General features: G+C 42.1%; 5 protein-coding genes across 6 annotated transcripts in view; all 5 read right to left on the bottom strand.

Moving 5' to 3' along the window:
* Positions 1–4,605: 4,605 nt before the first annotated feature.
* mfsd13a (major facilitator superfamily domain containing 13A) lies at positions 4,606–35,845 on the bottom strand. Its single transcript, XM_084079148.1, has 10 exons — positions 35,735–35,845; positions 26,662–26,941; positions 24,895–24,977; positions 23,590–23,853; positions 21,552–21,743; positions 18,370–18,490; positions 16,680–16,776; positions 13,250–13,421; positions 9,696–9,889; positions 4,606–4,983 (listed from the first exon to the last, which is right to left on the bottom strand). The coding sequence occupies exons 2-10, from the start codon at positions 26,845–26,847 to the stop codon at positions 4,709–4,711; spliced, it is 1,584 nt and encodes a 527-aa protein (XP_083935274.1). The 5' UTR covers positions 26,848–26,941; positions 35,735–35,845; the 3' UTR covers positions 4,606–4,708.
* Positions 35,846–49,318: 13,473 nt separating this feature from the next.
* Positions 49,319–72,089, bottom strand: part of LOC311060278 (H-2 class II histocompatibility antigen, E-S beta chain-like) — a gene marked incomplete at its 3' end in the record, with an annotated part of 43,257 nt that continues 20,486 nt past the window's right edge. Inside the window, exons 3-6 of the mRNA XM_084078414.1 lie at positions 53,652–53,868; positions 52,995–53,062; positions 52,017–52,130; positions 49,319–49,398 (exon numbers count right to left, since the gene is read on the bottom strand). Coding sequence (XP_083934540.1) covers positions 49,319–49,398; positions 52,017–52,130; positions 52,995–53,062; positions 53,652–53,868 — 479 coding nt within the window. The remainder of the gene's footprint in view (positions 49,399–52,016; positions 52,131–52,994; positions 53,063–53,651; positions 53,869–72,089) is intronic.
* The window catches only part of LOC311060823 (mamu class II histocompatibility antigen, DR alpha chain-like), a 45,583-nt gene continuing 29,106 nt past the window's right edge, over positions 55,613–72,089 (bottom strand). The window contains exon 5 of the mRNA XM_084079167.1: positions 55,613–55,904. The gene's annotated coding sequence lies outside the window, so the exon portion shown is untranslated. The remainder of the gene's footprint in view (positions 55,905–72,089) is intronic.
* LOC311060821 (mamu class II histocompatibility antigen, DR alpha chain-like) overlaps positions 55,971–72,089 on the bottom strand; it is a 72,435-nt gene continuing 56,316 nt past the window's right edge. For both annotated transcript variants that reach the window (XM_084079165.1, XM_084079164.1), the window contains exon 5: positions 55,971–56,245. The gene's annotated coding sequence lies outside the window, so the exon portion shown is untranslated. The remainder of the gene's footprint in view (positions 56,246–72,089) is intronic.
* Positions 56,203–61,086, bottom strand: LOC311060822 (mamu class II histocompatibility antigen, DR alpha chain-like). Its single transcript, XM_084079166.1, has 5 exons — positions 60,953–61,086; positions 59,614–59,862; positions 58,606–58,887; positions 58,039–58,185; positions 56,203–56,525 (listed from the first exon to the last, which is right to left on the bottom strand). Exons 1-4 carry the CDS (start codon positions 61,014–61,016, stop codon positions 58,064–58,066), a joined length of 717 nt encoding a protein of 238 aa, XP_083935292.1. The 5' UTR covers positions 61,017–61,086; the 3' UTR covers positions 56,203–56,525; positions 58,039–58,063.

Consider the following 72,089-nt stretch of genomic DNA (forward strand, 5'->3'; position numbering starts at 1 on the left):
GAATAAAAATAGTTAAATTGCAAACATAAATATCATTAAATATCAAACACATCAGACGGTCTACATTTCAGAAAAAGGAAATGCATGTATTTAATTGTGTTTGACCAGTAGCAGTGATAAAGTATATCCCCACCAAAATTCATGACCAGAAACGGGGATATCAAAAGGCAGAGACATGGATTAACCCCCCCCTAAAGCTCATTCCTCCAACTTGCGTTTGGCCTGTGCAGTCACATTAATAACTCTGCTAAAAAAAGACAAATAGGGCTCTATGCACAGCAGCCATATTGGACAGAAATGGGGGGTCTCTCTTCCTTTCTTCCTTCACAGGTGTTACCAATGATGCTAATTAAGGTTCAGTACCATTCAAGGTCAAACAGAGTCAGGGTGCTGACGGTGTTGCATGTTGGCTCACTGGAAACACTCTGCTGCACCAGTGGGTCTCAAGGTGTGGTCCAGGGACCCTCGTGGTTCTTTGAAGGGGTTCCAAATGGCCCCTTACAGGTGTGTAACTCAGAGTGTACAAATGGAACCAAATGGACCCTTACGGGTCCATTTGGTTCCATTTTGTACAGTCTCAGAGTTATGGGGGTCCGTGAAATTAAAAAAGTTTGCGAACCAAAGTGCTACACTAAACGGAACAGAGCCTTCATTAGCATTCAGTATAATTGGTAAGACCTGTGAAGGAAGTAAGGAAGGGGCCCAATGTTTTTACCCCCCAATATGGCTGCTGTGCATAGAAGCCCATTAGACGAAACCTTGCTAGCTAAGCGCTTAGCAGGAATGGAAATTCAAAAATATACTTTAAAAGAAGTTTTAAAATACATAACGGGTGCAACAGCTGGTCAAATTAATCGATTTGATCAACTTTTTTGTGTTTGTTCTGATCATCGATAATTTACAAAAACAACCGATTAATAATCCACTCCTATTTTTTGGTCACGTCATTGTAAACGAAAAAAGGCTTCTAAGCAAATGCAAAAAATAGTGAAAGTAGCCGAGGCATGTAGATCGGCTATTGTGCCTCTTTCTTTCCTCAAAATAGTTGTGCAAAGAATTATAAATCACACGTCAAGTGGTTATTCGAGTCGCAGATATATAAAAGATTTAACCAATTTCTTTCCTCGATTAATCAAAATAGCAAATCGATAGAATCATCGATAAGAAAGTAATCGATGGTTTTCAGCCCTAAAATACATGTTCGGTGAACACTGTGTTGTGATCGATGTCATACGACGAAGTATAATTCAGGCTAAAAGTCTGGGGCTTGAGATATTACGGACACTCTGGTACCTTAACCACTTAACCCATTAAGACCTGAGGCCGCGTCTAAAAAAAATCTAAATCCTAACAATTTTTCGGAAAAAAATATAAAAAAAAAAAATCTCGATTTTTCAAAAATAGCAGATCTACAAGCTCGTAGCGCGGCACTCGGTGCCGCGCTATGAGCTTGTAGATCTGCTATTTTTGAATAGCCAAAGAAATCTAAAGTGACACAGATGCGTTCCAGGTCCTAATGGGTTAAACCCCAGCATTGTGGGGAAAGATTTAACATAAAATAGCAGACTGACACGATTGTCGATCGGCTATTTTTCAGCGAAAGCTTTCCCCACAATAACAGAAAACTGAAAATACACGAGCATAGAGCCCTGGGGCACTCCGGTCAACCGTATATGGCAGGGGTCTTCAACGTTTTTCAGGCCAAGGACCCCCTAGCTGAGAGGGAGATGAAGCAGTGACCCCCTACTCTATATTGTATAAAATTGTGTTTCAGATTAAACAGTTTTTTTGTTTACTTGGTCAGCTCTTTTTCCCCTCTACACCAAACCTCTTTGCCAAAAATAGCCGATCTACAAGCTGCGAGGCGTTGTGAGCTTGTAGATCAGCTATTTTTGGCTAAAGTTTTCCTCAGAAAAGGGATGCTATAGGGTTTAAGGTAAAAAAAAAAAAAACGTAACACAAAGATTTGGCGGATCCCCTTGTAGTAACTCTGAGGACCCCCTAGGGGTCCCGGACCCCCTGTTGAAGACCCCTGGTATAGGGGTTTAAGTGGTTAACCGTTAGGGGCCGTGTGCACTGGGAACGCCTTTTGATATCATGTCCATATAGCGCCTGCATGCAACGTTCAAACCCATCAACCACCACTGCTGTGCTCATATGTCCAGAAATAGCAGATCTACAAGCTCATAGCGCGGCACCGAGTACCGCGCTACGAGCTTGTAGATCTGCTATTTTTGAAAAATCGTGAAAATATGTGCAAATCTTTGAATATATATATTGTTTTAAAGCGAACATTTGTAACTCAAATCTTTACCTCTGGGGGGTCCCTGGAACAAAATATTTTGAGATGGTGGTCGGTGGCCAAATACATATCATATTGGGGGGTCCTTGACATGAAAAAGTTTGAGAACCACTGATATAGAAACATATGTTTTTTCAGAAAACTGTTAGGATTCAGAAGACATTTTGTAGAATCGGCCTCAGGTCTTAATGGGTTAAAGCAAAAGGAGGAAACACCAGCGTGTTTACCATAGAAATGCATGGCAGCTCAAAAGGCGTTCTCTCTGCGGACGCGGCCCCCTTAGAACATGAAATTCAGACATTTGTGCATTTTGTCCAGGATTACCCTTTTATAAAAAAAAAAAACGTATTATACAAACATGCCGGATCACCTTTGGCCCTTCAGCCCCTTAAAAACGTTGAGACCTTGGTCCTCGTTTACATCCAAGAGTGTGATTGGTTCTGCGTTATTTGGTCATCAGTTCATATATAAATATACTTTTTTTTTCTCCGTATCAAAATAAGGCAGAATTGTTTTAGTTTTTTTTCCGTTTTCCAAAAGTGACATTTAATTTGTTCCCAGAGGGATATTCCAGTCTTTTTGTTTGTTTGTTGCCGTATTGCCACCCAGGCAACGCAACTGTGTCGTGCAACTCCCTCTTATGCAGGTAGAGGGCGCAAGTTGTTGCACATGCTGAAGATGCCCTTGAGTGTAGACTTAGGGGGGGGCAGTGTTCAAGTCCATGGTACCAGTGGTGGAAAGTAACTAAGTACATTTACTCCGGTTACTGTACTTATAAGCACAATTTTGACTCTTTTGCTTTTAGTTAAAGGGATATTTCACTTTCAAAAAAACTTTGGGTCATTGTATCGTGTACTCAGGCTTTTGTGAGCCCCCCAGACCATTTTTAAGTTGCTTGATTCAGTATTTAGATATTTGATATTAATTTTATCAGACACGCCCCCTTCCTATACAAACCCATTATAACTTCAAACTCCATTTTTAACATGTTAGATTCATCAAAAACACCCGTCCTTGGTTCTGGTGACTCATCCTGCACTCCTAATATGCGAGGGGGGCGTGTTTTTTTGATTACTTTTTTCATTTACATTTTATAATTGTTTTGGTAAATGTAAAAAATTAAATACAATAAAAAAATGAATAAAATAAATGAAAAAAGTAATAAAAAAACACGGCCCCCTCACGTATTAGGAGGGCAGGGTGAGTCACCAGAACCAAGGACGGGTGTTTTTGATGAATCTAACATGTTAAAAATGGAGTTTGAAGTTATAATGGGAGAACGTTTTTTTGAGAGTGAAATATCCCTTTAACTTGGGTTTGTCCATTCTCCGATACATTCTACTACTTATTTTGTAGATTTACAACATCACAAAAATACTTGAACCGACTAAGCCCCGTCTTATAGACCCCTCAACAGACGACGTCACGCTGGTTGCAAGCGTCATACTGCGCAAGCGTCAAACCCATTCTGTCAGGTCTCGCTAGGGCACGCAGCACTAGCCAACACACAAGAAGGGGTTGGGGTGTGCTGAAACTAGCGTACCCCGAAACAACAGGCTGAGAATTGATTGCATGAAACAATCACCTGTGCATCCAGTCTCAATGTTGGTAAACAAATAATTGGTCTATATTTTGTCTATTCAAAAAGTATCCGATCTACAAGCTCGCAACCCGTCTAGTAGATCTGCAATTTTTTTCAAGATTTTTTAAAACTTTTGTTAAAAAAAAGGAAACTTGTGAAATGTGACATCCAGCATATCAAGTACTTTTCCTTTAGATACTTCAAGTTGATGTGGGACAGAAACCTTGTATATCCATATTTCACAACCTTTTTCATAAATTAATGCCCTATTTCATCACACAAGAGTGTCACACAAAGGTAGTGAAAATAGCCGACCTACGAGCTTGTAGATCTGCCATTTTCACTATTTTAAAATGTTTTTAATATAATCATTTTTTAAAAAGGTACGGTTTTAGACATACAAGGTTTCACCCAACAGCGACGAAATCTCAACGCCATTACTTAAAGGAATAGTTCACCCCAAAAATGACTTTTTTTCCTATGGATTAATCACCCCATGAAGACTTGAATTCATGTTTTTTTTTGTTGTTTTTGTCTCATTCCTAAACCAATAATTTGATGACCGTCAGCGGTTCCGGTAGGAGACACAAAAAGTCTCCTTTGTGTCTCCTACCGGAACCGCTGACTACCGGTCCGCTGGTCATCAAATTATTGCCTTAGGAATGCGACAAAAACAAAAAGTATTTTTTGGGGTGAACTATCCCTTTACGGGTTAGCACCTCTTCCACCACTGATACGTTAAGTAAAACATCGATCGGTCGTAGTAAACTTTGCCCCCCCCCCCCCCCCCCCCCCCCTGTCTGGAGGGGGGGGGGGGGGGTCTCTCATATGGCCTTGACGTCGTCCAGGAGGTGACTGCTGATGTGAGCGCCCTGCCTCTGGGTCTTGACGTCCTGCAGCCTGCGTCCGTGCAGCGTGAAGCGCGACCAGGCGGCCAGCTGCAGCAGAGCGCACGTGATGGGCACGAACACCAGCATGTAGAAGCAGCCCAGGCGCAGGGGGGCCGTCACCGGACCCAAGGCCGCCACCGCTGGGGGGGGCACTGCTGCTGCCGCCAGAGCCTCCTTCACGGGTTCGTTCCTCTCAAAGATGTCATATCCTGGTGGGGGAGGGGGGGGACAGAGACATGGATTAAAGGCAGGGGTCTTCAACAGGGGGTCCGGGACCCCTAGGGGGTCCTCAGAGTTACTACAGGGGATCCGCCAAATCTTTGTGTGATAGGATTTCGTTTTTTTACATTAACCACTTGAACCCTAGAATTCCTTTTCTGAGGGGAACATTAGCCGAAAATAGCAGCGCGAGGCGTTGAGAGCTTGTAGATCTGCTATTTTCGGCAAAGAGGCTATAGGTGTAGAGGGAAAAAAGAGCAGACTAAGTAAAAAAAAAAAAACTTTAATCTGAAACACAATTTTATACAATATATAGAGTATCTCTCAGCAAGGGGGTCCCTGCTTCATCTCTCTCTCAGCTAGGGGGTCCCTGCTTCATCTCTCTCTCAGCTAGGGGGTCCCCGCTTCATCTCTCTCTCAGCTAGGGGGTCCCTGCTTCATCTCTCTCTCAGCTAGGGGGTCCCTGCTTCATCTCTCTCTCAGCTAGCGGGTCCTTGGCCTGAAAACGTTGAAGACGCCTGGATTAAAGCGAAAAGAAAAAATCTCACGACTGAAACATTTCGTTAGGCCAGGTCCCAATTAGGCCTGTCATAATTATTACATAATCGTCTAATCGCGTTATTTGAGATAGTCGCAATTATTTTAAAATAGCAGATCTACAAGCTCATAGCGCGGCACTCGGTGCCGCGCTATGAGCTTGTAGATCTGCTATTTTTTGAAGAGCCAAAGAAACCTAAAAACACACAGATGTGTTCGTCATAATCGTTTCACTCATGCAGTCGAGAACTTGCAGAGGCTTGGTGTCCCATCTACCAAAAGTCACTGGACTCATGTACTGTTCCGTCCACCTGGAAAGACTCTATTATAATCCCTGTTCCCAAAAAAAACATGCTGCAAGGAAAATAATGACTATCGCCCAGTCGCTCTGACCTCAGTGATTATGAAGTGTTTTGAGAAAATCATTGTCGGTCTACTGAAGGCAGCGGTTCATCGTTCATTGGACACCTTTCAGTTTGCTTACAGGAGTAACAGAGGCATAGAGGACGCAGTTCTGGCCTTGGATTATTTTCTTTTGAAACACTTAGAAAATAACTTAGGAAAGAACACTGCTTATGCACGCCTTCTCCTGGTAGATTTCAGTTCAGCTTTTAATACAATACAGCCACATCTCTTAATTAAGAGGCTGAGGGACCTTAATGTCCATCCCCTTATTATCAGGTGGTATTATTCTTTTTTAGCTGAACGTACGTACACAAAGGGTCAGTGTGAACGATACCATGTCAGAGCCCAGAACCCTGAGTACTGGAGCACCACAGGGCTGCGTCAGCTCACCTGTCCTTTTCACCTTATACACAAATGAGTGCAGAAGCAGTAACCCGAATAATTACATCATTAAATTCTCGGATGACACTGCCATCTTATCCCTACTGGGTAAGGATAGAGATTTAGATAACTATTTTTTAGAGGTTCAGAGGTTTGTAGCATGGTGCGATGACAACCACCTTGTTCTCAACGTGAGGAAGACACAGGAGATGGAGTTCGACCCTAGGAGTATTGATGACCACAGGCCTGTGGTCATTCATGACTCGACCATCTCACAGGTCTCCTCATATAAATACTTGGGCATTAGTATTGACAACTCGCTAACATGGAATACACATGTGGACAGTCTCTGTAGTAAAGTACAGCAAAGACTGCATTTCCTCCGCCGTCTTAGGGTTCATGGTGTTGACCAAAAGTTTATGTTAGTGTTCTACCGAGCGGTCTTGGAAAGTCTGGTCAGATTTGGCATCACAGTTTGGTTTGGCAACCTCTCAGTGCAACTGAGGTCCAAATTGCTCCGATTGGTGCAGACTGCAGGGAAAATCATAGGAGTAAGACAACTCCCCTCTCTGCAGTCTATGTACGAGCAGGCCACGCTAAGACAGGCTCAGAAAATAGTCAGTGATGCCTCCCATGTTCTACATGGACAGTATGTAATGATGCCCTCTGGGAGAAGGTACAGTGAACCTAAATGGAACTACTGTATGTCAGATTTAAAAAACCTTTTTTAACGGTGTCAACTAAAATGCTAAACGAGGCTCTGAAACAGCATTGACCGTGAATAGCAGATTGACCACTATCTGTGCACTTTTGTAATGTTGTGTGTCCCACCCCCTGTTATGTATTTAGAATTTTGTCTTTGTCATTGTTTTATGTGTGGCTGCAGCTGGGGTGAAAGCCCAAGACAAATTTCCTTCGGGACAATAAAGTTTACCTTACCTTACCTTACCTGGGAGGCATGCCATAGTCGGAGACCTTTTCTCCGACTATGTGGCATCCGCGTGCGGTTAGGGTTAGGGTTCGGGTTTAGTATTGAAACGTCGGAGCGCTGCGCTGTCGGAGGAATGCGCTGTCGGACTAACGTACTGCACCCACCTTACCTTCCATGTTGAAAAATGTTCAAATATAAAAAAAGAAGAAATAGCAGATCTACAAGCTATTTCTGCTAGATTTAGACCGGGAAAGAATCCGCGTCATTTTTAGATTTCTTTGGCTATTCAAAAATAGCAGATATACAAGCTCATAGCCGCTTGCTATTTTTGAAGGAGAAAAACAAATTGAAAATGTGTGCAAATCTAGAGCGGAGTGGAGCTGGTAAGAGCTCTATTTGAGAGAGAATGAGGCCTAAATGCAAGACGGCCCCTGATAAAAATGTGTCATGTCCCGTGTCCTTCTATTTCCTAAGTTCAGATTTTAGTTCAAGTCTTTATCAGTTTAAGTCTATATACTAAAAACCTTTTTGGTTTTCAGATAGCTGTGTAATAAATAATAGTACAAAGCCTTATCAAAAAAACGTGCCGTTACAAGTGTGCCATTCAATACATTCCCACACGTACACATTGATTATAAACAGATATGGCAGGAATTCTAGCAATGTGTACGCTCAACCTGTAACCTGTATCCTGTCTTAAGAAAGCCTCAGAACCACAGTGACTCCATGGTTCATCAAGTTCAAGTGCACCACCACAAACACACTGCATGTCTTTCTATATAATTATTGTACAGGGTCCCCACACATTTTTAACAATGACTTTTCAAAATCCATAACTTTTCCCAAAGTATTATATCCCATTTCCCAGCAATAATACTGTACAATAATGAGGCTCCTAACACCGGTGTGCTATCAATGCCCCGAGACTGACTCGAGCGCACACGTCACGTAAAACAAAAACAGATCTACAAGCTAACATCGTATCAGGGAGCAACGTGTTGTTAGCTTGAAGATCTATTATTTTTTGTCACGTGATTCTTGCACATGTTAGGCCACACGTATTTCACGTAATGCATGTAATAGACATGTTTTATGAACAAAATCAATATCCAAAAACATTTGATTATACCAAACCTTCTCCAGGCCTGGAAAACTGTTTTTCTAATTTCAAAATATTTCCAGGAATGTCATGACTGTGGGAAGTAGTGATGTGCGGGTCGGGTTTTTTCATGACCCGCCCCGCCACGGAACGCAACCCGCCTCAACCCGCCCTGTGAACCAATATATAAATCTATGGCTCAACCCGCCCCGCGACCCACGGTGGGAAAAAAAAGATAACCATCATCATAGCTCAGATTTATATAGCGCTCTTTTAAGTACCCAAAGTCGCTTTAAATGTCTACAGTAGCACAACATTGTCATGGGCTAAATAAACAAGCATGTTGTTCAAAATAGGGTTTGTTTCTTTTTTTTTTGCGTGTGAGAGCTGACCCGCTCACCCGCAGCCCGCATAATTGCCTCTGAAATCCTGACTCGACCACCCCGCGCCGCGGGTTACAGGTCGGCCCGCTCATCACTAGTGGGAAGCCTGATTGTAACAAACAGTGCGCAGCGCACCGAGCTGGGATTGAACAACCCTCTGCGCCACAGAGAGCTAAAGCACGCTCAATGGAGCGAATCAAGGCCATGTTTACGGGGGAAGCTACACTCTCCCCGTGGTTCGAATCCAAGAGCTCCCCATCGCTACACTCTACCAAGTCGCAACAGATAAAATGTTGGGGAATTTATGTGCATCATGAAATGGTCACGATTTCGAACCCTGATCACGTGCATGCTGATAAGCACTTCCTATTTGGCCTCAAATCCAGCAGAGCTAACCTTTCCGCCTGCTTTGACCCCAATCTACCCTGTAAAACAAATGAAACCAGGCTCCATTTGTACACTCTCAGAGTTACAGACATGTGAGGGTCCACTATCCATTATTTAGCTGGAGGAGGGACCCCCTGGAGCCACCCCCCCTCCCCCCCTCTCAAGGACCCCCTGGGGGTCCCCGGACCCTCACGGTGAGAAGCGGTGGTTAATATTCTGGTTATATGCCTAAACCTAACATCACAGAAAATAATGCCTTAACCCCAAACTAGTGAAAATAGCAGATCTACAAGCTCACAAACACGTCACGGTGCTACGCGTTTCGAGCTCGTAGATCTGCTATTTTCACTAGTTCTAAAGTTTTATTTATGTATTTAATGGAATTTAGATTTTTTTTAAATGTATAATTGTAAGAAAAAAAAAAAAAAAAGAAATTGAAAATCTTTTGAAAATAAGAAGTAAAAAAAAAAGGATATTTACTTGCGAGTCGTGTTTGGGAACCACTACCTTAACCTAACGTCAAAACCACGCCCACCTGGGCGAAACACCCGGGAAAGAGGGAGTGCATATATGCAGTACCTGTGTAGACACACAGGAGCCAGGTGCCGATGAGCGGGGCGAAGGTCTGTCCCGGTTTGGTGGCCAGAGCCACCATGCCGAAGAGCAGCGCCGACGCAGCCTGGTGGCGCCGGTTCAGCACGAAGTCCTCGTCCACCAGGTCAGAGATCACCAGGTTCAACAGCTTACAGGTTCCTTCTGTAAACACCCTGTTACTGTAGAGGAGAGAGAGAGCTCTTTAAACACCCTGTTACTGTAGAGAGAGAGAGAGACACCCTGTTACTGTGGAGGAGAGAGAGAGCTCTGTAAACACCCTGTTACTGTAGAGGAGAGAGAGAGCTCTGTAAACACCCTGTTACTGTAGAGAGAGAGAGAGCTCTTTAAACACCCTGTTACTGTAGAGAGAGAGAGAGACACCCTGTTACTGTGGAGGAGAGAGAGAGCTCTGTAAACACCCTGTTACTGTGGAGAGAGAGAGAGAGGAGAGAGAGGTTACAGTAAGGTTACTTGATGGCGTCGTAATGGCTGATTTGACTTGGTTTGCATGCTGAAAATAGCCGATCTACAAGCTCACAACGCGTCGCAGAGCGACGCGTTGAGAGCTTGTAGATCGGCTATTTTCAGAGCGCAACACCCGAGCGCAACCAAACATAAAATGACTTGTCTTTTAGTTCTACTGGATCTCTTCTCCACTCGTCCCTCACTAACATTTTAGTCTAGTTTTTATTTGTTGACGAAATTGACAATATATTTAGTCTTAGTTTTAGTCACCGTTGATTCACTTATATTTAGTTTTTATTTATTTTTCGTCAGTGAAAAAAGGTACTCGACCAACATTTTTCGTCATAGTTTTAGTCGACGAAATCAACACTTGGACCAGGCCCTTTCACAATAATTAAAATACCGGCAGAATCACGATTATTTGAGATCGTCTCAATCATTTTTTGTATCATCATTTATTTCCATGTTGAAAAATGTTCAGACATTTTCCAGAAATGTTGGAAATTGCCGCTCTACAAGCAAGGCTATTTCCACTATATATACTGTATATATTTTTTTAAATGTTTATTCAGTCATTTATTTATTTGTTTAAGCTTTTGTTGTTTGTTTTTACAATATGTGTGGTGACAGTGCAAATTATGTTTAAAAAGCCAAAAAGCCAAACAGAAACGTGATCGTTAAGACAATAACCTCACCTATCTCTCAGACTCCCTCCCAAGTCAGAGTTAGGAGTTTGAATGAAAGTAGAATTGTGTGCAGGATGTCATTTATATAGAGCAGGGGTCTTCAACAGGGGGTCCGGGACCCCTAGGGGGTCCTCAGAGTTACTACAGGGGGTCCGCCAAATCTTTGTGTGATATGATTTTTTATTTTACCTTAATCACTTGAACCCTAGCATCCCTTTTCTGAGGAGAACTTTAGCCAAAAATAGCAGATCTACAAGCTCACAACGCCTCGCGCTGCGAGGCGTTGTGAGCTTGTAGATCGGCTATCTTTGGCAAAGAGGTAAAAAAGAGCAGACCACGTAAACAACACATTTTGAATTTGAAATACAATTTTATACGATATATCCTTGGCCTGAAAACGTTGAAGACCCCTGTTATAGAGATGTGAGGGGACTTCATTTAACTGACTAAACCTTTTTGTTTTAATATTTAATGTTAAAAGAAAAAACCTCTCTCTCACACTTATGCCAGTGTGCCAGCAGTGATCACCCTCCGCTGTGCCAATGTTGGCATTGCCGTGCCTAAGGTTGCCCTCCCCTGCTGTAGGGTTTCATTGTTGAGCAGCGATATCACTACCAAGTAAATGTGGTGTGTGTGTGTGTGTGTGTGTGTGTGTGTGTGTGTGTGTGTGTAAGAGAGAGAGAAAGAGGTATCAGTGATACAGACACAATGAAAAGGTGAAAGATTAGTTATGTAACACCAAGGTGTTGAGCCAACAGCCAGCCAGAGCCAGAGGTGGAAGAACTACTCACTCAGATGTTGGACTTAAGAAAGATTGTTTTAATACTTTACTCTACCCATACGGATTGGTGGAAATAACCTTTTATTCATGAAAAATAAAGTCATGGATAGATTGAAGCTTTGAGCGGTTCATTTCTCTTGTCCAAAAAAAAACACTGTTTGTCCAAGAAGTTCAAGTTCCAGTAACAAAAGAGCACAATCTCTCCAGCCATAACTCTGCTCAAAAAGGAGCTTGTATAACATCTTGGTGTGGAAAGAAACCTTGTATGTCCAAAACTGTTTCAAATTCAGAAACAGCAAAAGTAGCAGATAGAAGCGCGTCACCAGATTGTGGATCCGCTACTTTTGATACATTTGTGTGACACTGTAGTATGATCAAGTAGGGCGGAGGTATTGCAGGTGGTCCCTGGCCATGCATTTTTGTTTTACTTTTAATAACTTACAGGAGTTCTTACTGTCGTATGTGTGATATGCAATGTGAGCTTACCATAATCACAGTAATCCTTAATCATATTCCATCATATTCAAACAAAATCACTGTATTTTATTAGATATTATATTGATATTATAGCTATTCACCACTATTGTGTGGGGTGGGTCTATGATGGACCCACCACGCACAATAGTGGTGGTCCCCAGGTTGCTCTTAGTCAGGATGGTGGTCCCTGTGTCAAAATCAGTTGAAAACCCCTATAGTAGGGCATTCATTTACGGGGGAAAAAACACAAAAAGTTAGAATATGGAGATAAGAGGTTTCCGCCCGACAGCAACGATATTGTATCTAAGTGTGTGTTCTGGTTCAGTGAGACGTTGGGCTCATTTGGCTGAGCGGGGCGGGTAGGAGGTTAGGTGGTACGTCAGCCCACCAGGGCCTCTGTAAGGAGGCCTTTGTCAAGGTGTTCAACACCTCACTGTGCTTTATGTAAGGCCTCCTTACAGAGGAACCACAGTGAAGAGGTGTTCAACACCTTGACAAAGGCCTCCTTTACTAAAGGAGGTCTTTGTTCAAGGTGAGCACCTCCTCACTGTGGCTCCTGGAAGCGAGCAGGAGATTTAACACCGTTTTACCAAGAAGTCCTTATTTACCCTGACTTATGGCTTTTTTTTCCCCCCAGGGTTGCGGAAAAAACTAACGAGTCTCGGGTTGGGTTTTTTTGTGCTCGTTTTAAAAACGCAGTGGCTATTTTGGCAAGAAATGTTTAATAAAAAAAAAAAAATATATATATATATATATATTCTTTTTGCTTTTTGCCTTTATTGATAGATTACAGTAGGAGAGGAAATGGGGAGAGAGATGCGGGGGTGACATGCAGCAAAGGTCATCAGGATCGGGAGTGGAACCTGCGACACGCTGTCAGGCTGGCATTGCAGCCTAGTGTGCCTGGACCCAGGCCTTCTTTGGCAAATCTAACAAGCCAACATTTCTTTGATGTATATACTATAATTCCCTATAATTCATTTTTTTAAATGTATTGTGTGTGTGTGTGTGTGTGTGTGTGTGTGTGTGTGTGTGTGTGTGTGTGTGTGTGTGTGTGTGTGTGTGTGTGTGTGTGTGTGTGTGTGTGAGTGTGAGGTGTGAGGTGTGAGTGTGTGTGTCTCTCTCCCTACCTGGCGATGAAGACACAGAGCAGGTAGATGTGGTCGGCCCCCGCCAGCATCATGGCCACACTAAGGCAGAGTTTGAGCATGAAGAGCCAGCGGATCACCTGGTAAACCCCGTACCGCTGGCACAGGGTCAGGAAGTACATGTTGTTGAGGTGGGGGGCGATGTACGACACCCCTGTAATGGAGACACAGTGTTTTACAGTGGTGGAAAAAAGTACTCAAATGTTTTACTTAAGTAAAAGTATCAACACTGCGATGCGGAAGTACTCTGTTACAAGTAAAAAAGTCTGGAATTCAAAATGTATTGAGTAAAAGTACCAAAGTATAGGTATCAAAATGTACTTAAAGTACCAAAAGTAAAAGTACTAAAATGTTTGAAAATAGCAGATCTACAAGCCCACAACGCGTCGCGATGCGACGCGTTGTGAGCTTGTAGATCGGCTATTTTCAAATGGCCTAGGTGTAAAATAGGGCTGAAGTGGTTAATGTATGTTTTATAATATCATAATTTATATCTGCAAAGTAACTAGTAACTAAAGTTTTCAAATAATTGTAGTGGAGTAAAAGTACAACATTTGCCTTTGAGGTGTAGTGGAGTAGAAGTAAAAAGTATAGTCAATTGGAAATACTCCAGTAAAGTAAGAGTACCTCAGACACAGTGTTACAGGAAGTACATGGTACGTAGGGCTGTGCTCAATTAATCGATACTAAAATGATCGTATGGCATTCGTATTCCTTGCCGATAATCATATCGACACAGAGGCAAAATAAATCAGCTATGGTGCGTTTGTGCCTGTCTGAGACTGAGAAGAGAATGTTTCATTTGCATTTATTAATGATTAAATCTTTTGCATTTATCCATCAAAACATTATTCATTTGTATTTGTATTTATTTCCTTGCTTTTTCTTTAAATGTTTTCAACTAAGTTTTTCAAACTGATTTGGAAACTTAACATTTTCTGACAATATATTGGTCAAAACATCATCAATCGGTGGTCTAGGACTCTGCAAAAGTAAATTTAGTAGGATACGGTCATTATTCAGAATCAACGCGTATCGGGATACATACTGTATAGCATCGTGGCCTCTGTATCGTGATACGTATCTATCGCGAGGTTGTAGGCAATACCCAGCCCTAGTGTGTACGATGCACTGGTCTCTGACACAACCTGTTAGTGTGTACGATGCACTAGTCTCTGACACAACCTGTTAGTGTGTACGATGCACTGGTCTCTGACACAACCTGTTAGTGTGTACGATGCACTGGTCTCTGACACAACCTGTTAGTGTGTACGATGCACTAGTCTCTGACACAACCTGTTAGTGTGTACGATGCACTGGTCTCTGACACAACCTGTTAGTGTGTACGATGCACTAGTCTCTGACACAACCTGTTAGTGTGTACGATGCACTGGTCTCTGACACAACCTGTTAGTGTGTACGATGCACTAGTCTCTGACACAACCTGTTAGTGTGTACGATGCACTAGTCTCTGACACAACCTGTTAGTGTGTACGATGCACTAGTCTCTGACACAACCTGTTAGTGTGTACGATGCACTGGTCTCTGACACAACCTGTTAGTGTGTACGATGCACTAGTCTCTGACACAACCTGTTAGTGTGTACGATGCACTAGTCTCTGACACAACCTGTTAGTGTGTACGATGCACTGGTCTCTGACACAACCTGTTAGTGTGTACGATGCACTAGTCTCTGACACAACCTGTTAGTGTGTACGATGCACTGGTCTCTGACACAACCTGTTAGTGTGTACGATGCACTAGTCTCTGACACAACCTGTTAGTGTGTACGATGCACTAGTCTCTGACACAACCTGTTAGTGTGTACGATGCACTAGTCTCTGACACAACCTGTTAGTGTGTACGATGCACTAGTCTCTGACACAACCTGTTAGTGTGTACGATGCACTGGTCTCTGACACAACCTGTTAGTGTGTACGATGCACTAGTCTCTGACACAACCTGTTAGTGTGTACGATGCACTAGTCTCTGACACAACCTGTTAGTGTGTACGATGCACTGGTCTCTGACACAACCTGTTAGTGTGTACAATGCACTAGTCTCTGACACAACCTGTTAGTGTGTACGATGCACTAGTCTCTGACACAACCTGTTAGTGTGTACGATGCACTAGTCTCTGACACAACCTGTTAGTGTGTACGATGCACTAGTCTCTGACACAACCTGTTAGTGTGTACGATGCACTAGTCTCTGACACAACCTGTTAGTGTGTACGATGCACTGGTCTCTGACACAACCTGTTAGTGTGTACGATGCACTAGTCTCTGACACAACCTGTTAGTGTGTACGATGCACTAGTCTCTGACACAACCTGTTAGTGTGTACGATGCACTGGTCTCTGACACAACCTGTTAGTGTGTACGATGCACTAGTCTCTGACACAACCTGTTAGTGTGTACGATGCACTAGTCTCTGACACAACCTGTTAGTGTGTACGATGCACTAGTCTCTGACACAACCTGTTAGTGTGTACGATGCACTGGTCTCTGACACAACCTGTTAGTGTGTACGATGCACTAGTCTCTGACACAACCTGTTAGTGTGTACGATGCACTAGTCTCTGACACAACCTGTTAGTGTGTACGATGCACTAGTCTCTGACACAACCTGTTAGTGTGTACGATGCACTAGTCTCTGACACAACCTGTTAGTGTGTACGATGCACTAGTCTCTGACACAACCTGTTAGTGTGTACGATGCACTAGTCTCTGACACAACCTGTTAGTGTGTACGATGCACTAGTCTCTGACACAACCTGTTAGTGTGTACGATGCACTAGTCTCTGACACAACCTGTTAGTGTGTACGATGCACTAGAGTTCTCAAATTCTGCCCCAACCCGGCCCGACGTTTTAAAAAATCTGCGAAAGTGTCTGTTTTCAAGATGTTTTGGCCATTATCTCTGGAACGGAAGGTCCAATCTTCTCAGTTAAAAACGTTCAGGACCATTGAGAACTCTATGATGCACTAGTCTTTGACACAACCTGTTAGTGTGCACGATGACCTCAGCTCGTAAAACGATGTGTGTGGTTCAGAAAAAGCTGTCATGCTGGCCAATAAAACTGGTTTTGCCAGTCATTTCTGTCAGCGTTGGTCATGTGTCTTTGTTACGGGGTGAGGTTACGTATTTACCTCCTGTCCTGCAATTCAACCACACTGGCTGGCTGAATGAATGAATAAATGAATGATAAGACATGTAAGTAAGACATGTCTGAGGTGGATCAGTTTTCAGTGTGCCCTGGTTTCTCTTCTGTCTTTTAAAAACAAAAACACATTCCTAGAAGTAGAATGGAGCCGTTATAGAGGCTGATATATATGGAAGTGTTCCAATTCATACCTAGCAGAATGGAGCCGGTAGAGGCTGATATATATGGAAGTGTTCCAGTTCCTACCTAGTAGAATGGAGCCAGTAGAAGCTGATATGCTGTCAGACAGAAGGTGTTCCAGAAACAGAGGGAAGAAGTTGCTGTTGAAGTGGCAGTGAAACACCTGCAGGGGGCGGACAAGGACAACGTTTAAGAGGAGAAACACACACACACACACACACACACACACACACACACACACACACACACACACACACACACACACACACACACACACACACACACACACACACACACACACACACACACACGAGGAACTGTCCCCAGATGTGTGACCTGAGGAGGAAGTGTCATCATCTCTGTTTCCTTGAACAGTGTTTCACAATCATTTTCATGGGTCGTGAGTAAATATCCCCTTTTTTCGTTTCCTAGAACCGTTTTCATTGTTTCAAAAGAACTTCATACAAAAAAAGGAAAAGTAAGAAGTAGTGAAAAATAGCTATTTTCACTAGTTTGGGTCCCAGAGAGATTTCTTTATCTACATTCTGTACATGACACACAACATAAATATCTTTGTAACTGAACAAACTGGTGTTGCTCCATTACTATCTTTTCTACACACTGCAGCAGTTCTCCAATTATTTTCATGTCAAGGACCCCAAATGAATATGTATTTGCCCGTGGATGGCGATTGTTAAAATGTTTTTTTCAGACCACAGAAAATCCACTGAATGTTCAAAGTAAACATTTTTTGGGTGTAATTGCGGTCATAAAACAAAACAAAATAAACCAAATTTAAAAAATAAATAAAATGAATGTCACAAAAGCTTTTAAAATAAAGCCTTTGTCAAATGGTGCTATAACTAACACTGAGGAAAAGACAGTTAGACAGAACTGGAGCTATCAGAGACTAAAATGTTGAGGTTCTCTCTGGGAGTAACAAGGATGGATAGGATCAGGAACTAGTCCAACAGAGGGACATCCGTTAGATCATTGGTTCTCAAAGTGGGGTCCGGGGACCCCCAGGGGTACTTGAGGGGATACCAGGGGGTCCCCAGCTAAATGATTTATAGGAACCAAATGGACCCTTATGGGTCTGTAACTCTGAGAGTGTACAAATGGAACCAAATGGACCGTAACAGGTCCATTTGGTTCCATTTGTACACTCTCAGAGTTAAATTAACATTGATTTTACAATATGAATTGGGGTCCCAGAGATAGAAATGCCATTAAATGGGGGTCCTTAGCCTAATGCATGTCAAACTGGGGGGGGGTCCTTAAATTAAAATGGTTGAGAATCACCTCTAGAGCCGTAAAAATCTTCTCTTATGGGGGGTCCCTGGCTTATCTTTTCAAATAGGGGTCCGCGGGCTAATAAGTGTCAATTTGGGGGTCCTTGACATGAAAAAGTTTGAGAACCACTGCGTTAGATGTTTAGGAGATAAAGCCAGAGAGGCCAGACTGAGATGGTCTACTCTGGACATGTACAGAGGAGGGATAGTGTAGAGTACATCAGTAGAAGGATGCTGAGGTTGGAACTGCCAGGCAGGAGGCCTATTAGAGGAAGACCAAAGAGGAGATGTATGGACGTAGTGAAAGAGGACATGAAGTTAGATGGTGTGAGAGAAGAGGAGGCAGAGGACAGGGTGAGATGGAGGCAGATGATTGGCTGTGGCGACCCCTGAAGGGAAACAGCCCAAAGGAAAAGAAGAAGAAGGAGAAGAGGTGTCTAAAAAATACATATATATGTATTTACCTGCACCAGGTTCATGGAGACAAACCACATGAAGTTCCTGTGCTTGGACAGCTGTCTGAGGTACTCTCCTATGGTGACGGGTCTGTCGCTCTGGGTGAGGGGAGCATGGCCCACCGTCAGCCTGGGACAGGGACAAAACACAGGGTTAGGGTGAGGGGAGCATGGCCCACCACCGCCAGCCTGGACAAATGACATCATAAACATGGACAAATGACATCATCAACTTGCGACGGGTGTTGTCCCCCTTAAAACGGGATAGTTCACCCACAAAATGACTTCGATCGTCAGCCCATGGAGAATTGAATTCATGGATATTTTTTTAGTTTTTGTCTCATTCCTAAGACAATAATTTGATGAGCGGCAGCGGTTCCGGTAGGAGACACAAAGAGTCTCCTTTGTCTCTCCTACCGGAACCACTGCATACCGGTCCGCTGGTAAATGGTATGTGGTAAATGGTGCATTTATATAGCGCTCTTATCCAAACTGCTGTACATAGATTGTGCATTACATTCACCCATTCACACACACATTCATACACCGATGGAGGAGGAAACCATGCAAGGCACCAACCTGCTCATCGGGAGCAATTAGGGGTTCAGCGTCTTGCTCAAGGACACTTCCACACTAACTCTGGGGGAGCCCCCCAGCCCGGGATCGAACAGGGAACCTTGCGGTTTCCAGTTCACTCTACCCGGCCACTCTACCCCTGAGCCACTGCCGCCCCAGGTCATCAAATTATTGGCTTAGGAATGCGACAAAAACGGGTGAACTATCTTTTAAGTAAAAGATGAACTATTTCTGAAATAAAGAACATATTTAAGTTTTTTATAATTTTTGTTTAGGGGGCAATTATAACGTATTAAGGCATATAATAAGGCTTATTAGCCAGGGATCCTTATAAGTAAATGAATGCCCTAGGCCTTTGTACAGGAGTGTCGCAAAAAAGGTACGTTGCATGTTGTACGGATGTTCACTCACTGCTCAGCCTCTGTTCTTTCACCTCCAGTTTATTTCACTTTTCCAGATGACTGTTCAGATGGGTGTATTAAACATACTGTAAGACTACCAGCGTGTTCTAACAGGCTGTTGTCAGTGTTGAATGGAGGATGGTATGTGTGGTGTGTGTGGATCAAGTCAGTGTGTCTGCTGTTAATGTGTCTGAATGACTCCATTCAGTTCTCCATTGTTTGCATTCCTTCAGTTGTGGAGAGGAAATGTACTGTAAAATGTCCATAATCAATCCAAAAAGTATTTGTTTACGGTAGTAATCGATCGGTATTCCTTCACTGTACTAAGATGAATAGTATAGTAAGTATGAATATGAATAGTTTTGCCAGGAAAACTGTAATCACTGTATTTAACCCATTCAATCCGGGAGTGCATGCTGTGTCATTTTAGATTTTTAGCTACATATAACCATTATTTTATACTTTGGGCTATTCAAAATTAGCTGATCTACAAGCTACGAGCTTGTAGATCAGCTATTGTTTTAGAAAAATTGTGAACATTTGTGAAAATCTTTGAATATATATTTTCAAAGTATTGTTTTTTTTACAAAAATCTTTGCTTTTTGGGAATTCTACAAAATGTCTTCTAAATCCTAACGGTTTGTTTTTTGAAAAAAACTTATGTTGCTATAATATCAGTGGTTTTCAAACTTTTTTCATGTAAAGGACCCCCAAAATGATATGTATTTGTCCGCGGACCCCCATCTCAAAAGATTCTGTTCCAGGGACCCCCAGAAGCAAAGATTTGAGTTAAAATTTTATATATATATATTCAAAGATTTGCACACATTTTCACGATTCTTTTTCAAAAATAGCAAATCTACAAGCTGCACTTGGTGCCGCACGATGTGTTGTGAGCTTGTAGATCAGCTAATTTCAGTGCATGACATATGCAACCAAATGGACCCGTAAGGGTCCATTTGGTTTCATTTTAAATTATTGTTAAACATCTGCATTACTTAATTAAAGAATTGTTATTTTGATCAAAGTTTGCCTGTTATCTCTCCTAATGGTACCACAGCCATATAGCATGGATGGAATTGTGGACAAAATCGTATCCAACGACAACAAAATATTCTAAGTCTTGGGTATGAGAGTCTAAATCTCATCAAACAGTGGTTCCGTGGCTCAAATGCCGAATAAATAATGGACCTTTATATGAAATGGGTTTAAAACCACTGGTTTAGACTGATGCTAGGTTCTTTCTTGGTTTACCTATGATCCTAGTTTACTGAGGCACTACACTGTCTCTCTGCATTTGATGCATGTATTTACCTTGCTACCTGTAAGTCGCTCTGGATAAAGAGCATCTGATAAATGCCTACATTGTAAATTCCTGTAAAGTCCCAGCAGCTGATTTCAACTCACTATGAGCTCCCACACACACACACACACACACACACACACACACAGACCTGCAAAGAACACGCTGCACTTACCAGATTGAAGCTAAATTAAATCTTAATTACAACTGAAGAAGATGTGCATGGCCATGTCCTATTAAGCGATTTGTGAAACAGTGTGAAAGGAACACAATTAAACAATGAACACTTAACACAATATGTAAAATGGTGATGTTTTAGTAATATTATTCCTGCTGTTCTAAAACTGCCAACCAGGTGAAGAAATCACAGATTGCTTTTATAGGAAATATCCGAGACCGGATAGGGTTTTATGGAGAATGCTTCTAAACATAATGCTAGTTTGACCACTTCAAATGCTCTGATCTTTCATCAAAAAGGATTAGAGCGAAAATAGCTGATCTCGAGTGAGAATTTGCTGATCTGCAATGCAACGCATTGAGAGCTTGTAGATCAGAAAATTTTCACTCTAGGCCAGCTATTTTCGCTCTAATCTTTTTGTGAAAAAAGATTAGAGTGAAAATTAAAGATTAAAAAGATGTGAAGAAATTTGAGTGAAAATTTGCTGATCTACTAGCTTGTAGTTCAGATAATTTCACCAAAAAAAATCTACATGCTATAAAATGGTTGATCTAGAGTGAAGATTAGCTGATCTACAAGCTCTCAATGCATGAGAGCTTGTAGATCAGCACATTTTCACTCTAGATCAACCATTTTATAGCATGTAGATAGGCTACCGATGCATGGCCTCTACAGTGATCCAAATGAGTCAAATCGGTGGTGACGACTGAGAACTTGAACCCATGAAACTCACTCTTTGAGGAGCTGTGCCTCATCGTGCCTCAGCCGCGCCTCCTTCTGGAACCTCCGCTGCAGGAGGCCTGACACCACCACGAAGCCCAGCGCCGACACGGCGGCCAGCGCCACGCAGAACAGCCGGAAGGAGAAGAAGTCCTCCTTGTCCCAGAAGGAGTAGGACAGGAAGACCGACAGCGAGCCCACCGCGCTGAAACGAAAAAAACATGGGTTATTATAGTTTAAAGCAGGGGTCTTCAACAGGGGGTCCGGGACCCCTAGGGGGTCCTCAGAGTTACTACAGGGGGTCCGCCAAATCTTTGTGTGATAGGATTTTTTTTATTTTACCTTAACTACTTGAACCCTAGCATCCCTTTTCTGAGGAGAACTTAAGCCAAAAATAGCCGATCTACAAGCTCACAACGCCTCGTTGTGAGCTTGTAGATCGGCTTTTTTTGGCAAAGAGGCTATAGGTGTAGAGGGAAAAAAGAGCAGACCACGTAAACAAAAATGTTTTAATCTGAAACACAATTTTATATGATATAGAGTGGGTCCCTGCTTCATCTCTCTCTCAGCTAGGGGGTCCTTGGCCTGAAAACGTTGAAGACCCCTGGTTTAGACATTAAGACCTGAGACCTGATTCTACAGAACGCCTTCTGAATCTGTAGTTCTCAAACTTTTTTGTGTGCCAAGGACCCCCAAAATGATATTTATTTGAACATGGACCTCCATCTGAAAATGTTTTGTGCCAAGGACCCCCAGATATATAAGAATATATATATATATATATATATATATATATATATTTATATAAAATCACACCCTGTGTGAAGTGAGTGGTGCCTTGCTTAGCTTGGCTAACATGTTCAATCAGCCCAGCTAACATGTTCAATGTTAGCTTGGCTGATGGCACTGATGTCACTTTGAAACATGTGAACAATGTTTCAAAGTGACACACCTATTTATAGGGCTCTATTTCGTCATGCGTCTCGCTAGCCAATCAAAGCACACCCTTTCAAAATATTGTCACGTGTCACGTGATGCTTGACCAATGTTAGCTTGGTGGACACACGGACATACAGACATACATACATACATACATACATACATACATACATACATACAGTACATACATACATACGGACACACAGACAAAGCCAGATATAGGAGTGGTTGCCTTCGGCACCACTCAAAAAAAACATTTTTGAGTGGCTACCTCCGGAGAGGTAGCCGATCTACAAGGTCACAAACCCGTTTGTAGACCTGTTTGAAAACTTGTAGATTGGCTATTTTAGCTATTTTTGAATGCCAGATATAGGAGTGGTTGCCTTCGGCACCACTCAAAAAAAACATTTTTGAGTGGCTACCTCCGGATACATATAGGAGTATATGTCTCCAGATACCACTCCTATATCTGGCATTCAAAAATAGCTAAAATAGCCAATCTACAAGTTTTTAAACGGGTCTACAAACGGGTTTGTGACCTTGTAGATCGGCTACTTTCACTATGTTTCTGTTTTTTGTTTTAATCTCGCCACCTGACTAACCCACATTACAAAAAAATAAAACCAACATTAAAAACAAAAAAAACTAAAACACTGCGATTCTACATGTCTCCTAAATTTCAAAAGTTTTCTGAAAAACGTATGTTTCTATATCAGTGGTGCTCAATCCTTTTCATGTCAAGGACCCCCAAAATCATATGTATTTGGCCGCGGACCCCATCTAAATATTTTGTTCCAGGGACCCCCCAGAAGCAACGATTTGAGTTAAAAATATTCACTTTAAAAAATATACATATTCAAAGTTTTGCACACATCACAATTTAAAAAAAAATAGCAGATCTACAAGCTCGTAGCGCGGCACTCGGTGCCGCGCTATGAGCTTGTATATCTGCTATTTTTGAATAGCCCAAAGTGTAAAATAATGCTTTATAACTCAAATCTAAAAATGACACAGGTCTTAATGGGTTAAAAAAAGTATCTGGCATTGACGAGACAAAAAGTCAAAACTGAATAAAAATGTAAACTAATGTAAAACTAAAGTCTAATAATAACCTGAAGAGCGAGCAGTGGAAGTTGAGGCGCGTGCGGTCGCTGTGCGTCACGGCCAGGTCGGCCAGCAGGGCGGCGTGGTTGAGGTCCACCACGGTGAGGAAGCCGTCGTACAGGCAGAGGCAGACCAGGAACTGCAGGCCGGGCCGCGCCCACGCCACCCAGAACCCCAGGAAGGACAGGGCGAAGAACGGCCCGTTCCGGGACAGAGCCCTGAGGCGCTTCAACACCACCTCCGGAGAGGTGATATGGGAGGAGCCTCCCGCTCTGTGGAGGGAGGGGTTACAGGTTGTCTTTTCAGCACTTTATCCCATTAACTCTCTGCCTGCCAAAAACGTTTATAACAGGGTTTTTTAATTTTTTTTTTATCAAAAACAAAATACAAAAAAATCTAAAATTATTCTTTATTTTTGGGGTTCATCCGTTTTTCCGTTCTTCACAAAGAACCAGGAGATAACATTTTCCAAAAAGTTGCTGCTCCATTCACTTCAATGTTAAAAAATAAACGGAGAAACAAATAACATCTTTCCTATGTTTTACCATGTAAACTGCTGGCAGAGGCTGCAAACTGTTTTAGACAACCCCTGGCAGTTTAAGAGTTAAGACCCGAGAGAGATTCTACAAATGCCTTCTAAATCAGTAGTTCTCGTTTAGTAGTTTTCGTGCCAAGCTTGTAAATGGGTACTCTCTCCCGATTGGCTGAAAATGTGCAACCCACCTGAAAATGTATTTTATGTTTATTAAAGAGCTGGAGAGACAGGCAGACTCCTGCTACTGAACAAACACTCTATAGCAATGAGTACTATCAGAATATAGAGCTTTAACCTTTTAACAAAAAATATTTTGTTTCCACTCAAATATATCACTTACCCTACCTTTAAGTTAAAGTTACACTTATTGTATTTAAATCTTAATAGTTTTCTTCTTTATAACATTATAGTTTATAGAAATCACATGAGCGCAGCGCATTCTCAAAGTTTGTGATCTAGCCTGCCATGTGTTTTATTAAGCTACTGTTTTTAACCTGGATTGGAAAAAACATCTACAAAATCAATTCCATACCGCTGTACGTTTCAGATATTCATTTTCCATAGCTTTGTTACATACGTATATACAGACACACAGGCTACAACACAATACTGTAACTAGAAGTGTTTTCAGCTTCCCTCATCTGTACTGTTCCATTTTGTCATCATCATCATCATCCTCACACACTGTAACCAAATGGAGCGTGACAAGGGATGACACATGACTGTCACGTGAGCCCAGTGCATTCTGGGAGGGAGGGAGGGAGATGGATGAACTTACTGTGGAGGAGAGCTGAGGAAGGCGCGGTCACTCAGCCAGCCGAAGAGCGGGTCATTCAGGCTGTTCCATATCAGGAACACAGTCTGTGGACAGACAGGTATAATGTTAGACAGACAGACAGACAGACAGACAGACAGACAGACAGACAGACAGCCTGGTGTTTATTCTAACACTCACATTACAGCAGAACTCCACCAGCCAACACTGAGCTTCATCAGCATTGGCTGGTGACGACCAAGGTTAGCTAATAAGTGTCCAATCTGCCAAGGCCAAACTTCTCCCACATCTACTAATCCAGGGGTCTTCAACAAGGGGTCCGGGACCCCTAGGGGGTCCTCAGAGTTACTACAGGGGGTCCGCCAAATCTGTGTGCGATAGGATTTTTTTTTTTTTACATTAACCCCTTGAACTCTAGCATCCCTTTTTCTGAGGAGAACTTTAGCCAAAAATAGCAAAAATGTATTAGTCAAAGGAATGTAAAACAACACAGTTACGTTTATAATACTTTTGTCTAAAAGGTCCGACCAAAAAAGTCCTTGCGGACTTGTTTCCGTTGGGGTCCTTGGTATTAATTTCATAGACATATCATATATAGTAGCAACCAAACAGTTCAAATCAACATAAAAATACAGAGAAAAAATGCTACTATGTACAAAAAAAAAGCATGAAAAATAAAAAATATATACAAAAAAAGGGGAGGGGGGTCGTCTGTCTACCGGGAAACTGGTACTACCTCCTCTTATGGCCTCCAGAAAGATGAGTTTTTAGGGCTGTTTTAAATGAGCCCAGCGAACTGCATTGTTTGAGGGATGGGGTTAGACTGTTCCATACCTTGGTGGCCGTGCTGTAGAAGGAGAATTTGCCCATGTTTGTTTTATGGGTGGGTGGTACCAGATTGTTGTTTATGCTCCCTCTAGTTTCGTGACTGTGGGTGTCGCTAACTTTTTGGAGGTATTTAGACAGATATGTGGGTATAGGGGGAGATCGCCTGTGGCTAGACATTTTAATGCGGTGGGACATGAAGTCTGTTCTTTAAGGTTTCAGGGTATTGAGGCAGTACTGCCCTTAAAAAGAGGTGGGGATCGTGAAAAACTTCTATTGCAACGAGAGGCATGGTGGATACACTCTCTCCAAACACCCTTAAGGTCTAAATGAAGAACTTTTACTTGGTTGTTTCTTATAGAATGTGTTGTGTTTAAAACAGACAAAGTATACCACTTTAGAGTGAAATGAGTGTATTTTTTAGAGCAATGAAATGTTGATGTGACAAATAAGTGGTTAATGCCTCTTTTTGAGTGACACTGTGTATACTTTGGTATTTAAAAATGTGTTTTGCAGTCTTTTTTACAGTCTTTTTAAAGTCTTTACCGTAATTAAATCTGGGTCTGTCTTTATGAAGGGGTACTGAGGGACTCGCACAGACAAAGGTTTTAAAACTGGTTATTTACTGCTAAACAAATGAGGATCATGATATTTTTCGTTATTTTTCTTTATATGCAGTTTTTGTTTTATGGTGACCCTCTTAAAAAAAGTGACGTTCTTATTTTGTTGTTACCCGGACCGCTCTGTGCGTGGCACCAAGGTCCCTTTATAAGTGACACAAAAACAGTGTGTTGTCATTATACGCTGAAGAAGGCCTCTGGGCCGAAACGTCCGGTTTGACGCTGTTGCTGGGGAGCTATTACCTAAATAGATAAGAGCCTAAAAGGACTTAAGTGAGTGCTGGTATTCCTTTCTGTGAGCTTTATAGGGGGAGATCAAACCTACCTCTCCCACCCAGAAGGAGACCTTGTCGATCTTGTAGACGGAGACGAAGGTCTCCACGTAGAAGAGCAGGAAGACGTTGTGGAGCAGCGAGACGAACAGAGACAGAGAGCCGTACAGCAGAGCCGTGGACAGGAAGACGCCATCGTGCCAGGAGGAGGAGGAGAACGCCCAGAACCTCCTGCCCATGTCTCCCTCCTCCTCACTGCTGCTGCTCCTCCTTCTCCTTCTCCTCCTGCTCTCTCATCCCCCGGGGTCAACAACACCACCTCCGTAACATCGTCTGGACAGAACAACAAGAACAACAACAAGAACAATGTATTACTTTAACCAGGCCTGAAGAACTACAAGCTGACATCATTTGTAGTTTTTTTTAGTTAACCCATTCAAACCGGGAATGCATCTGTGTAACCACTTTAACCGTTATTCTATACTTTGGCTATTCAAAAATAGCAGATCTACAAGCTCATAGCGCGGCACCGAGTGGCGCGCTATGAGCTTGTAGATCTGCTATTTTTGAAAAAAATCTTGAAACTTTGTGGAAATCTTTGAATATATGTCTTTTAAAGCAAACATTTGTAAAATATGTAGTTCCATGGACCCACCACAGAAGCAAAGATTTGAGTTACAAATGTTCGCATTAAAAAATATATATTCAAAGATTTGCACAAGCTCTATGAGCTTGTAGATCTGCTATCTTTGAATAGCCAAAGACATCTTAAAACGACACAGATGGGTTAACAAGGCCTAAAGAACTACAAGCTCCCATCGTTTGTAGTTTTCAGGAAAGGGAAGAAGAAGAAGAATAGAGATGGAAAGAAAGAACAAGGAAAACGAGGATGCAAGACAGGTCAGATATCTAAATATTCCTAACTATAAAAACAAACTTAATACTTAGTAGTTGTAGTATTTTGTAGTAGTAGTATTTTATTTTGGTCTTAGCAGGATAAATTCAATATATTCAACATATCATATCATATATGATTTAGACACAAAAGGTATAGGCTGAAGCCAATGGCTTATTTTGCGTAAGGTTAATATGAGCATCAAACATTTTTTTTGCACATGCATTCCATAATGCCATAGGGCTAGATCACACATGGATAAATGACATCATCATTGCTTTGCTGCGTGTCACTCCCCTTCTCTCTACCCATTTCCAGTCAACCAACCTACTGTCCTGTCAAATAAAGGCATAAAAGCCCCAAAACAAATCTTAAAAAGCTTATTAGCCAGGGATCCTTTTCAGAGTCCCAGGCTGCTGCAGTGTGTTTGAGCCACCACACAATCCCTAACTAACTAACTAGTCCCGTGGGGCAGTGCTCTGTGTCAGGCAGACCCTGCACGACGTGTACCCTCCATGGAGAGGTAGGCCAAGAAGTGAATTATCATACGTTGAGCTAAAACAAACACACAAAAGGTTGGAGAGTTGAAGGCCTGTCAGTGAACACAGGTGTTCCCCCCCACACACACACACACACACACACACACACACACACGCACACACACACACACACACACGTGTCTGAGAACAGGCCCTGCTGGTGGAGGAAAACAAACAGGTAACTGTTACTCTGCTGGCATGAAAGCCTCTAGGCTGATTCTGTTGTTTGTTTTCCAGTACGAAATAAAAACTACAGCACATTAAAAACATTGCAGGCTAGTAAGATTAAAAAAAAACAATTCATAACAATGACGAAGCAAGAAATAAATAAATGCATAAAATAGTAATACGAGGGTTGAGAGCAGCTTTATAAAAGGTGAGTTTTCAGAAGGTGATTTAACACCCTATCTTCTCGGGTACAGGAGGGAGGGCATTCCTAAAGTGTCTGACCTCTGTTTGCTAAAGCATGGTCATTGATTGTTCACCTTTTGTTTTCAAGAGGCACTGTGGTATGATGACCAATACTGTAGTCAACAGTACAGTCAATGCACGTTGACAGACAGTTGACACACCTAAATCTGAACACATACACATTATTAATTTGATTTAGCTGCAGGTCTGTATTAATAAGGTCAGCCTCATGCAGCCTGACATGTTTTACCCTGCTGTAGTTTAGAACCTCTACTGGAAAACAGCAAAATCAGCCTACAGTATATACAGGGTTATATCCACCTTTAACCCATAAAGACCTGAGGGCGATTCTTAAAAATGTTTTTTCTGGAAAAAAAAAAATCAGAAAAATGTTTTCAAGATTTTTTTTAAAAATAGCAGATATACAAGCTCATAGCGCGGCACTCGGTGCCGCGCTATGAGCTTGTATATCTGCTATTTTTGAATAGCCAAAGAAATCTAAAGTGACACGGATGCGTTCCAGGTCTTAATGGGTCAAGCCTAGTTCACACCAAAGATTTGCGACGAGACAAAACAGTTTCAAGCCAAACTTATAGCATATGATGGCGTCCGCTTGCCGGAAATAGCAGATCTACAAGCTCACAGTATCGCAAATGTGATGCTCTATGAGCTTGTAGATCTGCTATTTTTTTTCAACGAGCGACACTGGTGTACGCCGGCACATAAATGAAGCACTAGAATGTTGTAGAGAAACATGGCAGCGGTGTGAATCAGCCTATAGCTTAACACAAGCACCTACTTCACTTTATCTCTCTCCACCTCTCTCTACCCAGACTCAGGCCGTTTCCATGGTGATGATGGAAGGTATTCATTAGATCTGTAAGGAGGTGCTCTCTCTCTCTCTCTCTCTTTCATTCTCCTCTGGCCTACATCCAGCCCAGCCACGGAGCCCAGGCATGCAATGATTGCTAGGTGGGTTTAAGGTGTGTGTGTGTGTGTGTGTGTGTGTGTGTGTGTGTGTGTGTGTGTGTGTGTGTGTGTGTGTGTGTGTTTCGTCCAACCTACACCACCTTGCGTTTACAGCTAGTCTGGTCTGGTGTCTGTGTGTGTGTAATTCTAACATTATCTTGTGTGCGAGCGTGCGAGGGTGTGTGTGTACTTCTATGACTATAGTTGTGCGGGCCAAATTTGCCCCCACAAGTATTAGTACATTTTGAGAAATAAGACATCGTGGGGCAGTTTTGCTGGAGTTATAACTTAAGGCCTTCGCAGACACAAAGATCACAATTATTTTTTAAAGCATATAAATCAGTTGCCTGATTCATATGCGTAATTTAATTCAGCTTTATGCTCAGGGTTGAACGTGCCAAGAAATGGGATTCATAAAATCACTGTCCTAGAATGTTTATGGTGGGTGTGCGTGTGTGTGTGTGTGTGTGTGTGTGTGAGTGAGTGAGTAATCGTAACTTTCTCTGTGTTTGTGTGTGTTCTGGCGAGACTCCAGGTCACATCCTAACACAAAGCCAGCCCTCTCTTGACTCACAACAAGCAAGAGGGAAAACAAAGGCAAATGTTCACTTTCACACTGACTGTTTTCACTGCCGTCGTATAGGTGTCATATTTCGACCCGGATTCCCACACAGTAAAGTCATGTAAGTGTTAACAGTGAATGAACCACTTGCATCACAACGAGAGGCTATTCCATTATAAAAAAGGCAAATGATATTATTTACCTTTAAAAAATTGCTCATCTACAAGCTCACAATGTGTCGCGATGCGACGCATTGTGAGCTTGTAGATCGGCTATTTTTTAAACTTTTTAAGTGGGTAAAACTTTATGAATCCCTACCTGAAAGGCTATTAGATTACACAAGTAAATGACTGAATTAATACGATATCATTGACCTTTATGAATGACAGACAGCTCAAGAGGATATCAGGTCGATGACGGAATACATGCATACAAAAGCAATAAGGTCACTGAGTACAAAACACCATGAGATGTTTTAGCGATGGTGGAGGCGCCAGGGAGAGACGTTAACTTGGACACCACGTTATATCATGTTCACATCATCATCATCACAGCTGTCTGTTAACTCTGTTTGTGGTCCATATGTTTGTCAAAGGAAACCAGGCATACACACGTTCCACAGTCAAGAAAGAGTCAATCCTGTTAACCCATTCACGCATGCTGTGTCATTTCAGATTTTTTGCTCTCAAAAATAGCAGATCTACAAGCTTATAGCGCAGCACCGAGTGCCGTGCTATGAGCTTGCTATTTTTGGGGGAAAATCTTGAACATTTGTGCAAATCTTTGAATACATTTTTTCTTTTTTTTAACTGTGAAAATGGTTAACTCAAATCTTTGCTTCTGGGGGTTCTACAAATGTCTTCTAAATCCTAACAGTTTTTTAGGAGAAAAACAAAGTATGTTGCTATAAATTAATATCAGTGGTTCTCAAACTTTTTTCATGTCAAGGACCCCCCCAAAATGATATGTATTTGTCCGCCGACCCCATCTGAAAATATTTTGTTCCAGGGACCCCCCAGAAGCAAAGATTTGAGTTAAAAATGTATATAAGCCTATATATACAAAGATCTCCACACATCTTCACGATTTTTCAAAAATAACAAAGATCTACAAGCTAATAGTGTAGCACTCTTGCAGATCTGCTATTTTTTGAATAGCCAAAGAAATCTTAAAATGGCACCGATGGATTAATCTGTCACTGTATACTAGGGGTCTTCAATGTTTTCAGACAAGGACCCCCTAGCTGAGAGAGAGATGAAACAGGGACCCCCTCTATATTGTAAAAAGATTTAACTTTTTTTGTTTATGTGGTCTGCTCTTTTTTTCCCTCTCCACCAAACACCTCTTTGCCAAAAATAGCCGATCTACAAGCTCACAATGCCTTGCAGCAGGAGGCGTTGTGAGCTTGTAGATCTGCTATTTGGCTAAGGTTCTCCTCAGAAAAGGGATGCTAGGGTTCTAGTGGTTAAGGTAAAAAAAAATATTCATATCACACAAAGATTTGGCGGACCCCCTGTAGTAGCTCTGAGGACCCCCTAGGGGTCGCGGACCCCCTGTTGAAGACCCCTGCTATATACTGTCCGCACTTCAGCAGGCCCTGTGAAGCCTACAGATTGAGTAGTTTTACAGGGTGTTTGCGTGGCAGTACTCTTTAGGAAAGTCTCTCTCCCTGTCAGAGCACCAACAGGCTTCTTCTTACATTACACCTGTGTTCACTCACGTCCAGACACGCCATGTATAATAAATCACTCTCTCATCTTCACATAATCTCCTCCAGAGGAGAAACCCAAGGAACAGAGTACAATAAACTATGCCTCTAGGCAAAGAATGTGTTCCTATTCCTGTCTAGATCTCTTCAGTGTCTCTATGTATGCCACCTCCAACCAGTAACTTTTCATTGTTAATTCATTGTGTTTGTCGCCCCTTTTAGCTGTTGTTGGGGTACATGCTAAGTACATTTGCAAATACCTGTACCTGTAATTTGTCCTCTGCATTCACCCATCATAATAAACACACCGAGCACCACGCTATGAGCTTGTAGATATCCTATTTTAGAAAAATGTGTGCAAATCTCTGAAGATATTTTTAAAGCGAACATTTTTAACTCCAATCTATGCTTCTGGGGGTCCCTGGAACAACGTCATATTTTGAGATGGGGGTCTGAGGCCAAATACATACATTGTGGGGGTCATGAAAAAGTTGGAGCACCACTGATATAGCAACATACTGTTTAGAAATGTTTTGTTCCAGCGACCCCCAGAAGTAAGGATTTGAGTTAAAAATGATCACTTTAAACAAGTATATATATATATTCAAAGATTTGCACACATTTTCATTTTTCCCCCAAAAAAATAGCAGATCTACAAGCTCATAGCGCGGCACCGAGTCCAAAGAAATCTAAAATGACACAGATGCATTCCCGGATTTAATGGGTTAATACAGGGGGTCAGGCCTATGTTCCCTCTGCACTGTTTAGGGTCAGTGATAGTTTTTAGGGAACATAGTACTAAATTGCTGAGGGAACATAGGTATTCGCTCCCTAACCCAGCACCCAGGGAGCAGTTAGGAGTTTAAAGTGGCATTAATCCCCTGGGGCTGATTCTGTTTTCTGGGGCAGGTTAAACAGCACAGCAGATTAAAAACAAGGCAGACTAGTAAGTAACACCAGATATCTGTCAACACAGCTGAACATGGCCAGAGAGCTCTGTCCCCCAGTACACATACACACCCCTCCTTTCTCGTACAAAGGTGTCATTCACTGCTGCCGTTTTTCCTTTCTTGTCCTTTGTACATAATACATATAGTGTTTTGTATTTGTTGATGACATGTGCAGCCTGCCATGGCAGGATGCCTTATGCAGCCTGCCATGTTCTACCCTCCTGTAGTTTTGAGCCTGAACTGGTAAAAAACTAATATACAAAACCCACCGTAGGGTTTCATCCCTCTCTAATAAGTGTCTTGCTCATGGGACACTTTGACACAGACTGGGTGAGCCGAGGGTCGAACCGACGACCGCCCGATTCCCCAGACGGCCTCTCTGTCTGCGGCAGTGGCGTACCCACTGTAGAGGCAGGGCAGGCGGTCCAGCCTGCCCAACTAAGATCTCGCCTTCCCCTAGAAAACCCAAATAACCCGAAAATGTTGTCAAGCTTTGAACTGAGCAGATTGGACCTTCCGTTTCAGAGATAATGGCCAAAACATCTTGAAAACGGCCACTTTTGCCGGTTTTCGATCGCCGATTTTCGACCAGGGCGTCGGTGCACGAGAACACACACACACACACACACGTTTATATTACTATAATTGTGAGGTCCTCAACATGTTGGGACGGCACTGAAAATAGATTAACAATAGCCGAAGAATAGCAGATCTACGAGCTTGTAGATCAGCTATTTTTTGGTGTGAGACATCGCCACAGCGCTAAGCATAAGATAGGTCAAGTCTAACCCCCAAGCCCTAGACCTGACCTCTAAATGTCTAATCCTAACCCCAACCTGAATCTTTTTTGAATAGTAAACGTATCTCGACTACAAATATTTAGGACCAGGAAAATTGTCCTCACAATGTCTAGTTCTCAAATACTATTTAGCCCTCACTCACTCTCTCACACACTCTCTCTCTCTCACACACACACACACACACACACACACACACACACACACACACACACACACACACACACACACACACACACACACACACACACACACACACACACACACACACACACACACACACACACACACACACACACACACACACACACACACACTCTTGTCTACTTGGAGGTTGAGTGCTCAACAGAGCAGGACTCAGGTTTACTAAACATCAGATTAGTGTCCAGCCTCCTGACACAGAGAGACCTCAGAGGGCTTTGTTTACACCTTGTGGAGAGAGAGAGAGAGGGTTCTTGGCGAGCAGGCGAGCGAGCGGAGGTGTACGATGGCAGCCAAGGAGAGCCGGCCAGCCCGTCTCACCTCGCTTCGTCTGTCTGCACACCTGTTGTGTTGTGTGTGTTCTAAGACCTCTGGGCTCGCCGCAAGACAGACAAGGAGACAAAGAGACAGAAAGACAGAGAGTGGGACTGTGTAGGCCCTGTCAGTTATTACATAATCACCTAATTACAATTATTTGAGATGATCACAATTATTTTTGCATAATCGTCATAATCGTTTCAAAAACTGTTTGTGCATTTTCAAAAATGTTCTAAGAATAGCAGGAATAGCAGATCAACAAACTTGTTTATCAGCCATTTTTTGATTACGAAGCATTTAAGGAAAACAGAAATTAAGTTTTTATTCATGTTCCAATGCCAAAAAAACAACACACAAATAAATCGTTAATCGCAATTATTTGTGTGACAATTAATCATCAACTTAAATGTGACAGCCCTAGGACTGTGATGAGACAGACAAGGAGACCAGGAGACAGAGAGAGGGACAGACAAGGAGACGGAGATAGGGACTGTGATGAGACAGACAAGGAGACAGAGAGTGGGACTGTGGTGGGACAGACAAGGAGACAATGACATATAGAGACGGACTGTTACGTGCCCAGGCAGCCCTACTACATGGTTTGGCTGTCCATCATCACCATTATTGATGATCATTGAAGAATGATGCAAACAGACCTTCTCTCCTCTCACACACACACACACACAACACAACTTCACTCCTCACACACACACACACACACACACACACACACACACACACAAGCATCCGCTCAGTCTTTTTGGACTCTTTTCTTCAAGGTTCCAAAAGTGTGTTGAGAGAGAAGTGTGAAGCGATACATACTACCAAAGAGATCAAAGGCTGTAACATGATTCATACATCCAGACAGAGGTTAGTGATCATCACCAATGTCATGATTGTCTACTAGTTCACATGGAGATCAAATGCCTGATGATGGGGGGTCTGTGGCTAAATACATATCATTTTGGGGGTCCTTGACATGAAACATCCTCTGTACTAGACTGAACACACAGGACGGGATCACAGTCAGTCTCTGTCTGCTACAGTGAGTCATATAACCCTTAACCAACCACATCTAAGGTTTAAGGAAAGATGTCTGGACACATTACACAGTATTAAAGCACACATGGAACCAAATGGACCCTTAATGGTTCACACACTGTCAACACACAGCTTGTTGTGAGGATCGGGTCAGTGAGGTCTATAACTCTATTAGATAGATAGATAGATAGATAGATAGATAGATAGATCCCCCATTTATTGATCTGCTGATCAACATATAGCTTTGGGTTGATCGGCTCCATGCTGTCGACAGACTGGCTGCTAATATACATGTATTATATTTAATAACCCTACAGGCTGTCTGTGCTAGACAGACCCATATTTATAATGATATGACAGACAGACAGACAGACAGACAGACAGACAGACAGACAGACAGACAGACAGACAGACAGATAGATAGATAGATAGATAGATAGATCCACATGTATAAAGTATATTTAATGCACCTACAGGTTGTCTGTTCTGCTCACACAGCCTATGATGTTAGCAGTTAGCTAACAACCACAAGCTAACCTTCACTCAAAACAATAATAATAACACGCTAAACCTTCAGTCATAACAATAACAACCAATGTTATTATTATGAAAGAGCTAGAAGTTAGCATTAGCTGGTTAGCATTAAACTCCCCAGCTGGCTGGCTATGTATTATCTAATAAAGTTAGTGATCCTGATATAGATAGATTTATTGACTGAACAGATGTATGACTTACCATCAGATGAAGAGGAGACAGACAGACAGAGAGGATGAAGAACTGTTGGTTTAGTTTAACTAGCTGCTGCTAACTAGCTAACTTGTTGTCTGTCTGCTTCAGATCATGTGTGAACAAACACTGACTGAACAGCAGCAGCGTCTGGTTCACTGGGACTAGTGTTGCCAGCTTGTGCGAGAGAAACAAGCAACTGGGTCTATGAGCCCTTTAACCCGCATGTTGGCTATTTGAAGCTAACCTCGCATCACCAGTCTTTAATTTGAAGCAGATATATTTGAATCAGATCTATAAGTTCACAACGGTTGTGAACTTGTAGATCTGCTATTTTTTTTTTAAATTGACACATTTTTAACACCATTAATAAATCTGGTCAAATATTTTAAGAAGGGGGTTAGGGACAAATACATGAAAATGTTTGAGAACCACTGGTTTAGACAACATTTAGGAAACAAAACGAAATAAGCAACTGTACTTTAGAAACAAGCCCAAAAAAACGCAACTAGCAATATTTAACTTGACAGGAAAAGTCGCTTATAATATGCGGACATGGCAACACTGGGACAGCCTAGTCTTTTTTTCTTTTTTTGGGGGGACAGCCTAGTCTCCACGTTCAACGGGGAACAGAATACGTCCACCCTATTTCGCCAACTTTCTTCTCTGCTCACTTTTCAATGTTTTCTGTAGGCCTACAGTACAAAACCAACCCCACACTATAACATGTTGAAGACAGCGTTTCTGTAATCAGAATGTTTAACACCAGCGGGTTGGGTTTCACCAGCGTCACCATATGGATCCAAGACGGACCGTCATGGATCAACTTCAACCTGGTGTTTGCATTTTTTCCCCTTACGGTCCGTACATCTACATAAACGTTAATATTTCAAATATAAAGTGCTTACCTTATGGCCACGGATGTTACAATTATGTACGGTTCCTCAAAATGACCCGTATCTTACGTATTGTTCAATAAAGAGCATTTTAATCCGATTGGTGGTTATGTTCTCATAGAGTTATAATGTATCAGAGTGCAGTACACCTCCCAACCGATAGGGTCACGTACTTGAAAGCATAATGGAGAAAATGCAGAGAAATGGCCACCAATCAGATTAAAATGCTTTTTTTATTGAACAATACTGAAAATACGGACACTTTTGAGGGCCCGTACATAATTGTAACATCCGTGGCCATGAGGTAAGCACTTTATATTTGAAACTTGAACGTTTATGTAGATGTACGGGCCAAAAATAGAGAAAGTGTAAACACTATGTTGAAGTTCATCCATGACTGTCATATGATATAATATGACAGTCATGTATCAGGGCTACACCTACACCGTCACAGAGTCAAGAGGTTTCCTTTTTTTTTCCAGCACAGGGGTTTCCCGTCGACCTGCAAGTACACATCTAGCGCCACCCAGTGGAGGAGAGTAGCAATTAATTAACCAAATTAACCCTGGAGCTATTATAATAATGATAATAATAACTTTGTTCACTTTTTTTCATTGTAGTTACACATTTTCATCTCGCTTGTGAATGAGACCTCAGGTCTCCATGAGATTAGGCCTACAGAAGAAAGGTTAAACATTTTTTAAATTGAAAATAAAATTACAAATAAATCCAAAATACCCAATAGGCCATTCATTTATGAAGAAAAAACCCCCAACATAAAACATATATGGAGATACAATGTTTCTGCCGGACAGGGTCTACAGTATATACATATATGTATGTATCATGCATGTGATGGGTAAGCTCAGTCGGTACAGCTCTCGCTTTAAACAACAAGGTCATGGGTTCGACCCCGGCCACCGCCAACTCAGCCTATGAGTAGGCCTACATGGCTTGGGTGCAGTAAGTCGTGAGCTGATGGTAGGCGTGGCGCTCCACCTCAGCAATCCATCTATTGAGGATAGGCTCCCGCATTCTGGCTGGTCCCGACAATAGCCTCTCCAACCTACTTATCATGCTCGGTGATGTGACAGAATGCTGTTGTCTGGCAAAAAGAACTGAGTCCATAGGTGACAGTCATATAAACCATCTATGGAATTCAGTTCTCACTGCCCAACAACCTTACAAGTACTCTGCTCCATCCAGAGAAAATAAAGTCACACAGTTTAGACGTGCTGTGCATCCGCTCTAATCTTCCATTCCTCCTCTCCGTCAAAGAAAGAAATCTGATAGTGTAGAGTGTAGAGGCGGACAAAAAGGCAGACAAAAAAAGCAGACCAAGCACAAAGCCAACCCCGGCCCGATGAAGTTCACTAGAGAGTTTATGTGAGAGGTTATCAAACTTTTTTTTTAATTTCAAGTTTGGTACACTTTAAGCCACGGACCCCCATACCTCTGAGAGTGTACAGGTGGAACCAAACGGACCCTCAAGGGTCCGTTTGGTTCGCCTATTTAGCCTATTTTGGGCATTGGCGAAAAAATTCAAAACAGTTATAGACAATAGCAGATCTACAAGCTCACAATGTATCAAGATGAGACACGTTGTGAACTCGTAGATTGGACATTTTCGAAATGGGTGTGAAAACTCCTATTTGCCTATGTTGCACCACAATGTAAACACGCCTTCAGACTTGTGTAGCTTTTATCCTTTTGAATTCATTGTATTCATTGAATTCAATAGTCTTCAATCAATCAAACCATATAGCCAACTAAAACAAACAAACAATTAACAATACGACTTTAACATTGTTCAGAACTATGAAGATGAAAGGTTTCACCTGGTTGATGAACAGGGGGCCCTCCCATTATCTCCTACAGTCAGTCTGTACGACTGTCCAAGCAGACATGAATCCAGGCCCGTCATCTGTTAAGGAAAGCCACAGGAGACCCAGAAAGTGAAGGCTATATCTCTTGTTGTCAGTGTGAGTAGGTGTACACAAAAATAACCAAGTACAGACCAGACAACCTATTCTAGAAATTGTAATACATTTACATTAGTCAGTGAAATAAAGTATATCCATGCAGGTAGCCTTAATGATACCACCCTGTCCCTGACACCAAAAGCTGCAGTTTACTACAAAACTTTCTATATGGAGCAGGACAATGTTCAACATGGCCTTAAAATGATTCAGTTAGTCTTATGGTGAATCCTAATTGGTTCTACAGAGCCCCTAAAATGCTGAAAATGGAACAGTTTTGTTAGATGAAAATCATACTTATTTACAAAGAAACTAAACATAAATTCATTTATTTTAGATACTATCTCTATTTCTACCAGAAGTCTGACAGTCCAAGCAGTCTGAGCAACAATACAATTTTTCAGAATTAAGCAATCTGGTTGCTAATCTGATAAGTCTCTTTGTCATTTACAAAGAAATACAAAATAAATGCATACATTTTAGATGCTATCTCTATGTTATACCAGAAGACTGATAGTCTAAGCAACAATAGTTAATCAATCTGCTTGCTAATCTGATTACAAAGTTACATGAGCTGTAAAAACAGGTAATGTTGACTATTTGTCTTTTTATTATTTGTTTCCATTCAGTAGAAATTCTTAGAAACTTTTGAAAATCTTTTGAAAATTCCAAGAAACTGCCTGTTTACTTGTCTTGGTTTCATACCCTTTTCCCCCAACTTTCTTTTCTGCTCACTTTTCAATGTTTTCTGTAGGCTATACAGTACAAAACCAACCCCCACACTATAACATGTTGAAGACAACGTTTTTGTCATCAGAATGTTTAACTTAAATCCTCAAATGCTGTAGAAAGAAATAGGCTTCTAACCTACATTATTACACTGTGCAACTAAAGTACAAAATCATTTAGAAAATAGGATATTTGACACATTAAGTTGCCTGAAAACTCAAGCCACAATATCTCTGGTGTTGGTGTTTATCGCATTTCCATCCCTTCCGTGTGAAGTCTAATCACTCTCATGCAGTGGAGGAAAAAGTACTCAAATGTTTTACTTAAGGAAAAGTATCAATACTGCAAGGTAGAAGTACTCTGTTACAAGTAAAAGTCCGGAATTAAAAATGTACTTGAGTAAAAGTACAAAGGTATTGGTATCAAAATGTACTTGAAGTACCAAAAGTAAAAGTACTAAAATGTTTGAAAATAGCAGATCTACAAGCTCGCGTTGTGAGCTTGTAGATCGGCTATTTTCAAATAGCCTAGGTATAAAATAGGGCTAAAGTGGTTAATGTATGTTTTATAATGTAATATATTTATATCTGCAAAGTAACTAGAAACTAAAGTTTTCAAATAATTGTAGTGCAGTAAAAGTACAGTATTTGCCTCTGAGATGTAGTAGAAGTAGTAGAAGTAAAAGTATAGACAATTTGAAATACGCCAGTAAAGTAAAAGGACCTTAAAATTGTACTTTGTACTTAGTTACTTTACACCACTGCTCTAATGTTTATGGCAAGCTGTCTTCTTGTGCATAAAGCCAGTATTCATACTTTAAAACAAAATAGCAGATCTACAACTGCACGCGATACGGAGCATAGGGCAGAACTCACCTGAGTGTCGTCGGGCGAGGTAAGGCTGGAATGGGACGTGGTTCACCTCCTTCCTCCCTCTCCTCTTCTCTCTCTCTCATTTGATTTACAGCACCTCCCTATACCTACCTACCTCTCTCCTCTTTATACATCGTCTGTGTCGGGTGGAAACCTTATATGTCCAAAACGCTGACTTTTCAGGATTCACATTCAAAAATAGCATAAAGTAGCAGATCTACAAGCTCGAATCGCGTCGCAAAGCGACGCATTTCGAGCTTGTAGATCTGCTACTTTTGATGCTTTTGTGTGACGCTGTAGGGCAGGGGTTTTCAACTGATTTTGACCCAGGGACTGGGTAAGAGCAACCTGGGGACCATCACTATTGTGCGTGGTGGGTCCATCATAGACCCACCACACACAATAGTGGTGGGGGGGTTCATGCACCGCAAGGAGCTGGAGAAAATAGCTACAATATCAATATAATATCTAATAAAATACAGTGATTTTGTTTGAATATGATGGAATATGATTAAAGGAGGAGTTCACCCAAAAAATGACTTATTTTCTATCAATTTGCACACCCTATGAAGCCTTGAATCCATTGATTCTTTTTAGTTTTTGTCGCTTCCTAAGCTAATAATTTGATTCCCGTCTCCTACCGGCTGATGTATCCGGTAGGAGACACAAAGTAGATTATTTGTGTCTCCTACCGGAAATACACACGGTCATCAAATTATTGTCTTAGAAATGCCACAAACAAAAAAGGCTTCATAGGGTGTGTAATTGATAGAAAATAAGTAATTTTTTGGGTGAACTCCTGTAAGGATTACTGTGATTATGGTAAGCTCACATTTCATATCACACACACACACACACACACACACTATTTTTTTCTAATGCATGGCCAGGGACCACCTGCAATACCTCCGTGGACGACCGGTTGAAACCCCCTGCTGTAGTGTGATCGAGTAGGGCGTTCATTTAAGAAAAAAACACAAACAGTTACGATATGGAGATAAGAGGTTTCCGCCTGAAAGCGCACGATATCTCTCATATCATTTGCAAGAGAAAGGACAGGGTGGGGGGGGGGGTAGTTCTGGGAACGTTGATATTAAGTCAAAACGTGACATTGCGGGAATTCAGTTCTATACAGATGATGACCTCTGTGACCTTTTGGTTCCTGATAAAAAAAAACACACAAAAGAACTGCTGAGTGAAAGAACTCAAATCATTCCTATTTCTAACGTCATGATAGTGTGATACTGTATGTGGCATGGGTCTTCAACAGGGGGTCCGGGACCCCTGTAGGGGGTCCTCAGAGTTACAACAGACGGGGCCCTCTCCAAATCTTTGTGTGATTTTGAACTTTTTACATTAACCACTTGAACCCTATAGAATCCCTATTCTGAGGGGAACATTAGCCAAAAATAGCAGATCTACAAGGACACAACGCCTCACAGCGTGAGGCGTTGTGTCCTTGTAGATCTGCTATTTTCGGCAGAGAGGGAAAAGAGAGCAGACCAGGTACATAGTCAACGGTCAAGTTTAGAAAGTATTGAGGGTTTAAGTGGTTAAAGGTCTTTTTGTTGTTTTTGTTGCATTCCTAAGCCAATAATTTGATGACCAGTGGACCGGTAGGCAGCGGTTCCGGTAGGAGATACAAAGGAGACTCTTTGTGTCTCCTAGACCCAAATTATTGTCTTAGGATGAATGAGACAAAAACAAAACAATATCCATGAATTCAAGTCTCCATGGGGTGACTAATCAATAGAGAAAAAGTTATTTTCTGGGTGAACTATTACTTTAACAATCCAACATATAGCCTAAATAGAAAAGTTAAGTCAACAAACCAAGAAATATGAATTTACACAACACGGATGACAGTGCTGTCAAACAAGTCTATGAAGTTGAAGACCCCTGATATAGCTTATTTCTGATGGCTAATATTATATGTGTTCCCAAACCTTTCAAGCTGCGACCCCCCAAAATAATCATATTTGAACTGGGGACGACCCCAAAATAATCATATTTGAATTGGGGACCCGCCCCCCAAAAAAATAATCATATTTGAACTGGGGACCACCCCAAAATAATCATATTTGAACTGGGGACCCGCCCCCCCAAAACAAAATAATCATATTTGAACTGGGGACCACCCCAAAATAATCATATTTGAACTGGGGGACCCCCCCACACACACACACACTTTGGATTCTAGGCTTCACATTTAGTTTGACTCGGTTCCACTACTGTTCCTATTATGTGTAAACAACCTGCTTGTGAATGCAATTTGTTCTTGATTGATTGATGGATGTTCTTTATTTAGTAAGAGATGAGAACAACAGTACATGGAAGTACAAATTCACAATACAAGGTCTACTAAACTGGAAGACTCATTAAGCACTGAGCTTGTTTAAGATGAGATCCCCATGCACACAAATCATGATGACATATAAGAGACAGACAGATATACACACTACTATACAGAACGTCATACAATCAGCTTACAGGTTACTGGTATGAAAAGCTTGCGGATGACTCGGCTCTGCTGGTCCCGGACAGGGACAGAAAGGCCTTAGCTCTGAACTCGGGAGAATCTGCACCTGGCTCGTTGATAACGAACTATCATTACACCTGGGTAAAACTGAATCTATTCTCTTTGGGTCCAGAATTAACCTCGGCAAGGCCGAAAGCTTCACAATAAAAGTGGTTGACAATCACAATGTTATCACAAGACAAGAGGAGATTACCTACCTGGGTTGTATTTTAGAGGCACATCTTTCCAGTGAAAAAAATGGCAAATAAGTAATCAAAAAATTCAACCAAATTAATAACAAGATGTTTGTACTGGATCTCCTCTCTGGTCAGTAAGAATACTTTGAGAACTCTAACAGGAGCACTCATCCAATGCCACTTCGACTATGCATGCACCTAATGGTACCATAGCACCACAAAGGCCTTAGAAACAAGGCTCCAGACATCCCAAAACAAACTGGTCAGGCTACTGCTTGGCCTTACATCTACAACTCATCTAACCCCTGCTCACTTTGCTAGGGATGGCTCAGGGTAGAGGACAGAGTACAGCAACTTGCAATGGGCCTGGTCTACAAGATACACTACACCACAAAGACACCCAGTCAAACAACTCCACAAATGTCAATGACGTCCACAAACACAACACCAGAGGAAGCTTCACTAATCACGTTCAACCCAGATTTGGCTCAAACAAGGAGTTTTTTGTTCTCCTGCTAAGCCACAAAAATGTGGAACACCCTACCAACAGTCGTAAAGGAGTGTTAATCCCTACTCTCCTTAAAAACCGCTCTAAAAGATTTCTAACTGTTTATTTTCTTGCAAAAATAGCCAAACTACAAGCTTGTAGATCGGCTATTTTCACAATGTTCTCCTCTTTCGTGTAATATTTGACAAATTGGCCAATTTGGTTTTAAAACGGTCTTAAAAGTCATTAAATTGTCACTTTATTATGTGCAGATACCCTGTATACACTTATACTGTATGTTGTTTTGTTTACTGTTGAGTGAGAAAACAATGTTGCACATTAAGCTAATCTGGGGACCCCCCCCAAAAATAATTTGGGGACGACCCTGGGGGACCTGACCCCCCAGTTTGGGAACCACTGCTCTACACTAGTGACAATGGACAACATGTATGAATACAGAGACACCACTCTCTGACAGGACCGTGGCATCTTGGACTCAGTTCATTCATAAATAAAGAAGTTAAAACTGTTAAACAAACAGGACAGGGAACAAAGCTCTCCAGGAACTCCAAACTGAGAAAGACAACAAGGAATTAAATGTGTTTAAAAGCCTTTATCATCGCTGTTAAATCATTACAATAGAGCATCGCAGTTCCCGCCCACTTCCTGGTGCCGGAAGTAAATACTCAATGCATTTTTCCCATTGACTTTTACAAAAATATTTATATAAATTAATTTAAGCCTAGAATCAAGCTATCCAGGATAGCGGTGAATCATGACCATAAAACGTTTGATTCTGTGAAAAAACTTTTTTGAAAACGGCAAAACAAAGGGTATTTATTAAATATAGTATATCATATCATTAAATATAAAATAAATAAAAAATCACAGAAAAAAAAGTTTTATCGTCATGATTCACCGCTATCCTGGATAGCTTGATTCTAGGCTTAAATTGATTGATATAAATATTTTTGGAAAAGTCAATGGGAAAAATTCATCGAGTATTTACTTCCGGGACCAGGAAGTGGGGGAACTGCGATGCTCTATAGCCGACGTGTTTGGACCACTAAGGTCTTAATCAAGGCTTCATTGATAAAAAAAACTGATCAAAAACTGACATGCACTCATCTATAGTAAATATGGTAATAAGATGCAGTCATCTACATAATATACGGTAGATATGTAGGTATAATTATTTGTAAAACACAAATTCAATCACACACACTGTATTGCACACATATAATAGTAATGGTTCTCAAACCACCCATCACTGTACACCAGGAAAAAGTACTCAAATTCTTTACTCAAGTAAAAGTACCAATACTGCAATATAGAAATACTCTGTTACAAGTAAAAGTCCAGAATTAAACATTTAGTTGAGTAAAAGTACAAAAGTATTGTCATCAAAATGTACTTAAAGTACCAAAAGTAAAAGTACTACAATATTTGAAAATAGCAGATCTACAAGCTCACAACGCGTCGCGATGCGACGCGTTGTGAGCTTGTAGATCGGCTATTTTCATATAGCCTAGGTATAAAATAGGGCTAAAGTGGTTAATGTATGTTTTATAATAAAATATTTTTTATCTGCAAAGTAACTAGTAACTAAAGTTTTCAAATCATTGTAGCGGAGTAAAAGCACAATATTTGCCTATGAGATTAGTAGAGTAGTTGAGTATTGGAAATACTCAAGTAAAGTACAAATAACTCAAAATTGTACTTAAATACAGTACTTAAGTAAATGTACTTAGTTACTTTACACCACTGCTGTACACTCTATGGGAACGCAGGCTTATCCTCTCTTTCTGAGAGGCGTGATAAGCACTGCTATCTGTTTATTTTTAAAGCCATCTCAGGAATGCCCCCCATTATATCTGTGCTACAGAACCCTAGTCCCTACCAGACCTGTTCTATGTTGGATCAGAACCCTAGTCCCTACCAGACCTGTTCTATGTTGGATCAGAACCCTAGTCCCTACCAGACCTGTTCTATGTTGGATCAGAACCCTAGTCCCTACCAGACCTGTTCTATGTTGGATCAGAACCCTAGTCCCTACCAGACCTGTTCTATGTTGGATCAGAACCCTAGTCCATACCAGACCGGTTCTATGTTGGATCAGAACCCTAGTCCCTACCAGACCTGTTCTATGTTGGATCAGAACCCTAGTCCCTACCAGACCTGTGCTATGTTGGATCAGAACAGTAGTCCCTACCAGACCTGTTCTATGTTGGATCAGAACCCTAGTCGAGAGGGGCGGCCATAGCTGAATGGTTAGTGAGCCCGCCAAGGGAGCCAGATGCCCTGGTTGCCCCAGGTTTGATTCCAGGCCAGGTCAGCATATGTGTCGATGAAATGAAATTTGTCCCTGAGCAAGAATCTTAACCCCTAATTGCTCACAGGTTCTCATTGGAAACAAGACCGCAAGGACTTTCATGAACGACCTGTTAAAAGGAATTATCCTTATCCTTAGTCCCTACCAGACCTGTTCTATGTTGGATCAGAACCCTAGTCCCTACCAGACCTGTGCTATGTTGGATCAGAACCCTAGTCCCTACCAGACCCGCTCCAGTTACTTTCTGACGCTGAAGGTTCCATTTGCTCATACAGAGCCTATAGGCAAGGCAGCATTCTCTGTTAGTGCTCCATCTGCCTGGAATGAGCTCCAGAAGTCCCTAAACATCAGATCACTGCCTTCCTTGGGTCAATGGTTTCCAACACTTTTGTTCCAGACTGTAACTGCTTTAATTCATTTACTGGTGTATCTGTCTTAATACTATTTTTAAAATATATATATATATTTTGAGTATTCTCTGTCTTCTGATTATATTGTAATATATGTAATATTGATGTATATATCCCTGTTGATATTATTGTGTTGTATCTTGGCTACATTGAAAATGAGGGCCTGCCCCTCAACTGTATTCTGAGTTGAAATAAAGGTTATGATGATGATGATGATGATGATGATGATGGTGATGAAGGTGAGGTCCAGGGACCCACTGGGTTACTTGAGGGGGTTCCAAATGGACCCTTACAGTTCTGTAACTGTGAGAGTGTACCAATGGAACCTTGGAACCCCCTCAGGTAACCCAGAGGGTCCCTGGACCACACTTTGAGAACCTCTACAATAACATTGACGTCATCACTGTGCTGCTGTTATGTCAAAGAAGATAAATGAAGGAAAGGACACCGACGCCATTCTCTCTATCCAGCAGATTGGTCTCACTGGGAGGCAAAGTGCAGCCGGGAGGTGGATGAATACATTGGAGTCAATGAGGGCCAGGTGGACCAGCTTATAAATAATCACTATTTCTGAACCATTGAGACCTTTATAAAACACTCAGCTCAGGAAAATAAAAGAAGACATAATATCACACGTTGTTTTCTGCTGTGTTGCTTTTCAATGTGTTCACTGTATCATTTTATAGAGGTATCTAAAGAGCACAAAGTACGTTTCTGAACGTGCCAAAGTATCGCGAGACTGTCCATCGTTTCCTGTCTGGTAACCAACATCTCACGATACCTCAGAGCCAGAAACGATACCTGCTGCTGTTTAGATGCCTCAATAAAATGATGTACTGTGTACATCGATAAACAAAGTGATTATAAAACAACCTGTGATAAATGTCTTCTTTTATATTCCTGAACCCATTATATGACAAAGGTCACAATCGTTCAGAAATAGTGTTTGTTCATGAGCTGGTCCAGACGGCTCTCATTGACTCCAATGTTATTTCACAGAACTTCCGGTGGGAGTTTCCCACCCGTGAGCGTCATGGCTCATACCCGGTGTCCAGCGCGTCCTTTCCTTCATTTATCTTCGTTGTGTTATGTGTATTTAAAAGGTCGATGATGTCATCACTGTGCTGCTGTAACTTATATTTAGCATTTAGAAGCTGATTGGACAGACGTGTGTTTCCTCCTTTTCTCCACCAGGGGGCATCAATGCCTGCAGCTCTGAAGGCACAAACATCCAGTTACAACCATGCTGTTCAGACTTTATTAACTGTAGGAAGTATTTTAACCAATAAGAATTAGACTTTATTAACTTTAGCATAAAACAAACCAATAAGAATTTGACTAGTATTAAAGGAGACGCACCATGAATTTCACTTTTTTTTATTTTTTGGGTATTTTTTGGGCTCCCCAGTGTCTCTTGTACCCCAAAAAATATTTTTTTTTAACATTCAGTCATTCATTCTCATTTCAGAGATTTTCAAAATGGGCGTGTCTGAACAGGCCATCTCAGAATGGCAAGTTTGCTTACATCACCAAACTTTCTGCCCATGTATTTTGATGTATTCTGAGTATTTAGAATTGCTCAGTAGCACCCCTCTGCCCAACAGGACGTTTTGGTATTGCAGCTGAAAGTGCTTTATAAGCCTGAGAGAATTGACTTGGGATGAGTATATCTGAGTGTTGATTTAGGCTCAAACCTTTTGAAAATGGTTTGAGGGATATACACCATATGATATTAAATATCAAATATTTTTTTTAAATTCATGGTGTGTCTCCTTTAATACTTTTATAAAGCTGTGCACTAGTTTTATCAGTTTGATACATTCTGAAAAGTTTTATAAGCGTGTGTTTGTGTCAAAATGTAGTTTCTCACCTTCAGTTAGTTGTCGGAACCAGAACACGACCTGACAGAAGAACAGACAGACAGACAGACAGACAGACAGACAGACAGACAGACAGACAGACAGACAGACAGACAGACAGTGATGATTTAGAAAGTCACACCTGACCTGAGTCCAAACTAACTGTTCTCTGAGCTGATTGTGACTGTTACATCTCAATCTGATCAATCTGATTAATCTGATCAATTTGATCAATCTGGTGGAAGAGATCTCAGAGGAGGTTTTGAAGTGTGTTCATGGGTCTTCTATTTGTGTGAGACATTCTCCTATTCAGTGTCCAGTTCTACATGGTACTTATTATACCAAAGGCTGGGTTCTCTAGACTTTATGAGGATGTATCATCAGCCTGTGATAGATCTATATGAAGTAATTCAATAACTGTATGTTGGAGATATGTATGATGAATGCTTCTGTGCAAAGACAATAAACTAGAAAAAGTGCTCCTCGGAGCACAGGTCTCCGCCAAGTTAGGTAGGTTAGTGTGGGCCAGCAATGTTCGGAATTCGCCAATCAGGCTGGAATGTGTAAAACTCGGATCTGTCGTGATCACTTGACTAAAGAGATAATATGTACCAATTTGCGTGATGTTTGGACAACATATAAGTAGGAGTAATATGATATTTTCTGGGGGCAAAAATCGACAACTGGTTGCGCTATATTAGGGCAATGTTGAAGGCGTGGCATTTGTTCCTCAACGTAGTGCGAATGTGCTTGCAAAATTTCACCGTAATCATGATTTGCTGCATTTTGTTCAAAACGGGCCACTCCTGCAAACTTTATATGTCAATATTAGCCAATCAGGATGGAATATGAAAGATCAAACAGACACGTGACTCACAAGACTAGAGATCGTATGTACCGATTTGCATGACATTTGGATAAAATCTGAAGGAGTAATATCAAAAAATGTGTTTACATAGGAAACCTATTAGAAACCTTGGGCAACTGAGAATCTCTCAAAGAAAATGGTTGCATTGGAACATTATTAATCATAAGCTTCATTCAAACATACACTGTAACCTAGACATTATCTAGATATTAAGCGGTGGGGCTGTATGTGTGAACGCTCAATTCACTGGTGAATACCGCTGTACGACGGTTGACAAGTTGTAATAAGCAAGAGCCGGGCTCTTTATTTAACTATTCTTCATTTACTACAGAAGTCTATGGGAGTGTCGTAGCTCCCTCTCTCAATAGCTCTGGTCAAAGTTACTGTTTTCATGTGTCTGGTCAATTCAAACCTTTGTTCAGTAGAGTGGAGTCCATCTTTGAAGTTCATAAATCGACCCTTGGATCTGTCACTCTCCATGGAGACACAACTGAGAGCAGGAGACTCTGCTCTCTGCTGATGAACCCTGGTAGAAACACAGCATGGACACTATTTAGTTATTTTTTATTGAATCATATAATCCATGTGGAATCTACAGCCCATTCTACTCAAACGCTTATATTAGCACTCTATTCTGGGTAAAAAACATGTAAAAACATGACAGCAATGACACCCTGACAACATAGACATGGAACATATCAAACCTCTCACTAGGGGGGTGATCACATCAGGAGACTGAACCAGAGGGAAACCTTCTTGATGCACTCACCCTGCCTGGCCTCAATGAGGGCATTGATTTTATGTGTTTTCTTTAGTTTGTTTACTTTTTCTTGGAGCTATATACAGTATATTGGTATATATTATATCATTATTGGGTTGAATCGTGTTCAACCCAGATTTGGCTCAACAAGGGAATGAACTCATTCTCACGCTATTCATCAAAAATGTGGAATGCCCTACCAAAAGGAGTAAAGGAGATACACCTTCAGGAGGCTGCAATTCGAAAATGACCCCTGTCTAAGTCTTAACCTACCCGCCCCCCCCCTCCCCTCCCCTTTTTTCTTCTTCTCTTGTACATATTTTTCACTCTTCATACCAGTAACCTGTAAACTGATTGTATGACATTCTGTAGAGTAGTGTGTATATCTGTCTGTCTCTTATATGTCATCATGATTTGTGTGCATGGGGATCTCATTTTAAACTAGAAAAAGTGCTCCTCGGAGCACAGGTCTCCGCCAGGTCAGGTATGTTATTGTGGCCTCCTGTTGGCGCTATAATAGGCCAATGTGAAAAGGGTGCCATTTCTTCTTAGGCCTTGCACGGCAATCGGACACTGCATTCATGATTTGAGGCATTTTGTTCCAAAAATGCGTTTTGCTAAATTAAATCTGCTGGTGGCGCTACAACAGGCAAATGTTAAAAGGGTGGAATTTGTTCCTGAACATAGTGTAAATGTGTGTGCAAAGTTTGACCGCAATCGGAAGCTGCGTTCATGGTTGACAGCATTTTGTTCAAAACGGGCCACTCCTGCAAACTTTAGATGTGAATCTTAGCCAATCGGGATGGAATATGAAAAATTAAACAGATCCGTCTTGATCACATGACTATAAAGATCATGTGTACCGATTTGCGTGAAATTTGGATAACATCGGAAGGAGTAATGTAAAGAAATATGTTTTAGATAAGTTGGCCACCTGGTGGTGCTATAAAAGGCAGATGTGAAAAATACAGGGCAAAGGTTTTGCCTTGACCTCTAGGGAGTGCGCATACAAAGTTTTACACAGATTGGTGCAGTTATAGGTAAAAACACGAATATAGTATAGCGCCACCATGAGGCTGATTAGAAAAATCTCAAGTGGTATTTCTTCCTCGGCATAGTGGGAATGTGCGTGCAAAGTTTCACGGAAATTGCATGCTGTGTTCATAATTTGAGGCATCTTGTTGAAAACGGAGCAGTCCTGCAAACTTTGGAAGCCATTTTTAGCCAATCAGGATGGAATATGAAAAATCAGACCCGTTTCGTTTAATGACTATTAGAGATACTGTGTACGGATTTGCGTGATGTTTGGACAAAATCTGTAGGAGTACTGTGAAAAAATGTGTTTTGCAAAAAGCGGCCTCCTGGTGGCGCTATAACAGGGCCATGTGAAAAAATTGGGGCAGAGGTTCTGAATTGGCATCCAGGGAGTGTGTGTGCACAGTTTCACTGCAATCAAGCCAACGCTGCGGGAGATTAGCTGTCCACAGACGGACGGACGGACGGACGGACGGACGGACGGACGGACGGACGGACGGACGGACAGGGGGTAAAACATATCTCGCCATGCCTTTCGGCCTGGCGGAGACAACAATGGTTTAAAAAAAGAAAAAGAGAGAGAGCGAGAGAACCAAACCACACAGGAGGCTGGTAACAGACTTTTTACACGTTTACCTTGTTTCTTCCACTGGTAGAAGATAATTAATTAAACATATTCATTATCAATAATTAAACAGTTAAATCACCTCTTTTCTTCCCCTGGTTGCAACTGAATCCAGTCAGGAACAGGACCAGACCCTGTGAAGACATACAGACAGACAGACAGACAGACAGACAGACAGACAGACAGACAGTGATGATTTAGAAAGTCACACCTGGCCTGAGTCCAAACTAACTGTTCTCTGAGCTGATTGTGACTGTTACACCTCAATCTGATCAATTTAATCAATCTGATCAATCTGATCTATTTAATCAATCTGATCAATTTAATCAATCTGATCAATCTGGTGGAAGAGATCTCAGAGGAGGTTTTGGAGTGTGTTCATGGGTCTTCTATTTGTGTGAGACATTCTCTTATTCAGTGTCCAGTTCTACATGGTACTTATTATACCAAGGCTGGGTTCTCTAGACTTCATGAGGATGTATCATCAGCCTGTGATAGATCTATATGAAGTAATTCAATGACTGTCTGTATGTTGGAGATGCTTCTGTGAAAAGACAATAAATAATGGTTTTAAAAAAAAAAGAGAGAGAGAGAACCAAACCACACAGGAGGCTGGTAACAGACTTGCTACACGTTTACCTTGTTTCTTCCACTGGTAGAAGATATTTAATTAAAACGTGTTAATTAAACATATGAATTATCAATAATTAAACGGTTAAATCACCTCTTTTCTTCCGCTGCAGGTAGATGAATTCATACAGGAACAAGACCAGACCCAGAACCAGACCTGATGCTCCGATGGCCAGCTTGATCTTCACTGACTCTGGCATGGAGTCATCTGATAAAACACATTATATGACATCATATTTACTACATCATATTATATGATATTATGACAGCAGATGACAGCTGAGAAACAGTAACAGTAGATGTGTCAGGGTTCTCTCCTCAGTCTCTGTATGGTCAGCTTTTTAATATATTACCTTTTTCTGCTCCCTGTTTGCTTTAAGTCATTGGTTCTCAAAGTGGGGTCTGGGGACCCCTAGGGGTCCTTGGGGGGGTTCCAGGGGGTCCCCAGCAAAATGTGTTAATATAGTATCACAATAATTTTAACCACTTTAACCTTTAATACTTTGGTTATTCAAAAATAGCAGATCTACAAGCTCATAGCGCGGCACCCGATGCGCTATGACCTTGTAGATCTGCAATTTTTGAAAAATCTGGAAAATGTGTGGAAATCTTTGAATATATATACATTTTAAAGCGAACATTTGTAAATCAAATCTTTGCTTCTTGGGGGTCCCTGGAACTTTTGAAATGGGGGTCCGCTGCCAAATACATATCTATCATTTTGGGGGTCCTTAATTGGCGTGGAAGGGTTTGAGAACCACTGATATAGCAACATACTGAAGGTCTTGTAGCTCTGTGTTCACTATGTTCTGTATGTAGTGCCTATAGGTCTTGTAACTCTATATTCACTGTGTTCTGTATGTAGTGCCTATAGGTCTTGTAACTCTATATTCACTATGTTCTGTATGTAGTGCCTATAGGTCTTGTAACTCTATATTCACTGTGTTCTGTATGTAGTGCCTATAGGTCTTGTAACTCTATATTCATTGTGTTCTGTACTCCACCATTAGAGGTTCAGTCATGATGACAGTAATGGATTACAGTAATAGATTACAGTAGTAGAGTAACTAACCCCAGTCCACAATCAGAGGTTCAATCAGGCCTGGATGTTCCACCATGCATGAGATCTTCTCTCCTGATCTGTGACACACACCCACCCACCCACCCACCCACCCACCCACACACACACACACACACACACACACACACACACACACACACACACACACACACACACACACACACACACACACACACACACACACACACACACACACACACTCACTCTCTGTTTCAACTTTTTATTGTCTCTTCTCGCAAGACTACATAATACATATCTCTACTGTCGGGCAGAAACAGAATATTAACATTTCAGGAAATAAAAACACCTATGCTGCCTCATCAAAGTTGGTGACTTTATACATTGTCAGATACTTGAATGTGTTTTTATATTATGTCTCTTATAAGTGTGTACCTAGGTGTGTATTTCTATGTATAGGTGTGTGTTAGGTGTGTATTTCTATGTATAGGTGTGTGTTAGGTGTGTATTTCTATGTATAGGTGTGTGTTAGGTGTGTATTTCTATGTATAGGTGTGTGTTAGGTGTGTACCTGGGTGTGTATTTCTATGTATAGGTGTGTGTTAGGTGTGTATTTCTATATATATATGTGTGTGTTAGGTGTGTACCTGGGTGTGTATTTCTATGTATAGGTGTGTGTTAGGTGTGTACCTGGGTGTGTACTCCAGGTAGGCGTGGTGCTGGTAGTACCAGTCTCCATCAGGCAGCTCATCAGTAGAGGACACATCAGAGGTGATAGGTTCTTCATCTCTCAGCCAGGTCACCAGGATCTGTTTAGGATAGAAGCTGTAGGAGCTGCACCTCAGCATGTGAGTGTGTTTACCACCACCAGGGGGCGTCTCTGAGGCCACGCTCACGTAGGGCACCACTGGAACAACAAGAGAAGAATTATAATGATTATAGTAATTGTAATAGTAACAATAATAATAATAATAATAATCTATTATTATTAATTTAATGTATAATATTACTACACTAGTATTATAATATCTCATTATTACACAGTCTCATCAGATCAGAACTGAAAACTACGTGTTCAACCTTCTTATCATCATATAGTTATTTGTACAAATCATTAAAGCCTTTTGTCAAACTTTTGAACAAATTACAAATTCTTTGGCACATGGATCAATGTTTTATAATCATGTTAACAGCATGAATCATCTCTGAATATTAATGGTTTATAATGATGTCATGTTATAGTTTATGAGGTGATTGAGTGTTTAGTGCTGGTCTGAGATCAGCTCACCTGTCTTCTCCAGAGCAGCGGGGTAGTAGATCCCAGCGTTGTATTTGCAGGTATGTACACGTGATTTCATGTAAGCTATTTGTCCAGTATCTTTATTCAAGCGCTCTGCGTTCTTCACACCAAACTCAGTGTAGCCAACATACTGACCCACCCTGCTGTCCCACCTGATGTACTCTCGATTATAGAAATTATATGAGTATATGTACTGTATGTCCTTCAGGTCAGTGGAGTTAAACACACAGAGGGCAGCAGTATAGTACGGAAATCCATCTGGAAACAGAAAATTAAAATGTCATCAATATTATTATCTCTATAATATCAACACAGAGATGTTATAGAGAGGTGTGAATAATGTGTGAATTATTAAGTAATTAAATATAGTTTACCTGTTCCATGTAAGCAGAAGAAACACAGTGAAACACAGAGCCATGGTTTAGAAGTCATGATGAGTTGAGATGTATCAGTTTTGAGAGTTGAGAGTTTAGTTGAAGTGTTGATCAGTCGACGTTCTGATGTGACTCAACACATTCTCACTTTTCTTAGTAGTCTCTACTCCACAACAACCAATGAAAAAATAGAATTCACTCTCATCACTTGTTACTAGGCAGACGTCAAACCAAAATAACAGCAGATTAACAGTTGATTTGTAATGGAAAGAAGCGAATATGCTTTATTATATTTTCTATTTACTATATTGTCATTTTACTCCAGCAAATGTTTGATTGCAGGAATTTCACTTGTAACAGAGTATTTCTCTACATTGTGGTATTGCTACTTTTGCATACTGTAAGTTAAAAACAAAATAAGTAAAAAGAGTACTTCTTCCACCTTCCTTATTAGGAAAGTATTGTTAATATTATTATCATTATTATTATTATTATTATTATTATCCTCTACACCAAATCTCTACTTCCCGTCTAGGATTCTATGTTTCACCACTGGATTCCAGATAAGCTGTATAGACAGATGGATGTTTGGGTTCATACATGTCAATCTGATTTAGATAAAGTTTCTATAAAAAGTAAAGTTCATTTATCTGATTAATATCATATCTCTTATATCTTATAAATAATATCTGATGTTATCTCATCTCATGTCACAAACACAAAGGGGATGCAGTACATTTTATTTAAGTCATAGAATGTTTTTTTAAGTACATTTCTTCAAATCATTGATTCATAAACAGATTTACTAAATGTTGTTTATAACCTCAACCAATCACACAACACATTTTGATTTTAATATTGATTGCAACATTTAAGATCAATAGTATCCTACAGACCTGTTAGTTAATGAACATTTGAACAATATGTGTCCAGACAAGGACACACTCTGAAGTTTGTCCAATCTGTATGGTAGAATAAGTAATACAATTTATTACACAGCTTGGTTGAATGCTTGATTCTGATTGGTCAATCACTGAATTCAGCGGTGTGTTATTTCTAAATAATGACAGATGAGCTCTATAACAGACCTCAGAGCACCTGCTGCACTGCTTGAATTGTGTGCTGTATCCAACATGACCATTAAAACACCATGTCATTTACAGCTAAACATTTGAAGCGAGAAATAGACAATGCATCTGTATGTTAGAGTATGTTAATACAATATAACTTATATAATCTGTATGGTAGAGTATGTTAAATTAACATACTCTACCATACAGATTGTATAAGTTATATTGTATTAACATTGTTAATACAATATAATGTATACAATCTGTATGGTAGAGTATGTTAATACTATATAACTTATACAATCTGTATGGTAGAGTATGTTAATACAACATAACTTATACAATCTGTATGGTAGAGTATGTTAATACTATATAACTTATACAATCTGTATGGTAGAGTATGTTAATACTATATAACTTATATAATCTGTATGGTAGAGTATGTTAATACAACATAACTTATACAATCTGTATGGTAGAGTATGTTAATACAACATAACTTATACAATCTGTATGGTAGAGTATGTTAATACAACATAACTTATACAATCTGTATGGTAGAGTATGTTAATACAATATTACTTATATAATCTGTATGGTAGAGTACATATATAACTTATAAGATCATTAGATCATGTCAAAGGTCATGTCTCACCTAGAAATAGGATCTGACACGAATTTTGACCTGATGGTCAAGATTCAATTTATCCCCTGAGCAAGCAGGCATGCTCTATTAGCTTGAAAGGTAAAAATGTCAGCACTTGCACAGGAAACCGGGTTCAAATCCGGGGCAGAAGAGGAAAGTTACATTATTTAAATGCTGTCAAAATTATCGCGTTAACGGCGGTAATACATTTTTAGAATTAATTGCGTTAAAATATTTGACGCATTTAACCCATGCGCAGAACGGCCCGCCCCTAGCTCTGGTCCATAGGGCTAGAAGGAGTTCTCCTTAACGCTATGTTACTTTCCAACCGTTGCCCACATCACCCTATATATATACTTTCGCTACTCACCAAAACAAAGACGGTTTTAAGATGTTGAAAGCCTACTTTGAGCCCCCCACCTCACGTCTAAAATACACGTTTTGGCCAGAAGAGACAATATTTCACCGTAAGGAAAACATAGAAAAGGTCAATAGAAAAGTTCCATTGACCGGGGCGCACTGGGGTAACTAAAACATTTTTTACATCCGGTGAAATATTTTCTTTTCTGGTCAAAAAGTTTATTTTAGACGTGAGATGGGGGCTCCGAGTGTTCCCACTAAGGAAAGTAGGCTTTCAACATCTTAAAACCGTCTTCGTTTTGGTGAGTAGCGAAAGTGTATTTAATTTTATTTTTTTACTACAGACGAGAAGCTGCGCAGCCTGCGCTACCGCGGGAGTGCGAGAAACGGCCCGAAATGTTGTTATTGTTTTATTTAGAGCAGTGGTTTTCATTCAAGCCTTTTCATATCAAGGTCCATTATTTGTTCGTCATTTGAGCCACGGACCACCATTTGATGAGACTTAGACGTCTCAGACCCAATACCAGTGGTGGAAAAAGTAGCCTACTCATAGTTTTACCTAAGTAAAAGTATCAATACTGCAGTGTAGACAATACTAGACATACTCTTACTGAAATGTACTTGAGTAAAAGTACAAAAGTATTGGCATCAAAATATTTACTACTGTCATTGTGCATTATGTCCCATTTCACAAGTTCAAAATGCATTAAAAAAATATTTTGAAAATAGCAAATAACAAGCTCAAATAAAGTGCTCCAGGAAAGGAATAATTCCTCAAAAGTGTACTTAAGTACAGTACTTGAGTAAATGTATTTGGTTAGGCCTACTTTACACCACTGCCCAAGACTTTGGATAAGATGTTGTCCATCCATGCTGTATTGATGTTGGTATGAGAGAAAACAGATGATTTTCTCAATAATTTAACTCTTGAGAGCATAAAATGAAACCAAATGGACCCTACGGGTCTATAAGGGTCCATTTACCAACTCTCCATTTAGTTGGGGACCATCTGCAAGCCCCTCAAGGACCACTGGTTGAGAACCTTGTTTAGAGGATCAGAAATGATGTCATTGTATTATGGTGTAGATCATAGATTTTTCAATATTAATACCACACTGTGGATTTAAACATGCATACATACTGTATATTAAATGTATATTTACGCCTTCTGTCATTTATCTCTCTATTCCCACAACAATATACAGAAATACATGGCATATTTTGGACATAGTTCGAATGGTGATTAATCATAGATTAATTCATTTTTAAGCTGTGATTAATCTGATTTTTTTTTAATCGTTTGACAGCCCTATATACTATTTATAACATGAGTATAATTATTTTAGTTGCATTCAATTTCCTTTGATGAAGAAGAAGGTTCCCATGGCAACCCCCAGCAGACCCAGGGTCAGCCCCACCCCACAGAACACATCTGGACCCACACCGGGCTGAGCTGGGATGTGACGATCCACATCTGGAGAGAAACACACACACACACACACACACACACACACACACACACACACACACACACACACACACACACACACACACACACACACACACACACACACACACACACCGATCAATTTAATCAAGATCACATCAAGTGGTGCATATCTCCACCAGGCTGGGTGGTCCAGCAAGGGCTGTGTAAAAGGTAGAATGTGACATTGTAGGGATGATGTGTGTATAATATATTGCAGTGTAAAACTGTTGGTCTATTACTTCATACTCAATTTTAACACTGTTGGCTCCCTCTCCCCCCTCTCTCCCTCTATCCCCCCCCTCTCTCTCTCTCTCTCTCTCTCTCTCTATCTCCCTCTCTCTCCCTCCCTCCCTCCCATTTGGTCAGTTAGTTTTATTCTTTGTACTTATAATTCTTAGATCTTACCCCACATCCTGGTCTCAGGTCCAGGCAGTGATTGGTGGTTGACAGTACAGCTGTAGATGTCTCCCTGCTCTGGTCTGAACTTCACACTGGAGAACTGGATGAAGGTTCCATCTTTCTTCAGGAGCGGGATGGTGGTTGTGATGTCACTGGTCAGGTTGAGGTTGTTCCTGGTCCATGTGACTTGAACCGGGGCGGGATAGAAACCAGTCACATGACAGATGAGAACGTTGGCCACTCCTACTTCAGCCTCGTGTTTGGTGAAGATCATGGTGTCAGGAGCTACTGTAGATACATAACATACACACACACACACACACACACACAGATGTTACATCATTCAGGAGACCCAGGAGAGTGTGTGTGTGTGTGAGTGTGAGTGTGAGTGTGAGTGTGTGTGTGTGTGTGTGTGTGTGTGTGTGTGTGTGTGTGTGTGTGTGTGTGTGTGTGTGTGTGTGTGTGTGTGTGTGTGTGTGTGTGTGTGTGTGTGTGTGCGTGCGTGCGTGCGTGCGTGCGTGCGTGCGTGCGTGCGTGCGTGCGTGCGTGCGTGCGTGCGTGCGTGCGTGCGTGCGTGCGTGCGTGCGTGCGTGCTCTCTTATGTATGTGACAATAAAAGCATTTTAATGTTTACACTTGTTTATTTAAAAAACAAACTGTTGAGAAAATATTTAGAAAATATTTCAACATTAAAATCTTAAACTTTGCTATACAGGTATATGAAAATGTTTTCTTTGATGGTCAAATATGTTAAACAGTTGTGCAGTTAATAATTAATATTATGTTCATATTTAAAAGGCCTTTATTAGATAGTAGAGATAGTCTGACAGGAAATGGGGAGAGAGAGAGATGGGGAGTAAAGGCAGCAAAAGGTCGTCGGGATCGGGATTCGAACCCACGACACACTGTCAGGCTGCACCAGCAGGCTATAGGTGCACATCTGGACCCACACAGCTACCGTAGCCATCAGGGCCTTTATGTTCATATTTATAGTATTCTAGTATTTCTATATACCTGGTTCCAGTGTCAGCTCCTTCATGCCAATGCGACACGCCTCCAGGTTGTTTTTGCAGACGTGCTGATTAGCCACAGCTATTGAACAAGCATCTGGTCTGTAGGTGATTGGATCTATGAAGTCAGGCTGAGGCATCACCCCCTTCCCCTTGGTGAAGTCTGCGTACCACAGCACCTCTCCATCCAGTCCATACATCTCCTCTCCATCTGTATCTGAACAACCTACTACATTAAGATCCTCATGGAACGCTGGAAAGAAAACAAACATAAATACAAATTAAAACACAATCTTCTTCAAAGTGACAAATCACACAGTCACATGTTAAACTGTTAGTTCATAGAGGTGAATATGAAGTAAAAGAAGCAGCTTCCTGTATGATGTGGACATACAGTAACACAGTGCGTGTGTGTGTGTGTGTGTGTGTGTGTGTGTGTGTGTGTGTGTGTGTGTGTGTGTGTGTGTGTGTGTGTGTGTGTGTGTGTGTGTGTGTGTGTGTGTGTGTGTGTAGGGGAGTCATTAACACATTAAGACCGCGGGAACGCATCAGTGTCATTTTCAAGATTTCTTTGGCTATTTTTTAAAAGAAAAATCGTGATTTTTATAATCTTTGCTTCTGGGGGTCCCTGGAACAAAATATTTTGAGATGGAGGTCCGCAGACAATTACGTATCACTTTGGGTGGACATGAAAAGAACCACTTGAGAACCACTGTTATTATAGCAACATATGTTTTTTTCCCCCAAAAAAATGTTTGCTCAAAAAAATATCTATTCAAACATTTGCACCAAATTTCACGATTTTCCAAAAAATTGCAGATCTACAAGCTCGTAACGTGGCACTCGGTGCCGCGTTACGAGCTTGTATATCTGCTATTTTTTTTAATATCCAAAGTATAAAATAATGGTTTAAGTGGTTACAGAGATGCATTCCCAGTAGGCTACAGTGTCACACAAAAGCATCAAAAGTAGCAGATCTACAAGCTTGTAGATCTGCTACTTTTAGCTATTTTTGAATTTGAATCCTCAAAAGTGACAGTTTTTAACATACTGTATGAACACATTTGAACATATATAACAGTATACAAATGTATGTTATATACAATAACCATATTTTTTGTAATAATGACAGTATATATAGTATATAAATGTATACTTTACATAAGCACAGATATATAAATGTATACTTTACATAAGCACAGATATATAAATGTATACTTTACATAAGCACAGATATATAAATGTATACTTTACATAACCACAGATATATAAATGTATACTTTAACCACAGACATATACATGTATATAGTTTATATAATAACATAAATGTGTTGTACTCTCACCTGGGATTGCTTTGACATGAAGTACAGAGGAGAGGATGAGGAGGGTGGCTGGAATCTTCATCATCACTGATACTGAACTGATTAAAGAAATTAAAAACTGATCAGAATAAACAGATCAATAATCAGGTGTTGACTTGTAGAGACGTTCTGAAGTCTGAGAGAAAATGGAGGGTTTGCTGAGTAGTTTAGAAGGGGGTCATGCCTATGTTCCCTCAGCCCTATGTTCCCTCAGCCCTATGTTCCCTCAATCCCTAACAAATTTATTTTATCCAAATTAGTCCCTATGTTCCCTCAGCCCTATGTTCCCTCAACCCTATGTTCCCTCATCCCAAATTAGACCCTATGTTCCCTCAGCCCTATGTTCCCCCATCCCAAATCATACCCTATGTTCCCTCAGCCCTATGTTCCCTCATCCCAAATTAGACCCTATCTTCCCTCATCCCTATGTTCCTTCAGCGTCACATACAGATGTGCCACTTCAAAACTTCACACGTTACTGTTCTTTCCCTGAAAGTGGCCTGAAAATGCATTTTTTTCCTCCCTTTTCTGCCCTTAAAATGCACTGTTTTGCCCCTGAAAGGAAGTTGTCACTACACACCCCCGTTTTTCCCTTCAACAGACATCCATATACATGAGAACAAAAGAATGTGTGTTGAATAAGGTGTCAGACTCATTATGAGGCGAAAGGTGATTTGACCAGTTGCTCAAATTAATTAGCATCATAAAAGCAGTGATCATCAAAATAATTCAGCATTTTAAATGCCCTTCTTTGTCCCTCTTATTGCCCTGGGAATCCCCTGAAAATGTACTGTCTTGGCGATGGCAGGACATGTGAAGTTTTGAAGTGGCACATCTGTATGGCCCTTCCATAATGTGCTGTTGGGGTCACCTGTTGGGTTCCCCCGGGCTCCCCAAGGCATCCCCCAAAGGTATAAGACTATATATAGATATATTATTAGTAAGTTATAAGTTATAAGACTTCATAAAGTTTTCTTTACACCGATGATGATGGTGACCACAACATTAAATTGTGGCTACGTGGTGCAGCTCCGACGGCCCGCTGCTCCGAAAGCCCACCAGTCCGACAGCCGTCCCTGGGCGCGGAGGTGAACCGGGGACCCCCGGGGGTCCCTGGCTCCGGAGGCTTAACCCGACCAGTCTGTCGGTCGGGTCAGGCCTCTACAGCCAGGGACCCCTGGGGACCCCCGGGGAGGCCTCGACGGACAGGCGGTCCCGTGGACCCACTCTTAACACATCGGGTGCCAGCGTTTTTTCATAACAACTTACGTTGGGTGCCAGCATTCTCCCCATTGACTGCGCTTTACTGTTTAAATCTGTAGACTCCGCGATGAGCAAATCCACACGAAAAAAAGCATCGATTCATGTTGAGCCATGAGCCTGGCTACAGCCTGGAACCATAACATTACCCTTGCGAGTTACAACGGGGGGGGATCGCGCTTCGCGCATGACCGGTTTTCCCCACAGGAAACAGATTCGGAGATATAGGCGTTTCAAAGTAGGAAATAGACAGGAAGCGGATGTGAATTTTTGTTTTGTTTCCGGTGAGCGATCTGGCACTTCCTTCGCAGGATTACAATGGGTGCTCCCAGAGCTGCTCTAGCCCCGCCCGCGCGGGGAAAAACGGAAAAAACAAAAAGACCAAACTCACGGTTCAGACCGTGTTCGGCACCGAACCGCCACCATGTAAACACACGGTTCAGACCGTGTTTGGCACCCGATGTGTTAAGCACCCCTCAGCGGGTGTTAAGTGAAGTTACAGACCGTGGCCCAAGCACCGCGGGGACCTGGTGGTACAAACCAGAATAGTCGCCCCTGGGACTATTTTGAACTTAGCGCGTCGGGCCCGGCTCACCGGCCGGTCCCGCGTACCCACGATTAAGCACCCCTCGGCGGGCGATAAGTCGGGGGGGGTCCCGCGGCCTACAGACCGCAGGTACCTGGTGGTACAAGGGGTGCCGCAATAGTTATCACGCCCATTAGCAGGGTCTTGTTTCCTCGCTGAAGATTGTCTTCTTTCCTCTATGGTCTGAGCTGATTTCATTTCTCTTGGCTATGGTTTCGCTAGGTAGCTGGTAGGGACAGTGGGAATCTCGTTCGATTAACTCGGGTGCAGCCACTGCTGAGTTGCGGGACAACCGCGGCGCCGGGCACAACCCACATAGATACGTAGCTACTCGCAGGTTCATGTCAAGTTCCCCCGCCCCCAACCCCATCAAGGTAACTTGCCTTGTGGGTCCACAATCGGGAACTTTGGTTTACTCAACTCCTGCGTGCGCCACCTATGTTGTCTACACCCATATCAGTTACTGTCCCGGCGTGGTCACTTGGCAGTGACTGCACGCCCAACTCAGACGAGTCTGCAGTGCCCTTTAAGACAAGCATATGCTACTGGCAGGATCAACCAGGTAGGCCTCCTGTTCCGCCACAGAGACAGCGCGCCCAGGTGAGGCGCGCACTGTGGGGTTGCCGGTCCGTGGAGACTGCCAAGGCCCCCCGTGAGAGGGGCGGCGGGAGCTCCCGGCGGCCAAGCTCCCCACGGCCAAGCTCCACAGGTACGTTCTAGAGCGAGTGGGCGTCCCGACCGGGAGACTTTTTCACAGGAGGGAGGCAGGGACGAGCGGGACGCCTCCTGGGCCACGGGGAGGGGACAGGGAGGTACGACGCGGAGATCCACAGACGGAGCCTCACGTCGGGCGAGGCTCCGTCGCCCTAGCTATCCTATGGCACCAGTCGGCCCTTGTCCGTAGCTTCCCCCTCTCCACCAGGGGAGAGCCAGGGCGACCTGAGGCTGCAACACTTCAGGCTGCAACCTCCAGGATCCATGGCCCTGCGAGGCACGGGGACGCCCCCGAATATGGTGTGCCATGTCCGGCCATGGTCTCTAGCTACCCTATGGCACAAGTGGCCACTTTCCCCCCAATGCGAAATTTCACGCATGGGAGAGGCAGCGAGCCCTAAAGCTCCTGAGCCTTCCGGAGCTTTCTTCGGGTTTTTCGGCCACCGTTTGCCCGGGCAGCCACCCAGGGGCCCGGGGGGGGGGGGTACCGACACGTGCGCACCCCCGGCCCGGATCCAACGAGCCCTCCGCCGGCCCCGAGCGACCCACGGACCGGGAGGTACGGGCCGTTTTAGCCTGAAAAAGCGCAGATCGACAAGCCGAAAAAAGTTGTAATTTTAGGCCGGGGGTCCTCCAGGGGGTCCCCGGGGACCTCTGGAGCCCATGCGGACACTTAGAAAAAAAAATCGAAATTTTTCAAAGAACCATGATTTTGGGGGTCTTCGCCGCCCCGTCGCTACCCCAGGAACTGGAAGGTGCCTCTTCCTGGGCATGATCCCTAGCTATCTTATGGCACGAGTCGGCCCTTCTCCCTGGCTTCCCCCTTCCAGCAGGGGAGAGGCCAGGAGCCCTGGGCCTCCCGGCAGACTGCCGGGTTCACACTCGGTTGCTCTACCCGCTCCGGGAGCCACCGTCCCTGGGCGCGGAGGTGGGCCGGGGACTAGTGATGAGCGGGTCGGGTTTTTTCATGACCCGCCCCGCCCCGCCCCGCGACGGAACCCAACCCGCCTCAACCCGCCCCGCGAACCCATATATAAATCTATGGCTCAACCCGCCCCGCGACCCGCGATGTTTTTTTAATTCTGTAAAATCATGGTTAGAAAATAATCCCCAAGTGTATTCAAACTGTTTTATTGTTATTATTCTTATTCTTATTAGGAATAAAGACAAAACAAGAGCATGTGATCATTTTTTTTTTTTTTGCGTGTGAGAGCGGCTGACCCGCTCAGCCACAGCCCGCATAATTGCCTCTGAAATTCTGACTCGACCCACCCGCGCCGCGGGTTGACCCGCGGGTCCCGCGGGTTACGGGTCGACCCGCTCATCACTACCGGGGACCATGGACTGGGGAGGGCGCCGCCTTGTGGATACGGCCGGTATTGCGCCCCGCGGCCACCACAGGCCTATCCAGGCTTGTGGATCTGCTCTTTTTCCACCCTTTTTGAGCCCGGATTTCGGCTTTCGGACCCGCGGGGCGTCGGAGCCGCGCCACGTAACCTTAAATTGTACGTGTTGAAAGCATGTTCTGGGGGTACGTATACGTGTACATTATGTCACAAGGAAAACTTGACCATGATGACCATGACCATGACTGACCATGATGCTGACCATGCTACTGACCATGATACTGACCATGATGCTTGGGCAACATGATTGGTCAAACTTAATTGCTTTGACCTGGTCAGCTAAGACACATTAAACTATATGTATAGTTTCTCTCATCAATTCAAATTCAGACAGCTGTGAAACTGACTGATGTTAAATTATATTGATAATTTCTCATCAATTCAAATTCAAACAGCTTTGAAACCTATAGGTACCTATAACAACAGCTGCAAAGAATTACTGATCATTGCAGTGAACTATTGAACTTTTATCACAGCTAATAAAGTAAAATATTAATAATAATAATGATACATGTCTATACTAATATCGAGCTTTTGTAGATATCCAAAACAACTATATTACAAAAAAATGAGTTTAAAGGTATAATAAGCTATGGAAAACTTAGCTTATTATAAAAAATAAAAAAAATAGAGGGGGATTTAAATGAGTACAAACAAAGTTCTGATATACAGACATGAACATTACACAGTCAAATGAATACGGGTTGGACATATATGGCTGGGGGTCCTCCCCCAGAAACTTTTTAACACAGTAGATACTGTATTAAAAAGGGAGTTTAATACTTTTATCAGTCATAGGAAAATGATGGGTAAATTATTTTATTTTATCCATTACAACCCTAAACTTATAGAAATCGTTTTGATGACTGAAGCAAATAACCACTCCTGATATTGACATCATTCTGACATGATACTGACCACCATGATACTGACCATGATACTGACATAATACTGACATAATACTGACCATGATACTGACATGATACTGACCATGATACTGACCATGATACTGACATGATACTGACATGATACTGACCATGATACTGACATGATACTGACCATGATACTGACCATGATACTGACATGATACTGACATGATACTGACCATGATACTGACATGATACTGACAGACAGACAGACAAGACAAAACATTAGAATATTACATGGGCTGATGGAACATAAGGCTGAAGGAACATAGGGCTGAGGGAACATAGGGTTGAGGGAACATAGGGCTGAGGGAACATAGGGTCTATTTTGGGATGAGGGAACATAGGGCTGAGGGAACATAGGGTCTAATTTGGGATGAGGGAACATAGGGCTGAGGGAACATAGGGATGAGGGAACATAGGGCTGAGGGAACATAGGGCTGAGGTAACATAGGGTTGAGGGAACTTGAGTACGCTCCCGTTTAGAAGAATCAACCAATCAGATTAAAGATACAGTACGATGTTGCATCATCTGTCTCCAGGAAGACGACATTCTGAACTGTTGAAGAAAAATACATTGATTTTTATTTTAGAAATGTACCACTTAAACCCTCAATTCTTAGTAAACTTTACCTTGGGCTCTGCACTTGGTTCACTCTTTTTTCCCTCTTTTTTACACCAAATCTCTTTGCCGAAAATAGGGAGCTTGTAGATCTGCTATTTTCGGCAAATGTTCCCCTCAGAATAGGGATGCTAGGGTTCAAGTAAAAGAAAAAATATCCTCTCACACAAATATTGGTTTACTCGAATTGTAAATCTATAAGGACCACCTAGGGGAACCCGGACGCCCTGTTGAAGACCCATGTTCAATAAACAGGTGTTGTGTTACTGGGATCAGTGTGGGTTGGTTCTATATTATAACCAGGTGTTGTGTTGTCAGGCTGTACTGGGATCAGTTGGTAGAACCAAAACTCTTTCATGGAATAAAAGTAGACTAAAAGAGTTATCATTGACTAAAACTAGACTAACATGTAAAGTTCATAAAATCAACATTAGTGCGCATACAATGTTTTTTGACATTTTAGCGTAGGCAAACTGACACTCAAAGTGACTTCTGGCCAATCACAGCGCTCACAGCGCGTTGACTACTAGCCAATCACAGTGCATCTTTTCCGGGACTTGTTAGTGCAATGGTTCTCAACCAGTGGTCCGGGGACCACCAGTGGTCCTTGAGGGGGTTCCAGGTGGTCCCCAGCTAAATGATGGAGAGTTGATAACCACATGGACCCTTATAGATCTTTAAATCTTGAGTATAACATTTCACACTCTCAAGAGTCAAATAGTTAAACATCTGCATTACTTACTATACAGGTACACAATTAGAGAACGTAAAGAATTGTTATTTTGACAGCATCTTATCTAACGATAACAACATATTCTAAGTTTTGGGTGTGAGAGGCTAAAGCTCATCGCGGTGTTCTGTGGCTCAAATACCGAATAAATAATGGACCTTGATATGAAAAAGGTTCAAAACCACTGTTCTAATGCAGTAATCCATTGAAGCAGACGGTCTCTCCACAATTAAAATAATCACAGCTCCCTGAATTTTCAACCTATTTTCAAGCGGTCAAGTTTGTCACAAATGCGAGACATGGAGTTATGGATCCAGTAGGCTTCTGGGGGTCCCTGGAACAAAACATTTTGAGATGGAGGTCCGCAGACAATTACGTATCATTTTGGGTGGTCCTTGACCACCCAAAATGGCGTATTTGGTTACATCTAAATTGCAAGCTGGAAACTTTCGATCACCTTGTGATCATCAGACAGCCTCTCTAGCCACTCACATCCTTAAGAAACCCATGTTTCAATCAAAGTTTATTAATTTGTTGTTTTTAAACTGAATGTTTACATAGATAGATACTGTCCTATCTATAATAAAGGCATAAAAAGCCCCCAAAAAATAACGTAAAAAAAATACATAAATAAAAAATAATGTAAATACAAGAGTGGAGAGAATCTATAAGGTTATGTTTGTCCCTCAAAGCAGTTAAATATTGATACATGTCCATAAGACTGAGCAGCAACAACAATACAATTTACATTAGATCAGGGGTCTTTAACAGGGGTTCCGTGACCCCTAGGGGGTCCTCGGGGTTACTACAGGGGGTCCACCAAATCTTTGTATGATGGGGAACATTAGCCGAAAATAGCAGATCTACAAGCTCTCAACGCCTCACGCTGCGAGGCGTTGAGAGCTTGTAGATCTGCTATTTTCGGAGAGTCGGTGTAGAGCAGGGGTGGGCAAGATTTCTTTCCAAGGGGCCATACTGACTTCCATAAAGTGAGTGAGGGGCCACACATTGTACAATCGAATTGAAACGTGAAACACATAGTGCTGAATTATGTTCAAACTGCATGGATTTGGTAGACATGCCAGAGTATTTTAAAATAAGGTACTTGCTTTCACAACAATAAGTTTCAGTTACAAAATGTAACTGAAGAGCTGTACTGTATCACTCAGGTGTACTCTGGCCTCACAATAAAAAGATTACTTGCATAAAACAATCCACGTCAATGCCGTATCAACTAATAAATGAGCCTATAAAGCATCTTATCTGATATGCACCACTCCATAGGTCACTAATCAAACACATTCCATTATGTTATTAATATGGACTCACGGTCAACTGATTCACTGGAACATTATAAACATAAAACATTTGAGTATACTGTACGGATGGAGGAATGCAGGTAGGTATAGTACTCAAATGGTAAATATTAATGACCATTAATTGGTGTAGTTAAATAATTATTTCTAAAAACAATTAACATACGGCAGCCTTTTAGAATGTAAATTTTTCCAACTCGTTGATACCCGGAACGATACTCTCGTCCCACCTGGGGAGTGTCGATGGGGTAACACCGTCATGTCAACATCCGCCCCTCCTCGTCCGCCATCTCGGGGAGGTCGATGCACTCTTGTGCAGTGTCGGTGTTGATGTTACCCGGAACGAAACTTTCGTCCCACAAGGGGAGTCTCGCCGGTGTAACACCGGGGCCCTCTGATAAGTAAACTTCCGCCTCTCCTCGTCCGCCATTTTGGGGAGGTTGAGGGAGGCCGCCATTTTGTCCTTTAACTGCCCTACAGAGGCGCTTTGCTGCCATCTGCCGTACGGAAGAAGGAACTGTCGTGGCAGGTGCAGAGGATTGCGATTTGCACCAGTCTCTCCAGTTCTTTCGCATCCTCCAGCCATTCGGCGTGGACCACCGACGCGGGCTTTGTCTCCAGCAGGGGTTTTGCCACCAGCTCTTTAAGTCTTGCGGCGGCTGAACCCTGGAGAAGCGACACCGTGTTGAACGGCTCTGCAGCCGAGCCAGTGTGCACCCTCTTGGCGCGGTTCGCGAAGACGGGCCTGTCCTCCAGGCCTTGTTTCACGGAACCGCCCTTCGCTTGTTCAATGACGCTTGCCAGGGTAGGGTCCGTGGGAGGGAGTCCCACGACCCCCAGGTCCGCACCGGTGAGGATCTTCACCGCGAAGCCTAGCCTCTCCGGTTCCATCCTCCCTTTCTGCCACGAGAAGTGCAAGGCCCCTCGGACTCCTTCAGCCTCGGGCAGTAGTTTGGACTCGACTTGTCGGGGAGGGAGGGGTGACAGACATTGGAACCCCTGGATGGGGGCCCGATGGCTACTCTCACGTCCTCCATGGGCTGCTCCAGGCCGGATCTGGAGATCGCCCGCTTCAGGATGGTCGTGATGGGTTCAGTGGACTCCTTTGCCTGGCTAGGAGCCTCTGCCGTCGCCAATGGAGACGCAGGAGGACCCGGGCTGGACATCGTTACCTCCTGGCTCACTTGGTAGGAGGTGAGCTCCCCCTCCTCTCCCCCTTCGTCAGATGCGCACACACACACACACAGTCTCACAGACACGTCGGGATTCGGGACGCACGCAGCGCGCATACACAGTGATTATGGGTAGCTAGCTCAGCTGTGTGATCCCCCCCCCCAGCGCGGCGCAGCGCTCAGTTACACCCGTCCAGTGCCGTCTACATTCCGGCTCTCCGGTGGTCACCAAACTATTCCTGGTTGTCACGTAGTCTAATTCCTATGAACCACTACAAATAGAGTCACTGACTATAAAGAATACATCACATGGATGCACCTGGGAGGTATCAGCAGTGTTGTAGCCTTGGTGTTTCAGGTCACGCAACATACAGTACACCCTCGCCCAGGTGACATAGCCAGGGTTGATCAAGCCCCAACTTACATCCCAGGTAGCTACCCACGGTCAGTCCTATAGGGAAAGACAGGGCCTCTCAGTCTGCTTCTCCGGAACTACTCTGCCTGAACACAGGGAGGCTCTGGCACATGGAGGGACTAGGCTCTGTGGGTGGCCTCCTGGCCGGGCTCCTCCTTCGTCTCACCAGGTCCATGACCTGAGCACTGTACCAAATCCGCTGCACCAGATCCGCTGCACCGCCCCGTAAGAACAGTCACACTCTTGATCTGCAGCTGGGGGTCCGTAATAACAGACCATGGAACTTGAAGTGGGAGAGGGAGACACAAAATAAACTCCAGGGAGCGGGTCTCTGCATATGTGGAGTTAGTGGCAGGCAGTGTTGGGACTAACGCGTTACAAGTAACGCGTTACTGTAACACCGGTACCTTTTTCAGTAACTAGTACTCTAACAAATTATTTTTTTAATTCAGTAACTCAGTTACCGTTACCACATGGTGCGTTACTCCGTAATTTTTATATAGTATTTATATATACAGCGAGGCGAACAGTGACTGAAGTACAGTACTTGAGTAAATGTACTTTACACCAGTCTGTGTCACATGTGGTGATGCGCTGTGAGCGACTTTGCAAGCTCTCTCTCTCTCTCTAGTTCTTTCTTTCTCTCTCTCTTAACAGCGTGTGTGTGTTTCTGGGACTAGGAATACCACGATAACGCAATGGTGACTATGAACCAAGTACCCAAACCCGTTGGAGGCTGCTTTTCCCAAGCTGAAATCTACTCTTAAACTGCAAGGCTTCATGGCTGTGTTGTTGAACACACACAGCTTAACGTCGGAAAGTTACACGACTCACTCGCCCAGGCGGTGTCAATAATAGGCTACTAATCACCGCAATCGTAACAAAATTCTGAATCACAGCGATGCCTGTTTCGGATTCCGCACGTTAAAGTATATTCATTCATTTGTTCCTCTATTTATTAACTGCTACTGCAGTCCCTGCGGTACATGAAAACTCCTGTTACAGTCAAGGATCACCTTCAACCTGGTGTTTGCACTTTCTCTATTTACGGTCCATACATCTATATAAACGTTCAGATTTCAAATATAAAGTGCTTACCCCATGGCCACGGATGTTACAGTTATGCACGGGACTCTCAAAAGTACCCGTATATTCTGTATTGTTCAATGAAAAGCATTTTAATCCGATCAATGGCCATTTTCTCATAATGTATTGGAGCGCAATACACCTACCAACCGATAGGGTCACTCAGTTGAAAGCATATGGAGAAAACGGCCACCGATCAGATTAAAATACTTTTTATTGAACATTACGGATGATACAGGTACTTCTGAGAGCCCGCATATACATGTAACATCAGTGGCCATGGGATAAGCACTTTCTATTTGAAATATGAATGTTTATGTAGATGTACGGGCCATAAATGGAGAAAGTGCAAACACCAGGTTGAAGTTCATCCATGACGGTCGTGACAGTCGACCGTCATGTATCCATGGCTATTACTCCCTCTAACATTTCCCATGTTTTTAGTTTATTGAAATAATGTCATGCACATGTTCCAGTGCATAGCCTACTGCAGGCCTTGTTGACTAGATTTAGAAGAGATTTTGAAGCTCTTGCTCCTGAAATTATCGATTATTTTTAAGGGGAAAAGCCATCATTTCACATGCAAGTCAATGGGTGAGAAGCAGAGATTGCCAACCGCAAATGGTAGTGTAGGTAATTAATGTATTTGTGCAAGATGACCCTGCTACTGTATATAAAATGTGTATATTACTCGTTCATCATGGTTCATGTTCAAATAGCTCAATCCAAAATATAATGCTGTAGGCCTACGAGTTAGGCTGTATTTACGCACCTGCTTGTAATTAATGCTTAAACATAATTATGACCGGTATTTATTATAAGATGTCTGATCAATTTGAATCATTCCGGACATTGGGACCAGCAGAATACAATCCTATAGCGCGAC

This window comes from Gymnoscopelus microlampas (genome assembly GCF_963454915.1).
Source record: "Gymnoscopelus microlampas genome assembly, chromosome: 14".
Lineage (NCBI taxonomy): Eukaryota > Metazoa > Chordata > Actinopteri > Myctophiformes > Myctophidae > Gymnoscopelus > Gymnoscopelus microlampas.

Coding starts and splice junctions, on each gene's coding strand:
- LOC311060822 (XM_084079166.1), bottom strand. CDS start 61,016: ATGATGAAGATTCCAGCCACCCTCCTCATCCTCTCCTCTGTACTTCAT. Junction 59,863..60,952: donor TCATGTCAAAGCAATCCCAG/GTGAGAGTACAA, acceptor TTTTCTTTCCAG/CGTTCCATGAGGATCTTAAT. Junction 58,888..59,613: donor GGAGCTGACACTGGAACCAG/GTATATAGAAAT, acceptor ATGTATCTACAG/TAGCTCCTGACACCATGATC.
- mfsd13a (XM_084079148.1), bottom strand. CDS start 26,847: ATGGGCAGGAGGTTCTGGGCGTTCTCCTCCTCCTCCTGGCACGATGGC. Junction 21,744..23,589: donor TTCCACTGCTCGCTCTTCAG/GTTATTATTAGA, acceptor TTTTCGTTTCAG/CGCGGTGGGCTCGCTGTCGG. Junction 9,890..13,249: donor CTCTGTGTCTTCATCGCCAG/GTAGGGAGAGAG, acceptor TCTCCTCTACAG/TAACAGGGTGTTTACAGAAG.